The following is a 72,089-nucleotide window of genomic DNA, read 5'->3' on the forward strand; positions in this document are numbered from 1 at the left end:
ACAATTTCCCCACTACAGGTCATTTTCAAATTCATAACCTACCTATCATGTTGTCTTCAAAAACCCACAATAATACTTCACAGAACCCTGCTGTAGAGGCAACTTCCAGAAATGATTAAGAATTAATGGTGAATTTTGTATTAGGCAAACAATGTGACAATTAATTGTGCCTTTAATAACTTTGATCTCTTGCACCTCTCCTGCCCTAGTCAATCTCAACATTTGCGCACCTACCTTATATCCATTCTTGCTAATTGATGCGCATAGACACACTTCCCCAATTTCTCGTTTCTTCAAATTATTTTCAGCTCTGTTATTCACCTTGAACACTGTGCAGTTAAGACTCGTTTCTGTTGTCTAAGAGAATTTACAGTCTTGCAGACCAGCAATGCGCTGACATAGACTATGATGCGCCTTCACAGCCTCTCCAACGCAGTCCATGCGCTTTCGTCATAGCGCATGTCTCCCACCTTGCGTTGAACCACTGCCACAGCGATGTTTTGTTAATCATTAACCCATGGAATCCTAAACTATGCCGTTCTGCATGCAAGAATACAGAATTATATAGATAATTCAGCCAGTCATCAAGGCTACATTTATTTATGTCTGGAGCCTTTCTTACATGGAAGGTTCTCTTTTTCTGACAGTAATCACTAGCCTACAATTTACATTATGCCCTGAATTACCACAGTAGGTCTAGGCCTATATCAAAATGACCATAAAAACATGTTACTAGTCCAGGACAAAGTAGGCAATTGTATTGTGTTACCCCCATCCTCAGAAATCCCCACCTGCACTTCACCTTCACAAGTCCATCACCACCATGTGCCTCCCGCCAGCACCATCTCACTCTTGACACCAATGTAGGCTAACCCTAATTAGGCCAATATTAAAATAGGATATAGAAAATAGGTAAAAAATATATATACAATGACACCATAAACAGTGACAGAGTATTTTGTTAAGTTATTGAAGTCATGCTTCATATTGAGCGCACGGTGGCGCCAAAGCCAAATCGCTAAACTGACAGTGTCGTATTTTGATGACGTCACGGTAATGGCCGCTCTCAATGTATCGTGTATGTTTTTTTGTTTTCTCATGCATAGCAGATAAATAACCATACAATTATTTATTGTCGAGCATCAGACATAAAGAAAGAGACTGGGTTGTTCTTAACGCCGCAAACCTGTCTTCAAAGAGGTTCAGGTTGGAAAGGTGACTGAACATATTTAAAGTGTAGCTACTGGTGTTTTTAGAGGGAGGGCTGCATTGTTAATTGAACAGACAAGGCACGCATGCTTCGATAGCAGACCAGAAAGCGGTATTTCGCTTATGTAAAGTTGCTTTTCAGTTGTATTGGTTGATTGCACCTTTGTGTAAGCGCATTGTGGCTTCTTTTAAAGGCAAATCAGACGTTGACGTTGGTCTCTTGTCTGCTAGAGCCCTGGCAGTTTCGGGCCTGCTTCACCCGGTAGTTAGCTAGTATTGTAGCTAAGCGCTAACTAGCAATCTAACGATACGTCTCGTCCTACAGCGCCCAAGTTGCCGCTTGATTTGCTTATCTACTAGATAGCTAGCTACCTATGACATTGATCTACTGTAAACACCGAGTAACCGAGTTTTAATCTGATGTATTATTAAAGGAAGCGATGATCACCTACTGGCTGAAACAGATAGTTACTATCATTCGCTAGCCAGCTAGCTAATGTGTAATAATCTCTGACCGACTGTTATTGACCTGCGTGAGGTTGACTCTTTTTGAGATGAGGCGGATGCCTTCTCGCTACATGCATGTATCTGATTACGAAATGTATGTAGTAGCTATAATGTTGATCAGATGGCTAGAGCACTTTGACATATTGTATCGAGAAATAGATAGCTGGCAGTAGTCAAATGACTCCCATAATGATATTTAGTTACTAGCTGGTTAGAAAATCCTCCTACAAAATTCTTGTAACTAGTTACTCCAAAAAGTAGATGGTGTGTTTATGGTATGTACCAAAATGTGTATATTGCCCATAGGCGTTGTTTTTGTGTATTAAAGAAATGTATTCACATTTTAATAAGACACTTATATAATCAAAGATGTTACTCTGTTTTAGTGGATCATTCTCCAATGGACACCCCTGAGAGCCCCACCCAGTCCCCTGAAAGCCCCAACCAGTCGCCCCAGTCCCCAGAGGAAGAGGAGAAGGGCATTTCTGACAGCGAGTTCCTGGCATCCCCCGAGGAGGAGGACAGGCTGCTCTCCGACAGCGAGCTGCTGAATGATGAAGACAATGACGAGTTAGATGAAGAGGGTGGTGGAGGTGGGGACTCTGAGCTGGATGATGATGAAGATGAGGGGGTAGTTCAGGAGCGTATCTCTGACCCAGAGGATGATGAAGCGGATGGAGACGGTAGAAGGGATAGCCATACTGGTTTAGAACTGGAGCAGGAGGAGTCAGTGGGGATGGTGATGATGGGACAGGTGAGCCAATCAGCTGATGAGGATGAAGAGGAGGACCAGGTCAGCCAAACTCCTAAGTCCCCTGATTCTGAGCCAGAGCAGGAGAGGTCATCCCCCTTGGCTGAGCAGGAGATGTCTAGATATGAGAAGGAAGAAGAGCGGGGTGAAGGAGGGGAACCATCAGCCAAGCTGGCAGCAGAGACAGCAGAAATAGATGATGAAGATGAGGAGGAAGAGAGGCGGAGGAGGAGGAGAGTGGTGGTGGTGAATGAGATGGAGTCGTCTGTCTCCAGAGAGCTTGATGAACATGAGCTGGACTATGACGAGGAGGTTCCTGAGGAGCCCAATGTTCTAGCGCCTGACGAGGATGAGGAGGTGGAGAAAGGACCTGGAGATGGGGAGGAGGAGAAAGAGGACAAGAGCATCAAAAAGAAAGAGAAAATACCAATCCTTCCTCCATCCCCGAAAGACGGTCCACCTAAGAAGCCTGAAGATTCCAGGGCTCAGGACAGAGGAAGGAGAGATTCCTTTCGTGACAAAAAGAAGGATGAGGATGATGGCGAGATTGATGAGGGAGAGATAGATGTAAGTAATGTAAATGGGGTTTACAGTGCCTTCAGAAAGTATTCTTACCCCTTGACTTATTCCGCATTGTGTTGCAGCCTGAATTCAAAATGGATTCGATTCATAATTTCTCACCCATCTACACACAATACCCCAGGATGACAAAATTAAAACATGTTTTTAGACATTTTTGCAAATTTATAGAAAATTAAATGCAGAAATATCCCATTTACATAAGAATTGACACCCCTGAGTCAATACTTTGTAGAAGCACCTTTGACAGTGATTACAGCTGTGACTATTTCTGGATAAGTCTCTAAGAGGTTTGCACACCTGGATTATACAATATTTGCACATGATTATTTTAGAAAATTCTTCAAGCTCTGTCAAATTGGTTGGTGATCATTGCTAGATAACTATTTCCAACTCTTGCCATAGATTTTCAAGCAGAATTAACTTCTTATGGCTGCATCCCGCTACCGGCATTGATATGACAACAGCCAGTGAAAGTGCAGGGCGCCAAATTTAAACAACAGAAATCTCATAATTAAAATTCCTCAAACATACATGTGTCTTATATCATTTTAAAGGTAATCTTGTTGTTAATCCCACCAGTGTCCGATTTCAAATATGCTTTTCAGCGAAAGCACTACAAACGATTATGTTAGGTCACCACCAAACCACAATAAGCACAGCCATTTTTCCAGCGAAAGATAGCTTTCACAAAAAGCAGAAATAAAGATAAAATGAATCACTAACCTTTGATTATCTTCATCAGATGACACTCATGTTACACAATACATGTATGTTTTGTTTGATAAAGTTCATATTTATAACAAAAAATCAAGGGTTACATTGGCGCGTTACATTCACTAGTTCCAAAAACATCAAGTGATTTTGCATAGCCACATCGTTTCAACAGAAATACTCATCATAAATGTAGATGATAATACAAGTTATACACATGGAATTATAGATATACCTCTCCTTAATGCAACCGCTGTGTCAGATTTCAATTTTTTTTTACAGAAAAAGCAAATCATGCAATAATCTGAGATGGAGCTCAGAACAATAGCCAAATTAGCCGCCATGTTGGGGTCAACAGAAACCAGAAAATACATGATAAATGTTTCCTTACCTTTGATGAACTTCATCAGAATGCAGTCCTAGGAATCCCAGGTCCACAATAAATGCTTGATTTGTTCGATAATGTCTGTTATTTATGTCCAATTAGCTACTTTGGTTAGCGCTTTTGGTAAACAATTCCAAAGTCACAAAGCGCTTTTTGACAAAATGTCAAAAAGTTCCGTACCAGTCAGTAGAAACATGTCAAACGATGTACTGAATCAATCTTTAGAATGTTGTTAACATACATCTTGAATAACGTTCCAACCGGAGAATTAGATTCACTTCAGATGAGGGGTGGAACGGAGGTCTTCCTCATGTGAACGCGCATGTGAAAGCATGGTCAGCTCGTGGCAGTGATTACTCATTCCTGTCTCCTTCGGCCCCGCTTCACATTAGAGCCATCAGACAAAGTTCTATTGGAAGCCGTAGGAAGTGAAAACTCATCAATATCTCGCTGTAATTTCAATGAGAGTTTGGTTGAAAATCTGCCACCTCAGAAAAAATTCAAACAGGAAGTGGAACTTCTCAGGGTTTTGCCTGCCATATGAGTTCTGTTATACTCACAGACATAATTCAAACAGTTTTAGAAACTTCAGAGTGTTTTCTATCCAATACGAATAATGATATGCATATATTAGCAACTGAGACTGAGGAGCAGGCAGTTTACTATGGGCACCTCTGTGCACCTTTCATCCAAGCTACTCAATACTGCCCTTGTAGCCATAAGAAGTTAAGTCAAAACTGTAACTAGGCCACTCAGGAACATTCAATGTTGTCTTGGTAAGCAACTCCAGTGTATAGTTGGCCTTGTGTTTTAGGTTATTGTCCAGCTGAAAGGTGAATTAATCTCCCAGTGTCTGGTGGAAAGCAGACTGGACCAGGTTTTCCACTACAATTTTGCCTGTGCTTAGCTCTATACCGTTTATTTTTATCCTAAAAACGTACTAGTCCTTGCCGACGACAAGCATACCCATACCATGATGCAGCCACCACCATGCTGGAAAATATTAAGAGTGGTACGTAGTGATGTGTTGGGTAGGATTTGCCCCAAACATAGTGCTTTGTGTTCAGGACATAAAATACCTTTGCCACATTTTTTCTGTTTTTCTTAGTGCCTTGTTGCCAACAGGATGCATGTTTTGAAATATTTGTGTTCTGTACAGGCTTCCTTCTTTTCACTCTATCTTTTAGGTTAGTATTGTGGAGTAACTACAATGTTGTTGGGCCATCCTCAGTTTTCTCCTATCACAGCCATTAAACTCTGTGACTGTTTTAAAGTCACCTTTGGCCTCATGGTGAAATCCCTGAGCGGTTTCCTTCCTCTCCGGCAACTGAGTTAGGAAGGATGCCTGTATCTCTGGGTGTATTGATACACCATCCAAAGTATAATTAATAACTTCACCATCCTCAAAGGGATATTCAATGCCGTCTTTTTTATTTATACCAATGTACCAATAGGTGCCCTTCTTTGCGAGGTATTGGAAAACCTCCCTGGTCTTTGTGGTTGCTCAATTGAGGGACCTTACCGATAAGTGTGTGTGTGAGGTACAGAGATGAGGTAGTCATTCAAAAATAATTTTAAACAATATTATTGCACACAGACTAAGTCCATGCAACTTATGTGACTTGTTAAGCATATTTTTACTAATGAACCTATTTAGGCTTGCCATACTTATTGACTCAAGACGTTTCTGCTTTTAATTTGTAATTCATTTTTACATATTTCTAAAAACATAATTCTACTTTGACGGTATGGGGTATTGTGTGTAGGCCAGTGACACAACATCTCAATTTAATAAATGTTAAATTCTCTAACACAACAAAATGTGGAAAAAGTCAAGGGGTGTGAATAGTTTCTGAAGGCACTGTATATGCTGTCTCGGTCTTCAATCTGTATTGTTGTCATTTTCATTGAGAGAGTGATTTGTTTGAGTATACAGGGCTTCTCACACTCTAACATGAGGGAGGGAATCAAAACAGTAGATCAGATCAAGTACAAGACTGCAAAGTCAGAACCAATGTAACAGTACAAAAACTTGCCATTCAATACAATTTATACCCTGTTCCAGTGTCATAATAAGGTTACAGCAGTTATACACATGGGTAAGTAGATTGATATTTAGCCTGGGTTCTCTTTCCTTTGTGCAGGATGATGACCTAGAGGAGGGAGAGGTGAAGGACCCCATGGACAGGAAGATCAGACCCAGGCCCATCTGCCGCTTCTTTTTGAAAGGTACCTCAACCTACTCTCCTGTGCACCACACGCGTGTACAGCACCCGTCTTAATTATGACGAAACTACACTGTGCAAACATTGCGTGTGCAACTAGAGCATTCGATTCTACACCAAAGAAGTATCAAAATGAAGATAGTGTAAGCCATTTTATCATTAACACAAACCTTGCATTTTGTTGCTTCACTGATGTGCTGCTTCTCTAGCCTGTGAAGCATGTCTCTTGTTGTTGAAACGTGTTCAGTGAGCCAGTGATATTGAATACACTGGTTTCAGACAGCAGGGGGAAGCATTGTACTTCATATCTTACATAAAGATAATGTGGTAATGGAATAGCATTAGGAGCTGAACCACATACACCGATGATTGATGTCAATTTTCATCCAACCACAATTTTCTTCAAAGTATTTGTATTCAATGAACATATGCTTTTTCCAATTCCCATTTATCTGTTATCACAAAATGATACCAAATGTTCTGTTTTTCTTTCCCAGGTAACTGCACCTGGGGTATGAATTGTAGGTTCATCCATCCAGGGGTCAATGACAAGGGCAACTACTCTCTCATCTCCAAGCCAGACCCCTTCTCTCCCAACGGGGCACCACCTGGAGCACCCCACCCTCTCATGCCAGGCAATAGCCCCTGGGTATGCACCACCCCTGACCTCTCACTGCCGCTCCGTGGCTGTATGATTTGAAGAGTGTGTGTATGTAGGCTACGTGTGTAAATATGTTGTATTTATGTCTGTTACTGTCTTTTACTGCTGTCTCAGGGTGGACCTGCTGTTGAGGAGCTCCCTCCACCCCCTCCTCCAGTGGAGCCTCCTGTGGAGAGTGCCTGGGAGAGGGGTCTGAGACACGCCAAAGAGGTACAACACCCTCTCAGCTCTCACAAGCTAAATGTACTCCTCTTCTGTATAGGTTATGTTTCAGCACCAACTGATTTCGTGTTTGATACTTTTTTTGATGAACATGTTTTCTGAGAGGTTCCCATGCTACATTTGGCTCGTGAAGCCTCTTTATACTAATCAATGTGTGTGTGTAACCAATTTATGGTGGTTTCAGTCAGTAGACTATGATTCATTAGTGGACTTTCCATGTACATGTTGCCCTATTCCTCTAGGTGTTAAAGAAAGCCACCATACGCAAAGAGCAGGAGCCGGACTTTGAGGAGAAACGCTTTAACGTGACCATTGGAGAGGATGAGAGAGACTTTGACAAAGAGAACGACTTCTTCAGGGAACGCAGCTACCGCATCACCAGAGAAATCAGAGACCCAGGGTAAGCTCAACAGCTCTGGTCAAAAGAGAGACCTAAAGTGAGGGCAAAATATCTTGCCTGTGGATGTTTTTAGACTACGTCTCATATTTAATACATTTATTGCCTTTCCCCTTAGTGACGTGGAGTTCAGAGACCCAGTCTATCCGTAAGTACAGTGGAGGGGAAGTAGCAGCATCCTCTTTTCATGCAGCTCTTATCTTTACTTTCTCTTCCCAAACAACTCCTGCCATCAGCTGCACATGGCCCTGAATTAATTGTCTTTGATACAAATATATGATACAGAGACTCATAAAGATACTCATAGAGCATGTAGCTGCACAACCATATGAAACAAAGATCTTATTTCCTATTCATCTATATACTTTGATTTACCCTCACATGTTTGGGATCTCTTTTCAGTAACGACCCTTATGCTGATCCCTACTATGACTACGAGATGGAGGCCTTTTGGAGAGGGGGACAGTATGAGAACTTCAGAGTGCAGTACACAGAGACCCCTCTGCCCTACCACTACAGTGTGAGTACACTCAAAGAGATGTCCACCCCTTAAGGATTACACGCCTTACAAGCACTAATACGCAGAGATATTAACTTTATTAATTCAAAGAGATATGAACTTTATTACGAGTAGGCCTATTGATCAAAGATGATCTTGAAGGAACCATTAAAGCAGCCTTGCTGTAGGACCATGACCGAGTGTTCACAAATCCACCTGTGTGAATGTCAGGAGCGTGAACGAGAGCGGGATCCGCGTGAGCGCCATCGCGAGCGAGAGCGGGACCATCGCGAGCGAGAACGCCGGCAGAGAGAACGCGAGAGGGAAAGAGAGAGGGAGCGAGAGAAGGAGAGGATGCGCCGAAAGGAGGAGTGGGAGAGGGATCGCATGAAGCGTGATGAGAGGCCTGTCAGGGAGCGGCCTCCACGGGAACCTCAGGAGAAGGAGGGGGAGGACAAGCACCCTAAAGGTTCCCCCAGGTCCCCCACTGACACCAACATGCTCCCCAAGTGAGTAGCATATGCTCTACTATCATGTTCTCTGGACAAAGCAGTTAACACACCTCAGTGAGAGACCCTCACTTGACTAGGGTTAGATATAGTACACACCTCTTATGGAAGTTTGGGGTTTTCTCTGACTGACATGGCTGTAAACACGACACCTGTTGTGGCTGGCCATTAACACCTGCCCTGCCGCAGAAAAGCTCAGTGAACATTTACAGTTCAGTTGACCAGGGTCTGGTCATAGAGTACTCATCTTTTGACATCCAATGTAGATTGTTTTGTATCTGACAGGGATATTAACATAAAGCTGTTGCAAAATATTTTGACATGATTTAGACCAGAGCTGCCCAACCCTCTTCCTGGAGATCTACTGTCCTGTAGGTTTTCAGTCCAACCCTAATTTAGCATATCTGATTCAGTTAGTTAAGGTCTTGTTGAGCAACTAATTAGTAGGTGTGTTAATTTAGTAGGTGTTAATTTAGGGTTGGACTGAACCCACAGGACGGTAGATCTCCAGGAAGAGGGTTGGGCAGCCCTGATTTAGACATTGGCTGATGTAGACTTTGTACTTTTGACTCCCCCTTCGACAGAACTGGAGAAAAAATTTATATTGCGATAAATTGCCTGAATTGATGCAATAATGATAAATGGAACGTTAAATTTATAACAATGTGCAAATGATCCTTTTTGTGTGCAAATGATCCTTTAAACTACTGCTACTAGTTAGATGGTTGTATTCATTAATTCACACAATTCACACATAGTAGCAAACGTATTACATTTTTCTAGTATAGGACGATATCATCAAAATGCTTGAGATAAGTGATAGGTATGGTTGGTGTGGATAATTTTCGGTTTATCATCCCAGCGCTACCCTCCACTCCCTAAGTTGTGTATAGTAGTGACGCTGTTACATGATCAGTTTTCACTGAGCAGTGACGATTGCATAGATTGCACATGTACTAGTGTTTGCCCTATATTAATTTAGCAGCAGCAGCCGCCACTCCCAAACTCCCCAAAATGATGATAACAAAAAAAAAATTGGGGATGGTAAAATGTTTTCAGTGTAAACTTAAACGACTAAAACCAGATATAAAGTATGTAGAAAATATAATGGAGCAATATATTTTTAAATAAGAAAAATTAGACAGTCAGGGAAAATAAAATACAAAAAATGTCATGGCATGGGGCCCCCATTGATTTAGTTATGTTTGAGTCAATCAGATAGCATAAGACAATGGTGAAATGTGTAGAATTGCAGGAAATTAGCTTTAAAATAGCAACATTCTTTCTCTGCGGTTAAGAGGTCCTCTAAAATGTTTTGTCAGAAGGGGCACCATTGGCCACACCCAGTATCCCCCCCTAACGTTGCCACCACGGCAAGAAATATATACACTACCGTTCAAAAGTTTGGGGTCACTTAGAAATGTCCTTGTTTTTGAAAGAAAAGCACAAAAAATGTCCATTTAAAATAACATCAAATTGATCAGAAATACAGTGTAGACATTGTTAGTTTTGTAAATGACTATTGTAGTTGGAAACGGCAATTTTTTTAATGGAATATCTACATAGGCGTACAGAGGCCCATTATCAGCAACCATCACTCCTGTGTTCCAATGGCACGTTGAGTAACCTAATCCAAGTTTATAATATTAAAAGGCTAATTGATCATTAGAAAAGCCTTTTGCAATTATGTTAGCACAGCTGAAAACTGTCGTTCTGATTTAAAGAAGCAATAAAACTGGCCTTCTTTAGACTAGTTGAGTATCTGGAGCATCAGCATTTGTGGGTTTGATTACAGGCTCAAAATGGACAGAAACAAATGAGTTTCAGAAAAAAGTTATCAGCCTATTCTTGTTCTGAGAAATGAAGGCTCTTCCATGCGATAAATTGCCAAGAAACGGAAGAAATCATGCAACGCTGTGTACTACTCCCTTCACAGAACAGCGCGAACCGGCTCTAACCAGAATAGAAAGAGGAGTGGGAGGCCCCGGTGCACAACTGAGCAAGAGGACAAGTACATTAGTGTCTAGTTTGAGAAACAGACACCTCACAAGTCACTTGGCAGCTTCATGAAATAGTACCCGCAAAACACCAGTCTCAACGTCAACAGTGAAGAGGCGACTCCGGGATGCTGGCCTTCTATGCAGAGTTGCAAAGAGAGCCATATCTCAGACTTGCCAATAAAAAAGAAAAGATTAAGATGGGCAGAAGAACACAGACACTAGATAGAGGAAGATTGGAAAAAAGTGTTATTGACGACGAATCTAAGTTTGAGGTGTTCGGATCACAAAGAAGAACATTATTGAGATGCAGAAAAGATGCTGGAGGAGAGCTTGACGCCATCTGTCAAGCATGGTGGAGGCAATGTGATGGTCTGGGTGTGCTTTGGTGGTGGTAAAGTGGGAGATTTGTACAGGGTTAAAGGGATCTTGAAGAAGGAAGGATATCACTCCATTTTGCAACGCCATGCCATACCCTGTGGACAGCACTTTATTGGAGCCAATTTCCTCCTACAACAGGACAATGAAAGCACAGCTCCAAACTGCTAGAACTATTTAGGGAAGAAGCGGTCAGCTGGTATTCTGTCTATAATGGAGTGGCCAGCACAGTCATCGGATCTCAAACTTATTGTGCTGTTGTGGGAGCAGCTTGACCGTGTCGTACGTAAGAAGAGCCCATCAAGCCAATCCAACTTGTGGGAGGTGCTTCAGGAAGCATGGGGTGAAATCTCTTCAGATTACCTCAACAAATTGACAATTAGAATGCCAAAGGTCAGCAAGGCTGTAATTGCTGCAAATTGAAGATTCTTTGACGAAAGCAAAGTTTGAAGGACACAATTATTATTTCAATTAAAAATCATTGTTTTAACCTTGTCAATGTCTTAACTACATTTCCTATTCATTTTGCAACTAAATTCATGTATGTTTTCATGGAAAACAAGAACATTTCAAAGTGAACCCAAACATTTGAACGGTAGTGTAGGTATTGCAGACTCGGTCAGGGAGAGGTTGAAATTGTCAGGGAAGACACTTGCCAGTTGGTCCGCGCATGCTTTGAGTAGAGATCCTGGTAATCCATCTGGCCCCGCGGCTTTGTGAATGTTGACCTGTTTAAAGGTCTTGATCACTTCGGCTACTTGAGAGCATTATCACACAGTCATCCAGAACAGCTGGTGCTCTCGTGCGTGCTTCAGTGTTCCTTGCCTCGAAGCGAGCATAAAAGGCATTTTAGCTTGTCTGGTAGGCTAGCGTCACTGGGCAGCTCGCGTCTGGGTTTCCCTTTGTAGTCCGTAATAGTTTTCAAGCCCTGCCACATCCGACGAGCATCAGAGCCAGTGTAGTAGGATTCAATCTTACTCCTGTATTGACGCTTTGCTTGTTTGGTGGTTCGTCTGAGGGCATAGCGGGATTTCTTATAAGCGTACGGATTAGTCTCCTGCTCCTTGAAAGCGGCAGCTCTAGCCTTTAGCTCGATGCGGATGCTGCCTGTAATCCATGGCTTCTTGTTGGGATATGTACATACGGTCACTGTGGGGACGACGTCTTCGATGCACTTATTGATGAAGCCGATGACTGAGGTGGTGTATTCCTCAGTGTCATTGGATGAATCCCGAAACATATTCCGGTCTGTGCTAGCAAAACAGTCCTGTAGCGTAGCATCCGCGCCATCTGACCACTTCCGTATTGAGCGAGTCACTGGTACTTCCTGCTTTAGTTTTTGCTTGTAAGCAGGAATCAGAAGGATAGAATTATGGTCAGATTTGGGGAGAGCTTTGTATACATCTCTGTGTGTGGAGTAAAGGTGGTCTAGAGTGTATTTAAAAAAAAAAAATATATATATATATATATATATATATATATATATATATATATATATATATATATAATAAATAAATAAACATTCTCTCTGGTTGCACATGTGAAGGTAGAAGGTAAAACAGCATTAACGTCTCCGGCCCCTAGGAGCGCCGCTTCTGGATGAGCATTTTCTTGTTTGCTTGTGGCCTTATAGAGTTGGTTGAGTGCGGTCTTAGTGCCAGCATTGGTCTGTGGTGGTAAATAGACGGCTACAAATAATATAGCTGAGAACTCTCTTGGTAGATAGTGTGGTCCACAGCTTATCATAAGGTACTCTACCTCACGCGAGCAATACTTCTAGGCTTCTTTAATATTTGACATGCAGTAGCCTATACAGTGTCAGTAAGACACCAGTCCCTTCACTGATTGAGCTGAGGTTAAAGGCTGCAATGTCTCAACGTACCTTCGTAGAGGTATTGGTTTGGGTATTTTTTTTCTCCGATCTTAACTTGTCTTGGACAGCTAAATTAGGGCCAGATCGTGTCGTGTACGCCCGGCTTAAGTGTTGTACACTGAGCAGTGACTAATATCAGGTTGCATGCACTGTGATGTCCACATATTATACTTGTGTTTGTGTAATAGTCTCAAGTGCAATACTTCCTCAAGTATATTCTTCCGTCAGTTGGCTCAGCTTGGAAGTTTAGCTGAGCTATGCACCCCCGCCCACCTTCACCTATGGCCACTGATGTTTGGGAAAGTTTCCCATGATGTAAGCTTGCTGTCCCGTCTGTTGGGGAGCTAAGTTAACAGAGCTGTCAGCCCCTAAAGATAACAGGGAGCTGGAAGGCAGCTATTGGTCATACTCCCCACTACTTCCATATCATTCGTGAGGCACATGCCTAGAAAATGTATTCATGTATGACTGCAAGACGCTGGAATGTATTTGGTTTCTGTTTCTACCTGATGGGAATCCTCCAAATGTTAAGGTTACAGGTAGGGCTGACCCCGTTTAGTCTACTGTTGATTGCTTGGTCGATTGGCTGTCGGTCGACTGAGATTTGTTTTTAGTCGGAATGGCATGTATATATAAATATGGCATTGGAGACACCTGTCTGATTCACCCCTGTCTGAGTGGAATAATCCATTGCGGAGGCCGTGGGGGTGGCACACCAATATCACCAGTAGTACATTTACCATTAACTACCATCATTTGTAATCTACAAGGTTTGTTTGGTTACGGTAATTTCTGTTAATGCATTGAATATATTATTATTATTATTATTACAATTATTATTATTACAGTCTTACCTTTGTCATTGTAGGAGTGGACACGTTGTTTGCTGAGCACACAACCTAGGCACACTTGTTTATTTATTTCCATTTACGACTTGTCAATTTATTGTCTTTTGTTTGGAGCGCTCCTGTCAATCCTGAGTAAGAACACGCACCTGATTACGCATAAACTAGGCCTAGGCTACCTGGCTGGCGTGCAAATGTAGGCTTATTAATGTGCACATTTGGGTATCTGACACGATTTATGATTGTCTTAACTCACCATCACTGTGGAGTTTCTCATATTTGTTTTCTTCACCTCAAAATGCAAGTAAACAAAGTCTGTTTCTACATCCATTGAGAATGGCAATAGTTCCTCAATGTAGCCTATTTGGAAAAAAAGGTCAACCTGATTACTACTTATCCCTTGCGCAAATGGCTTACAGCTGTGTCTGTCTGTCTGGAGCTCACTGACTCCGGAAACTATGAGGGCCCACAATATTTTAGACAATGTTGCAAGTTTTCAAGTGCCTTCAGGCCTGATCCAAGTTAGTAATTGATAGTGTTTCAAGTTAATTGCAGACGGCCATACATTGCCAATGTGATTTATAGGATATTTGTTTTTATCAGGATATTTTCTACCTGCGGGCTGCAATGTTTTTATTTGATGGCTTTATGTAGGCTTTTTTTACATATTGGCAATAGAAGTTACTTTAACATTAGCCTAATTTTCATTTAGAGTTTTTATTAACCACGACATTGATTTTGAGATATGAAGACTTTATTATAAATGAAATGAAACTGAAAAATGTGCGTATGGAAATCATAACTGGCACGCGTAGAAATGGTACGATAACTTGGCACTCCAAATGGAAAAGGTTGCCGACCGCTGGTGTAGCCTATTACTGGCAACTTCAGGAGCATAATGGCAGAATCTGTCAAGGCCTGGTTGGGAACAGGTGTTTTTTTTCTTCTGGTTAGGCTATATTGATCTCTGGCTCCTTTAGTCATTTTTGTGTCTTGATTTTTAATTGCTGTGCTTAAAGCATCAGACAAGCTCAGAAGCCTACATATAGTTGACATAGGGTGTGTCTATATATGGGAAAATACATGTTTCAAAATGTTGACCAATCAATTGGTCGAAAGAACCGACGACTCTGTCAACCAAGATATTTTTGTCAGGGACAGCCCTAGTCACAAGCAACTGTGTTTGAATCTTTCCACCCACTATCTAGAACTTTGACTAACTTTTCCTTTCTGCAATTCATTTCATCTATTGTTTATAATTTGCTCACATTTGTGACCACCAATTGAAATCATAGTTGTCTTAGGCTGGCTCAACTCACGTTCGTGTTTTGCTGTCATATTCATGATGTAAATTCTTAGGCAGGGCAACCTGTTGGTTAAAATGGGTTTGGCATTTTGTTTTCCTGTTTACAAGTTTTGAGACTTTGGCCTGTTAAGTCATAACCCTGGTTGAGTTTCATTGTGGTCTCCTTTGCCAGTTTGTAGCATAGCCTGTGGACAGAGCATTGATTGACTCATTCACTCAGGAAGTAATGTCTTTTTTCACTGTTTTCTTTCTCAATGACAGGAGTGCCTAGTTTCTGGGTTTGTTTGGAAAGGGTGGTGAGGGAGGAGTTTTGCATACGAAACATGATGCAACTTGCCCATCCCGTCCATGTCAGACATGCAGTATCTGTTAATATTATTAGTATTATTATGAGTGTCTCGTTGAGTGGCCACGTTCCGTGCAGTGTCTCGTTGAGTGGCCACGTTCCGTGCAGTGTCTCGTTGAGTGGCCACGTTCCGTGCAGTGTCTCGTTGAGTGGCCACGTTCCGTGCAGTGTCTCGTTGAGTGTCTCATTGTCTGGGACATATAAATCAGGGCCAAATCGTGTAGTGTACGCCCAACTTAATCGTTTACAGTAGTGTCGCTGTCACACACTGTTTTCACTGAGCAGTGACTAATATCAGCTTGTATGCACTGAGACGCCCACAGAGTATAGACTTGCTTGTTTTCCCTCAGTGTTTGTGTCATAGACTCAAGTGTAATACTTCCTCCTTAAGTCCTTTCTTCCATCAGTTGGCTCAGCTTGGAAGTTTAGCTGAGCTGTGCACCCCCCACCTCACTTATTGCCACTGATGTTTGGGAAAGATTCTCATGATGTAACCTTGCTGTGCCGTCTCAGTTGAGGCACTAAGTTAACAGAGCTGGTTTATTATATCATCCACAGCATAATGATTCACTTAAAGATATATTCCATTTCCGGTTTGTTATTGCCAAATCTTACTTCTGAACTAATTTAGGCTTGCCTAAACAAAGGTGGTGAACACTTAAGCAACAACTATTTTAGTTATTGAATTTGTGTTGATTTGTAAAAATGTGTAGAATTCTTTTCACTTTAACTTTTATGGAGTTTTTTTTTTTTGTGTACAGTACCAGTCAAATGCTTGGACACCTACTCATTCAAGGGTTTTTCATTATTTGTGCTATTTTCTACATTGTAGAATAATAGTGAAGGTATCAAAACTATGAAGTAACATATGGAATGATGTTGTAACCGAAATCTAAATATATTTTTGATTCTTCAAAGTAGCCACCCATTGCCTTGATGACAGCTTTGCACACTCTTGGCATTGCCTCAACCAGCTTAACCTGGAATGCTTTTCCAACAGTCGTGAAGGAGTTCCAACATATACTGAGCACTTGTTGACTGTTTTTACTTCCCTCTGCGGTCCAACTCATCCCAAACCATCTCATTTGGGTTGAGGTCGGGTGATTGTGGAGGCCAGGTCAAATAGTCCTTACACAGCCTGGAGGTGTGTTGGGTCATTGTCCTATTGAAAAACAAATAATAGTCCCACTAACCGCAAACCAGATGGGATGGTGTATCGCTGCAGAATGCTGTGATAGCCATCCTGGTTAAGTGTGCCTTGAATTCTAAATGAATCACTGACAGTGTCACCAGCAAAGCACCATCACACCTCCTCCTCCATGCTTCATGGTGTGAACCAAAATTTAAAAAGGCACTCGCACATCTGAGCTATCTTTTTTGCAGGTGCATGGTAACAGTTGAATAAAATGGAGAGAAAAAAGAAGGAACCCGCACACTGCTCTTGATAGTATCACTGCTCTTTAATAAGCTTTACGTATCGAGCTCTGACGAAGGTCGTGAGGCTGATACGTAAAGCTTATTAAAGAGCAGTGATGCTATCAAGAGCAGTGTGCGGGTTCCTTCTTTTTTCTCATGGTGGGAACTAGGGCTGGGCGATATGGCCAAAATCTCATATCCCGATATAGGTCATTTCATATCCTGATAACGATACATATCATGATATAGCACATTTTCTGTAAATTCAATGAATAAATAGTTGATATAAAATGACCACATGTAAAGGCCTATTTCTTGTTACATTTTTAATTATACTCAACAAATAAAAAGGTACTTACTCATATTTTATTATTTATTTTATTTAGAACCTGTGCAAATGTTCAATTTAAACATTTAACAAAATATAAAATATGACTGTAAAATCTAAAAAGGTAAATAGAAAACACTTAAACTATAGTTGCAAACAAAATAAATATAGGCCTGAAATATATGTTTTTTGGGGGGGGGGGGGGGGGGGGGGGCTTGCCTGTTTTGCATGTTATTTTAGCCTTAATACGTGTCACACATCAATTTGCATTTGGTTCCTTGGGTCGAGTGTTAGCACCAACTCACGAAACCTCAGTTTCTCGACTGTGTAAATTGGGGCCATGTCTTTGCAGATGTAAGTTGTAACGGCAGCTGTTATCTCCTTCCATCTTCGGGATTCTTTGCCATATGGTGTGCCGCGGGCAAAAGCCTCTTGCAACGTCTAAGTCGGGGGTTTGTTTTGAGCACTCGACTGTACTTTTCTGGGTCTCATCCATAGACTCTCTCCGTACTGTTTCACATGATTCTTGCCTAGGTGGTTAAAGAGGTTAGTGGTGTTTGAGCCTGTTGTCGGGACGGGCCTGCGTAATATTTTACTTTTCATTCCCAAACCACGTCCATGCAACCGACCTTGACCCTCTTTGTTTGTGTTGCAAATTTCCTTCCGCATGTCACGGCACGTCCTTTAAGTAGTGGTTTCTATGCAGCAATTCGACCATGAAGGCCTGATTCACGCAGTCTGGTTTTTGCGACTGCAATTAAGGAAACGTTCAAAGTTCTTGAAATGTTCCTGATTGACTGACCTGCATGTTTAAACTAATGATGGATTGTAATTTCTCTTTGCATATCACCCCTACCTTGTCACAACACGACTGATTGGCTCAAACGCATTAAGAAGGAAAGAAATTGCACAAATTAACTTTTAACAAGGCACACCTGTTAATTCAAATGCATTCCAGGTGACTACCTCATGAAGCTGGTTGAGAGAATGCCTAGAGTGTGCAAAGGGTGGCTACTTTGAAGAATCTCAAATAAAAAATATATTTTGAATTATTTAACAATTTTGCTTACTACATGATTCCATGCGTTATTTCATAGTTTTGTTGTCTTCACTATTATTCTACAATGTAGAAAATAGTAAAAAATAAAGAAAACCCCTTGAGTGAGTCGTTTTGTCCAAACATTTGACTGGTACTGTATATCAATGACAAAAATAATATTTCAATTCTACTTTGTAATACAACAAAATGAGAAAAAGTTCAAGGGGGTGTAGACTTTCTATAGGCTGGAATAAACCCTCAGGTTTGTGGAGAAGACTGTGGTAGAGCTGTGTTTAATAGAGCCCGGCAGATATATCGGTTCACCAATGTTCTCGGCAGAAATTGGCCTTTTTACCGCTATATCGGTATCGGCCAATAATTCCACGATAACCGATATTCAATAGATAAGCATGAGATACCCTTTTTTCATCCTATTTGAACACTTGCTGCCATTCTCATGTGTCATTATTGTCACAATGTATTAAATCAACATTTTAAGTTTTAATGTCACATGCACAAGTCCAGTGAAATGCCTTTCTTGCAAGCTATAAACCCAACAATGCAGTAATCCATGTAGTACTAAGCATATCAAGGTAGAACAAAAACACGAGAAATAGAAACACGAAAGTAAGAAGCTATATAGAGCGTCAGTTTCAATACCATATTTATACTATGCAGGGATACTGGAGTGATAGAGGTAGATATGTATAGGGCTAATCACGATGTATGCATCAGGACGTTTGATAAAAAGAGTAGATTTTTTGTGAGTGTGTGTGTGTAGTCAGTATAAATGTGTGTGACTGTTATGTGTGTGTTGGAGTGTCGTTGTGAGTGTGTAGAGAGACAGTGCAAAATAAAATACAAGGATCCACTCCAAAAATCTGTGTCGCTATTTAGCAGTCTTATGGCTTGGGAATAGAAGCTGTTCAGGAGCCTGTTGGTGTCAGAATTGATGGACTGGTAACGCTTGCCGTGCAGAAGCAGAGAGAACAGTCTATGGCTTAGGTGGCTGGAGTCTAACGATTTTTCGGGGCTTCCTTTCACACTTCCTGATATAGAGGTCCTGGATGGCAGGGGGCTTGGGCTGTCCATATCCCCGCCATGCAGTACTGTTGCCATACCAAGCGGTGATGCAGACAGTGGTGCTCTCAATGGTGCAGCTGTATAACTTTTTGAGGATTTGCCTTTACTACTGTGCGCGTGTGGACCATTTTAAGTCCTTGACCCGCTCCTCTGCAGCACTGTGGATGGGGGCGTGTTTGTCCCCCCATTTCCTGTAGTCCACAATCAGCTCCTTGGTCTTACTGACTTTGAGGGAGAGGTTGTTGTCCCAGAAGCACATTGGCAGGTCACTGAACTTCTCCCTGTAGCCTGTCCACCTGTGGTAAATTCAATTGATTGGACATGATTTGGAAAGGCACACACCAGTCTACATAAGGTCTGACAGTGCATGTCAGAAAAAACCAAGCCATGAGGAGGAAGGAACTGTCCGTAGAGCTCCAAGACAGGATTGCGTTGAGGCACAGATCTGGGGAAGGTTACCAACACATGTCTGTGCCATTGAAGGTCCACAAGAACACAGTGGCATCCATTATTTTTAAATGGAAGAAGTTTAGAACCACCAAGACTCTTCTTAGAGCTGGCCGCCCGGCCAAACTGAGCAATCGGTGGAGAAGGGCCTTGGTCAGGGAGGTGACCAAGAACCCGATGGTCACTCTGACAGAGCTCCAGCGTTCCTCTGTGGAGATGGGAGAACCTTCCTGAAGGACAACCATCTGTGCAGCACTCCACCAACCAGGCCTTCAGTCATTGGCTTTATCAATAAGTGCATCAACGACGTCGTCCCCACAGTGACCGTATGTACATATCCCAACCAGAAGCCATGGATGACAGGCAACATCAGCATCGAGCTAAAGACTAGAGCTGCTGCTTTCAAGGAGCGGGAGACTAATTTGTACGCTTAAAAGAAATCCCGCTATACCCTCAGACGGCCCATCAAACAAGCAAAGCGTCAATACAGGATTAAGATTGAATCCTACTACACTGACTCTGACGCTCGTTGGATGTGGCAAGGCTTGAAAACTATTACGGACTACAAAGGGAAACCCAGACACGAGCTGCCCAGTGACGCTAGCCTACCAGACAAGCTAAAATGCCTTTTATGCTCGCTTCGAGGCAAGCAACACTGAAGCATGCACGAGAGCACCAGCTGTTCTAGATGACTGTGATAACGCTCTCGATAGCCGATGTGAACAAAACCTTTAAACAGGTCTTTATTCACAAAGCCGCTGGGCCAGACAGATTATCAGGATGTGTACTCAAGCATGCGCGGACCAACTGTCAAGTGTCTTCACTGACGTTTTCAACCTCTCCCTGACCGAGTCTGTAATACCTACATGTTTCAAGCAGGCCAACAGTCCCTGTGCCCAAGGAAGCGAAGGTAACCTGTCTAAATGATTACCGCCCGTGGCACTCACGTCGTTAGCCATGAAGTGCTTTGAAAAACTGGTCATGGCTCACATCAACAGCATCCTCCAGGACACCCTAGACCCACTCCAATTCGCATACCGCTCCAACAGATCCACAGATGATGCAATCTCAATCGCACTCCACACTGCCCTTTCCTACCTGGACAAAGGAACACCAATGTGAAAATGCTGTTCATTGTCTACAGTTCAGCGTTCAACACCATAGTGCCTACGAAGTTTGTCACCAAGCTAAGGCCTCTGGGACTAAACACCTCCCTCTGCAACTGGATCCTGGACTTCCTGACGGGCCACCCCAGGTGGTAAGAGTAGGCAACAACACGTCTGCCACGCTGATCCTTAACACTGGGGCCCCTCAGGGGTGTGTACTTAATCCCCTCCTGTACTCCCTGTTCACCCACGACTGCGTGGCCAAACACGACTCCAACACCATCATTACGTTTGCTGACAACACAACACCTGATCACCAAGAACAATGAGACGGCCTATAGGGAGGACGTCAGAGAACTGGCAGTGTGGTGCCAGGACAACAACCTCTCCCTCAACGTAAGCAAGACAAAGCAGCTGATCGTGGACTACAGGAAAAGGCGGGCTGAACAGGCCACCATTAACATCGACGGGGCTGTAGTGGAGCGGGTCCAGTTTCAAGTTCCTTGGTGTCCACATCACCAATGAACGATCATGGTCCAAACATACCAAAACAGTCGTGAAGAGGGCACGACAAAACCTTCCCCCCTCAGGAAAATGAAAATATTTGGCATGGGTCCCCAGATCCTCAAAAGGTTCTACAGCTGCACCATCGAGAGCATCCTGACCGGTTGCATCACCACCTGGTATGGAAACTGCTCGGCATCTGACCGTAAGGCACTACAGAGGGTAGTGCGTACGGCTCACTAAATCACTGGGGCCAAGCTTCCTGCCATCCAGGACCTAATATAATAGGCGGTGTCAGAGGAAAGCCCATAAAATTGTCAGAGACTCCAGTCACCCAAGTCATAGACTGTTTTCTCTGCTACCGCACGGCAAGCGGTACCGGAGCGCCAAGTCTAGGACCAAAAGGCTCCTCAACAGTTTCTACCCCCAAGCCATAAGACTACTGAACAAATAAAGAAATCGCCACTGGACTATTTACATTGACCACCCTCCCTTTTGTACACTGTTGCTATTCGCTGTTTATTATCTATGTATAGTCACTTCACCCCTACCTACATGTACAAATTACCCCAATTAACCTGTACCCTCGCACACTGACTCGGTACCAGTACCCCCTGTATATAGCCTCGGTATTCGTATTGTTACTTTTTATTATTTTTACTTTTCTATTTTGTTCTTAATTCTTCTTGAACTGCACTGTTGGTTAAGGGCTTGTAAGTAAGCATTTCACGGTGAGGTCTACACTTGTTGTATTCGGCGCTTGTGACAAATAAGTTTGATTTGATTAACGGTGCGTGGGCAGACGAAGCCAGTCCTCAGTTAAAGGCACATGACAGCCTGCTTGGAGTTTGCCAAAAGGCACCTAAAGCACTCTGACCATGAGTAACAAGATTCTATGGTCTGATGAATCCAGCATCAGGTCTGGAGGACTCTTGGCACCATCCCTACGGTGAAACATGGTGGTGGCAGCCTCATGCTGTGGGTATGTTTTTCAGCGGCAGGTACTGGGAGACTAGTCAGGATCGAGACAAAGATGGACGAAGCAAAGTACAGAGAGATCCTTGATGAAAACCTGCTCCTGAGCACTCAGGACCTCAGACTAGGGGCGAAGGTTCACCTTCCAACAGGACAACGACCCTAAGCACGAAGGAGGGGCTTCGGGGAAAGTCTCTGAATGTCCTTGAGTGGCCCAGAGCCCGAACTTGAACCCGATTGAACATTTCTGGAGAGACCTGAAAATAGCTGTGCAGCAACGCTCCTCATCCAACCTGACTGGGCTTGAGAGGATCTGCGGAAAAGAATGGGAGTAACTCTCCAAATACAGGCGTGCCAAGCTTGTAGCCTCATACCCAAGAAGACTCAAGGCTATAATTGCTGTCAAAGATGCTTCAACAAAGTACTGAGTAAAGGGTCTGAATACTTATGTAAATTGATATTTATGTATTTTTATTTGTAATAAATTTGCGGACATTTCTGTGGTATTCTGTGTAGATTGATGAGGGGGGAAAATAATTTAATACATTTTAGAATAAGGCTGTAACGTAACAAAATATGGGAAAAGTCGAGGGCTCTGAATACTTTCCAGATGCACTGTATTTTTTCACATTTTTCTTTATACTGGTAAATCAATTAAGAACATTCTTATTTAGAATGACAACCTGTCAGGAAGTGGGCGCAGGACGTATAACACACATAGGTGTGGCAAGGAACAGTCTTTTGAACGTTTTGAATGTGTTTTTTAGATCATGATCAGCTCATGTTGCGACGCATCATGTTGTAAATCAGTGTCTCGGGTTCTCTTACCAGGGAATAACTGGAGGGCTGTCGCTCAAGTATGTTGTGTCAGTATGTTGTGTCAGTATGTTGTGTCAGTATGTCGTGTCAGTATGTCGTGTCAGTATGCCGTGCCAGTATGCCGTGCCAGTATGCCGTGCCAGTATGCCGTGTCAGTATGCCGTGTCAGTATGCCGTGTCAGTATGTCGTGTCAGTATGCCGTGCCAGTATGTCGTGTCAGTATGTCGTGTCAGTATGCCGTGCCAGTATGCCGTGCCATACTCTATCAGGAACATGAACTGGTTCCAGGTACGCACAATGTTGTCATCCTCATACCACAGCTCTTCCAAAAAAAGAACACCTGTCACTGAAAAGCGTGTTAAGGAAGGAATGAAAACAGTGAATGGAATCAAAATGTCCTCATTCATCATTGGCCTTCTGTCCATGATTTCAGTCTCATTTGTGATGCTTTATTGCAAAATGTGTGATTTTAATTTGTTTGCCCCTATTTCCTTTCTCTCCCCCTCAGTCGACCGATGATGGAACCGCCTTCCAAAAAGGAGCTGATGCCCATGTCCAAGCGGCCAGATGAGTGGAAGGACCCCTGGCGCCGGTCCAAATCCCCCAGGAGACTTCCGGGCATGTCTGGGTCACCACCGCGGGGCCGACGGCGACACCGGCCTTCTGGATCCTCTGTATCGTTATCCAACTCATCTAGGTAGCTTTCAATTCAGCCATACATCTACTTTGATACTCTGCCTTACATCAGCACCTATTTTCTGCAGTGTTTCAATCTACTTGAGTATTCCGTGTTTGTGTGTTAAAGAGTGAGGTTAAGTGTGTGTTCTGTTCTGCAGGTCTTCGTCCCGCTCTTCCTCCTACACAGGCTCCGGTTCATCCCGCTCTCGGTCTCGCTCAGGCTCCTCATCCTTCAGCTCGTACTCCAGCCACTCATCCCAGCGCAGCTCCTTCAGTGGCAGCCACTCCAGGTCCGACACACACTCTGCCTGCCTGTCTGTCAACGCACAGAACCACCTAACACACCCCCACAACACTGTCTATTGAATAGGACACTCATTCCCTGAGTCCAAGCTAACCTTTAACCTATGGTCTCGCATAAGATAGCTGGTCTCCCATAAGATTAACTTGGGCTTCTGTTTATCTCACTGCAGGTCCAGATCGTTCTCATTGTCTCCGTCTCCGACCCATTCAGCACAGAGGAACGCCAAGAATAAAGTTGAGGCCCCGCCAGCTCTAGGGCCCAAAGGGTACAGCCATACCCATTCATCCATAGACATGCTGTATATTCATCAGTTGTGCTGTGCACCTTCATACACAACTCACACAGATCGTTTGTACTTTTCCTTTCATGGCTCAAGAGTCTATAGGTACTGAGTCTTACATAATAATAGAGTAGTTTGCATTTAATTGACATGCTATATTGTTCACCTTAGATGTGTAGCTAGCATGCTTCTGGTGTTAGTCTATAGTCAATCAGTCTTTTGGAGAAAGTATGGGTTTTGCCCTCATTAGTGTGACGTGTGAATGCTGCATGCCAAACAACAAAGCAATATACTCTTATCTTCAAGCGTCCCACTGAAGCCTGGTACACCTCCCCCTCCTCGTAGGGAGAAGGCTCCCCCCAGGAAGGCTCCCAGCCCACCATTGCCAGGCCAGCCTGGGAAACTCCCCAAACCCACTCCGGAGGGGGGCAAGCCCATCAACCACCGTGAGTCCCACGACGGAGGCCGACCCATGCCGCCTCGGGAGGGGGGCCGACCCATGCCGCCTCGGGAGGGGGGCCGACCCATGCCGCCTCGGGAGGGGGGCCGGCCCATGCCGCCTCGGGAGGGGGGCCGGCCCATGCCGCCTCGGGAGGGGGGCCGGCCCATGCCGCCTCGGGAGGGGGGCCGGCCCATGCCGCCTCGGGAGGGGGGCCGGCCCATGCCGCCTCGGGAGGGGGGCCGGCCCATGCCGCCTCGTGAGGGGGGCCGACGGGAGGAGAGGCAGCAGCACAACCCACCCAGGAGGTAGGACAGAAGTACACACTTCTACTGGCCATCCGTCTATCACAAGTTCCTCTGTCGCATATTAACAGCCAACCTGAGAGCTCAAGGATATCCAATGATATACCAAGTAGGGATGGACATTTGAAATTATTTTACTATTCAAATTATATCATGACATTTGTTTATATATGCGGGTAGTCCAAATGCAACACACAAATAAAATGCTCTTGACCAATCAAAATGACACAAATGCACATGGCAGTGGTAAACAGCGGACAGACTGCTTTTCTCCGCTAGTTTTGGCTAACAGCAAAAGTGAAAGAGAATTATGATTTTCACCAATGTTCTGTAACAATAACTGTTAGTTGCGAGCATGTAATTGCTGTTTGAAGTGTACCGATGTCAGGGAGGACTGGAGGGCTAAATGTGCAGCAGTACATTTTAAAACACATTGTGTTTTATTAAATTAAGAATTAAGTGTCATGGTATATATCCTTGTAGCTAACAATGTCACAAGTATCATTTTCATTTAATTTAGACAGCTTTTTGTTAAAATAGGCCTACAATTATTATATTGTTTTAAATGAACACTCAAGTAATCCAATACTAACGTCCGTTTGATTATTCAATTAACTGTGCCCATCCCTAATACCACGGTGCAATAATTGTACAAAATATTGCCACAAATCAAGGAGAGACTATTTCTTCCCATCTGGGTGTTAGTCTTTTTTTATTATTGCAGTGAACTCTATTGCAGCTCCGCTAACTAGAGACTTAACCGGATCACATTTTTATATTTTGCAAATCAGATTGTTAACCTTATTTTCAGGCAGTATGTCACAGGTAGGCCTAATACCAGGCATATTTGTGAGTGTGTGTGTGGGTTTTTTATTGAATTTGCACGACGAGTATCCCTCAGCTCACAAAGCCACTTTGTATGGCAGGTAGATTTGCATCAGCAGGGGCCTATTCCAGCAGCAGGACTGTGTGTTGGTGAAAGAACTATCCTCTATCTCTGGGTCAGCTGATTGCCATGTCTGGGCCTGCATGGGGAAGAACCCAGGGCTGGTGCTGTGGTCAGGGAAAGGACAGTAAAAGGGTAGGAAAGGACAGCGAGGGGGCGAGCCACTGGCTGTGGTTTCTCTGCCTACATGGGTAGAATGCACTAGGCTCACGCTGTGTGGGTGGCGTGGTTCTCCCTGTGGAAAATCTCATGTAAAACCTGTTGGCCGGGGGTCCTGCAGCTCTAAAGATGCATTGTGCTCCCCTGTAAAATGTTAATTTATTGACTTGACTGCATGTTTATGTAAGTCATTTTGTTCAGCAATGATTCATAGTTAATGGAGCTAACGCTTTTCCTTAACACTTTTTATTTAGTGGAACATGAACCATAACGTAATTTCATACCATGGATACATTTTGAATAATGTATGAAAGAACGAAATGCAATCTCTTTTTAGTGTGGAAAGTAGTAAAGTACAAATATTTTCACATTCTATTAACTTCTGATGTTTCTGCCCATCGTTGTATGAAATGGTGATTTGAATATTGTGATGACTTTGGCACTGCTCACCAGGTGTCCATGTCACAGGAGCAGGCAAAAGGGTAGGAAGTAAGACGGGCACAAGATTGATGTGTGTGCATCTTAAGGGCTGTCAAGAAATTATTTCAATGGGGGCTAGATGCTTTTAGTGTTACCACATAGCTCAGACACAACCTGGTACTACTAATTCATTTCAACAAAAGATGCTGTCACTCAGAGATGAATGTTCACAGCTGACTGGCATGATGACGCCTGAGGTGCCGTTGGGAGTTTCCCTTGGCAAGAGGAGTAGGACTTGAAGACTGTTGTAGGCTGTTTCGTAGGTTTTCCTCTCAGGTGAACTTGTATCGTCAGTCACGACGTGACTTGATGTTAGTGGCGTCAAATGAACACAGCTATTGTTCCTGCTCTGAGGGAAATCTCCCTTCATCTGTGATGCAGCACTCTACTCCACTGCAGGGACAACAGTTTGTTTTAAGTTATATGAATGTGACCTAAAATGCCTTGCCGAGTATGCAATCAAATCAAAGTTTATTTGTCACGTGCGCCGAATACAACAGGTGTAGACCTTACAGTTAAATGCTTACTTACAGGCTCTAACCAATAGTGCAAAAAATGTGTTAGGTGAACAATAGGTAAGTAAAGAAATAAAACAACAGTAAAAAGACAGGCTATATACAAGGCTATAAAAGTAGCGGGGCTACATTCAGACACCGGTTAGTCAGGCTGATTGAGGTAGTATGTACATGTAGATATGGTTAAAGTGACTATGCATATATGATGAACAGAGAGTAGCAGTAGCGTAAAAGAGGGGTTGGCGGGTGGCGGGTCACAATGCAGATAACCTGGTTAGCCAATGTGCGGGAGCGTTGGTTGGTCGGTCCAATTGAGGTAGTATGTACATGAATGTATAGTTAAAGTGACTATGCATATATGATAAACAGAGAATGGCCATGCAGTCGTGGGAGAACAGGGAGTACAGGAGGGGACTGAGCACGCACCCCTGTGGAGCTCCAGTGTTGAGGATCAATTGGACTGACACGTTGTTACTGTGATGTACAATCTACTAACTATTAAAAGTATGCTCACTGAAATATGTTCATCTTTCTCTCTGCTCTCACTCTATTCCCCTGTTCAGGCGGACAGTCAGTGGCAGTGTGAGCGGCAGTAGTTACTCTGGCTCCAGCTCTCGCTCCAGATCCCGCTCCTCCTCTGCCTCCATCTCACGCTCTGGATCCAAGAAGTCCAGGTAGGAAGAACCGATCCCACTTCCACTAACTTCCACTACACTGCTTTAAAAGCTGACAGTTAAGAGTATTTTGCCTCAGAAAGGAGTTATTGACTTGGTGCTGGTACCCCCTGTATATAGCCTCGTTATTATTTTATTGTAACTTTAAAAAATAAATATTTTTTTACTTTAGTTTATTTAGTAAATATTTTCTTAACTCTATTTCTTGAACTGCATTGTTGAGTAAGGGCTTGTAACTAAGCATTTCACGATAAGGTCTACACCTGTTTGTTTTCGGTGCATGTAACATAACATTTGATTTGATGCAGGTACCACTTTGAAACCGATATGTATTGAATACCTTCTCTCTTGTTTTCCTTTGCTGTTTATCCACTGGTCAACTACCTAGAAAATCCAGGTACAATGCCATTTTATATCTGCCATCTATATTACCCTGGCTTGTACACCTGCTCCTCTCTTCATTTATCTTAACAGTGATTCATCCGTTTGATTGATTTCTCCCCCATTTTGCCCCACCACCCACTCGGTCACCACCTTCTGTTCTTTAATCAGAATTTGTCATGCTTAAATAAAAATCCCCCCCACTACAAATGTTGATATTCTGTCAATATTTCCTTCAGCCTGAGTTAGTGTGTGTGCAGGTTTTTGTGACACAGCACTGAGTCTCTCTCTCCCTGTGGCCTGTGTGGTCCCTGTTTAGGTCTCTGAGTGTGAGCAGTGTGTCTAGTGTGTCCTCGGCCTCCTCCAGCAGCAGCTCAGTGAGGAGCGCTGACTCAGATGACATGTACGCTGACCTGGCCAGCCCTGTGTCGTCAGCTAGTTCCCGATCCCCCACCCCCGGACAGCCCCATGCCCGCAAGGAGAGGGGCCCGCCACGGGACAGGTGTCCCAACAAAGACAAAGGTAGCAGTTAGGCTGTTGTCATAGACTCTGCAATTCACTCTGGATTGTATTGTGGTTGTCGTTTCATCACAGAATGGCAGCCATCTGGTGGTTCTATGGGTTGTATGTTTGTGATGTATACTGTCTGCTCTCCACAGGGAAGCCTACTAAGAAAGATGAGCCCCATCCTCCCAGAGAGGACCGGAGGAAGATTGATACCTCAGGCCTCCCTCATAGAAACACCCACGGCCCCATGCCCAGATCTGGGCCTGGCAGCAGGGGGCACGGTCCAGGGGGGCACAGTCCAGGAGGACACGGTCCTGGCGGCCACCCCATGCACCCGCCCCACGGACCCCCCATGGGACCCCCTGGAGGCTATGGCCAGCACAAAGACATTAAACTCACGCTTCTCAACAAGGTGACCGCTGCTGGATTTACTGTTGAAAGTCAACTGCTCTCACCTCAACTCAAATAGACTGAGTCTCTGAATTACTCTGGAAAAATATGTGGATTAGTGTTGTTCTGAGACTAGTATCGACAGAAATGATGTTAATGTTGGGAAAAAACAGCCTTATGTTGCCACCCAGAGTCACATTTATTTATTTTGCAAGCTATAGCGCACACTATTTTACAAATGTATGTTTTAAATGACCACAGAGTTCACTCTGCTTCGTGTTTTCTTTTTGCCAAGGAATATCTGGCATTGTAGGATTGCTATACTGGTATCGTGACAACACTAATTTAGATACAAGTGACACTGATATCACACCCTGTGACACTAATGGCATTAGAGTTTAGAGGTCTGAGTGTCTTTGTGCGAAGGAGAGTTTGGACAGTCAATGTGATAAGTGTCTGACTTCCTCATACTCTTATCAGTCAGACTGAATAACTAGATGTACTAATATCAAGCTTCTGTATACCATACTTTTGGTATCGCTTATATTTTTTCAGGGTAGGCTGTGTATATACACACATTATTTAAATACCACCATTGAACATTGAGCAAATGTGATTTTATCTCATTTTAATGTACTGTATTTTGCATTTGTTGCTTGTGAACTGTCTGACTAACAATGTATCTCTCTCTCACTCTGTAGCAGCAGGCAGAGCGGGGTAACAGGAAGCGATACATGCCTTCAGACAAGGACAGACCTACCTCTCCACTTAGCAAGAGGATAGCATTGTCTCCTGAGAGAGGTGAGGGCCTCAAACTGTCCAGAAAACGCTTAGTCTGACATTAATAATGTGTTCTTCTCAAGGAACTCACACACACATGGTTTGGTTATACCAAATGTGGAAATCCAACTACCAGAGAAACCTTGCCGTAGGCTGCATTATCTGTTCTTTCTATATGCTATGTCTGTGTTGAACCAAGTCATTCATCTGAGGCCACACTTCCCTGGTGTATGTAATCAACTTCTCGTCAATGTCCTACAGGTCGTGGTGACAGGAGGATGCCTGGACGGCCCCCACTCTCTCCTAGAATGGACCGGCCCAGAGGCCAGGGCCCTCGCCTCATGCCACCACCGGGAGAAAGGTAGGTGCCCTCTGCTGCTTCTCATCCAAAACTACACACACAACCCCAACCTGACACCTCTTTGTTGGTGCTGCCCTTCACCACTTTAGTAGTGATGTCATTTTAGGATGTTAGAGCAACCATAAGCCTTTGTTTTGAATGTGGAACAAGTCACAAAAGTGGAAGCCCCAGAAGTATATGATATACACCAATACACAGGGCATGTGACCATGTCGTCACTATTTATACATCTACTCGCACCCTCTCTGTACAGGTAGATTAATCCCCATGATAACCCTTGTAAATTGTCGTAGGCATGTGGCACTAAACCCAATCATGTAATTTCTCTCTTTAGAAAACGTCCTCTGTCCCCACCACCCAAGTTGTCTGGGAAAGGTCCAGGGGGGTTGTCCTCGGGCTCAGGCAAGCAGCCCCCAGGCGGCCCGGGCTCAGGCTCCGGCAAGCCTAGCAGCACACTGTCCCGCCGTGAGGAGCTGCTGAAACAGCTCAAGGCTGTTGAGGATGCCATTGCCCGCAAGAGGGCCAAGATCCCAGGGAAATAACCCTCACCCTGCCTGCCTGCCTGCCTGCCTACCCAAGTCGCCCAGGCAACATCAAGCATCAAGGGACATAAGTCACCAATACCTGTCAAGAAGCCTAGCGTTCTCTGGAAATGTAAAAAAGGTGTCTGTCCCAAAATGTAAAGGCCATTGTGTAATTGTTACTGAACAAAATGGCCACCAAAACATTTCTGCTTGTTTGCCCTCAGAGAGAGGTTGTCTAAAAGGTTTTACAGTGCTGAACAAAAGTAGTAGCAGGGTGTCACTGTTGCTCACTTGTCTATTTAGTGAGAAGGAACAATCTTCCCATTGTGTCTCATTGATAAGGTGAATTTATATACTTTTCATCCACACTCTGTTTCTTTCTGTCTGCCCCTTTTACTGTCTCTTATCTCATGTCTTTTTTTTCTGTTGGGTCGAGTGCTGGTCTTGCCCCATTTGTTCTGTTCTGAAGATCCTGGAAACTGCCTCTAGTCTCCCAACTGGTTCTCTGTACAAACATTTCGTCTGCATTCATTCAGAATGAGGAACATGCTCACAGGACCTCTTGTTCTTGGTGGTTGTGTCTTAACCAATGACTTCTCCTGTGCGCTGTGTTCTCTTGCAGTGTTCATTTTACATACCGTGTACAATAATAGTGAGCATTTGACAAGCACCCATTTTTTTCAAGTGTATGATTGGAGAGAACAAATTGATAGTGATGTGAAGTATTGCTTTTTTAATCTACCCCAAAAAATCTAGCTCTTCTCAAGTAATTTACTGTGTTTTATTTTATGAGATGTATGAGAGATGGTTGGGGACACCGGAGGATAAGGAGCGTCTTGCTTTTGTGACAAAAGGCTTCTAAATAAACTATTTTGATAAAGAGAAACCATCTGTTGTGTGTCTGTTCCTTCTCCACAATTTCACTCTCCCCAATCCTATATTAATTGGATACATGGCTCCATCAATCACTTGTTTTCTCTTGTTCTTCACAAGAGATGAAGCGCAATGTATTGCATGTTGATGTACATTTTCACTACCAAATATAATTTGAAAAACAAGGCTTTCACATGATTACTGCAGATCTTATGAATAATAATGGGCAGAACACATTATGCTTTCTATGGTGGGGCAAGGACATCACAGATGCATTCTGATTAACCAATGACATTTGGTGCTTTTCCACTGGCAGTCAATGGCTGGGCTGAGGCTCCAGGCAATTACTCTGGAAAAGAGACTGGAGGCAAATGTGATAGAAGACGTGATGATATTGATTTAATGTTAGTGAGGTGGAAATATGAGCCCAGCTAAACTGGTCAATGGTACAAGTCCTACTGATTTAGCGTGTTTGTTCTTCGGGGCAGGGATTTGATCATTGGAAAGTTCATGGTACTTGCCCTTATTGGAATCCTCATCTCAGTTTTCACTGAGCCATCTTCAGAGTGGCAGATGTTCATTTATATCTCTCAGACATGTTAATCAGGCAGCAGACTAATAGTCTAGTGTCTGTTTCATCATGACCAGAATATATTAAAACACATGTTCTAGTAGTTTATCTGCATACAGTCTGATTATTCTGCATACTAAAAGTCCCATACCCTGACAGCTCATTAGCTTACAGATAGAGGGAACTTCTTCATCACAAAGAAAAATACCTATTTATAATGAAGCATGTTGTCTTCTGACAGTTTACTGAAGCCATGTGGCATTCTTTCCAGATTTCTCTTTGCCTGTGTACTGGCTTGATGGTGAGGAGACCTGTCATTTTGACAATCTCGCCTGATGTTTATCGTTATAATGCACTGATAAGGCATACTTACTGGTTTGCCCAGCTATCACACCTTATCTGCTTTCTTTGTAACTGACTTGTATTTCTGGAACCAATTATGTTGGAAATGTTTCAATCAGGAAAAACGTGAAAAATACTCCTTGTTCAGTAAGGGTAGGACTCAGACAATTTAGGAGGGGCAGGGAGAGATGAGGCTATTGTGATGACACCATTGTTTGCATCAGAGTGGGAAGATCCAGGCTGCAGGAGAAAGTGTTCACCTTGTAGGAAGGCTGATGAGGTTGTCTAGTGAATGAGCTAAATATACTATAATTAGAATTCCTCAATCATCATCCTCTGTTTATCATGCTGAATTTAACATGAGCAAATATATATACCGTTTTTTTCCCCTTGAAAGTTTTAGCATACAGTATGTGGTTACATTTATTATTGGTAGAAAACTGAAAAGGTGTAGTAGGATAGGCCAAAATTAGGCTACATTTATTTCTGGATTCAGATTTGATCCATTTTATCAGTGTGTGTATAAATGAGCAGTTTTGTTACATTTCTTCATAATTCCTAGCTTCTGTCTTGACTATGGAAACATATCAGTAAGATTACTGTCTGTCAAGGGATGCAAGCTGTCTGATAGTATGCCTATGGTCAATATATTGATTATAGCAGCTAATAAAATCAATATGAATAAGTATGTATAGGTGTACACAAGCTCATATAGATTAATTCAATAACAGGTGATGTAATGTTGATGTAAACACAAGCCAAGTCCTGACAGTGGGGACACTCACTGTAGGAAAGAGGAAGCTGGGAACTGAATATAGTGATTTCCATTTCCTCCTACATACGGATTTCCCCAACCAGGTAACATGTAAACTATAAATTGTAGGATCACTGGCATTATGGCACAAAACAGAGCATAAGCACTTGGGCTCCTCTACTAACAAATATATATTTGATATTTGAAAATGTCAGGTCTATTCAAGATTATGCAGGTAAGTGAGAGATTGACTGCCCTGATTGTTTGAAATTTAACTACACCTGAATGAATGTTGGATTACGTTTTGATCCATCATTTTGGATTGGTTTAATTCAAATGGTAATTTATTAATGGGGTTTGTTCGTTTTTATTAATTTATTTCACTCCTTTGCAGACTCTACTTTTACTTGGACTTTTTATTGCTAAATTGACTTTGGCATCAGAGGCACACAAGCATAAGGGATGCTTCAGTGCAGAAGAACTGGAGGATGGAGCTCTTAAGATCTTGCGTCGAAACCGGTACCTGAAAGACGGTCATATTGATGAAACGCAGTATCACAAGCTGGGTACGAAGAAGACCTGCCCTGCTGTGCTTCATTCACAGTCAGTAGACTACAACAACCGTTCTGTCTCCCCCTGGCGGTACAGGTAAGGCATCTCTTTCTACTCGAAGTAAATACTTTCTGGATAGGTCTAACATTTTATAGCTTCGTACGATCCATCATGATCTCGCGAACTCGTGTTCTGTTTCGCGACACAGAACGTGATCAAAGAATGTGAGCTCCGAGATCAGGATGGTTCGTACGAGGCTACAATTTTACTCATGCAGCCATAATATTCTCAGTCGGACAATAATATAATTTGAGTCAATGTGCATGACATATGGCTAGGAAAGACATTTTCGTATGGCATTATTAATTGATTAATTGGCTATTTGGATCATTGGAATGTCACTTGTCCCACAGCATCGATAGCAAGGAGGGACGATTCCCTGAGAAGATTGTTGTTGCTGAATGTCTATGTACGGGATGTATCATCGTCAAAGGGCACGGACATCACGGGGCCGAATACGAAGATTATGGATATAACTCTGTGCCTGTAGTGCAATCCCAGATGGTTTTGATGAAGACCGACTGCACGAACAACCCAGGAAAATATTCATTCACTTCACAATTTATCAAAGTGCCTATTGCCTGCACCTGCGTTAAGGCCAGGACATATTAAGTGCCTCTCATAGAGGACATTTTTTAGACAAACTGTAGTGACATGTTTCACATTTTGTTGTGTTTGTTTTAAAATGCACTTAAGTTATTGAAAGTATAACACTATGCTTATGGATACGAAGCTATCGAGAATACATGGATTTTTACATGACACTCTTAGGTACATTAATGTAGTACTTGTGTTGCAAGGTTGTATTTATTTGATGATCTATTAACTATTTATTAGTCTCGACAGACGGGTTTCCTCCCACAATGTACCAATGTTCCGGCTGTTGCTCATAGGTCTGGGTTTCAGAGACTAACTATTTATTGAACTATGTTCTCAAGCTATTTATTTATCGATGTTTTTTGGTGACTTTTGTTATTAGGCCTATTCCTTTCAACATCAATGTGTTCTTCTGTTCCTGTTTTCCCATCAATATAATCAAACATTTTAGATAGCTGCCTCTGTTGAAATTGGAAATGGTAAATATTCGAATTTTCAGACATCTGCGCATTTAACACAGTATACTATAAGAATCGTTTGATTAGGCTATTTATCGGTATTGATTTTGACAAATTGTACGTGGGTGATGAATTTATGGAAATGTAGCATAATTTATGAAATGTTATTGTTGTTTCCTTAATAAAGATTACTAATGAAATATCTGCCGATCATGCTTTATTTGGGCCAATTTAAATTGTTAAAGGTGGATAAATCTTCGGGGTTATAATATATACTAATGTTATTTAAAAAGCAACACGCAAGACAGCCTGCGTTATTACATTAGCCAACAATTTACTATTGAGATTTTTATATATAGCGATTTGAGAATGAGCGCAGATGAATTGCTTGTAGGCGTCCGCCAATTCTTTACGGGTATCTTATGTTTTCAGATTTATTAAATAATAACCAATCGGATCCACTCCTGAGCTACCCACATGAAAACGTATACTTTCGGCGACGTGTTTTTAGCAGCATGGCTACAAAAGATAATCAGGTCTTGAAATAAAAACGGTACAGGACCTCTGCTAAAGAAAGATAAAACATACATTTGCCATACTGCCTGCACTTAGTGTTCTCACTAAACCTCTCGGAGGTAAGTTAATATTCAGTGTGATTTAGCGAAAGTCGTTCATCATAATCATGTACAGTACCAGTGAAATGTTTGGACACACTTAATCATTCTGTCAGTCTATCTAAAAGATAGCGAAGGAGTCAGGCGCAAAGGAGAGGGACCAACTTCGGTGGAAGTCGTGACACATTCAAAGGTTTTTCTTTATTTTGTACTATTTTCTACGTTGTAGAATAATAGTAAATACATCAATACTATTAAATAACACATATGGAATCATGTAGTAACCAAAAAAGTGTTAAACAAATCAAAATATATTTTAGATTCTTCAAAGTAGCCACCCTTTGCCTTGATGACAGCGTTGCACACTCTTGGCATTATCTCAACCAGCTTCATGAGGTAGTCATTAACATGTGTGCCTTGTTAAAAGTTTATTTGTGGAATTTCTTTCCTTAATGTGTTTGAGCCAATTAATTATGTTGTGACAAAGGTAGGGGTGGTATACAGAAGATAGCCCTATTGGTAAAAGACCAAGTCCATATTATGGCAAGGACAGCTCAAATATGCAAAGAGACACGACAGTCCATCATTACTTTAAGACATGAAGGTCAGTCAATGCAGAACATTTCAAGAACTTTGAAAGTTTCTTCAAGTGCAGTCGCAAAAACCATCAAGCGCTATGATGAAACTGGCTCTCATGAGGACCGCCACAGGAAAGAAAGAGCCCGAGTTACCTCTGCCGCAGAGGTTTAGTTCATTAGAGTTACCAGTCTCAGAAATTGCAGCCCAAATAAATGCTTCACAGAGTTTAAGTAACAGACGCATCTTAACGTCAACTGTTCAGAGGAGACGGCGTGAATCAGGCCTTCATGGTCGAAATGCTGCAAAGAAACCACTACTAAAGGACACCAATAAGAAGAAGAGACTTGCTTGGGACAAGAAACACGAGCAATGGACATTAGACTAGTGGAAATCTGTCCTTTGGTCTGATGAGTCCAAATTTGAGATGTTTTGTTCCAACCGCTGTGTCTTTGTGAGATGCAGAGTAGGTGAACGGATGATTTCCGCTGTGTGTGGTTCCCATCGTGAAGCATGGAGAAGGAGGTGTGATGGTGTGGGGGTGCTTTGCTGGTGACACTGTCAGTGATTAATTTAAAATTCAAGGCACACTTAACCAGCATAGCTACCACAGCATTCTGCAGCGATACGCCATCCCATCTGGTTTGCGGTTAGTGGGACTCTCATTTGTTTTTCAATAGGACAATGACCCAACACACCTCCAGGCTGTGTAAGGGCTATTTGACCAAGAAGGAAGAGTGATGGAGTGCTGCATCAGATGACCTGGCCTCCACAATCACCCGATCTCAACCCAATTGAGATGGTTTGGAATGAGTTGGACCGCAGAGGGAAGGAAAAGCAGCCAACAAGTGCTCAGCATATGTTGGAAATGCTTCAAGACTATTGGAAAAGCATTCCTCATGAAGCTGGTTGAGAGAATGCAAAGAGTTTGCAAAGCTGTCATCAAGGCAAAGGGTGGCTACTTTGAAGAATCTAAAATATATTTTGATTTGTTTAACACTTTTTTGGTTACTTTAGGATCCCATATCTGTTATTTCATAGTTTTGATGTCTTCACTATTATTATATTATTCTAGAAAATAGTAAAAATGAATGCGTAGGTGTCCAAACTTTTGACTGGTACTGTTTGTGTACAGTGTTAGCTAGCTAGTTAAGCTACAAATGAATAAGGGAAAGCTGTCTACCCCAACGCTACATTTAAATGTATCCATGTCAGAAGAAAAAGAGCTGTGACTAGTTAGCTTTGTAAAAACGTTGAGGGAGAGGTTGTTGTCCTGGCACCACATGGCCATGTCTCTTGACCTCCTCCATATATGCTGTCTCGTCGTTGATCAGGCTGTTGTGTTGGACTCGTGCCTGGCAGTGCAGTCATGAGTGAAGTGAGTACAGGAGGGGACTGAGCACGCCCCCCTGAGGGGCCCCCATGTTCAGAATCAGCGTGGTGGATGTGTTGTTACCTACCCTTACCACCTGGGGGTCCCGTCAGGAAGTCCAGGATCCAGTTGCAGAGGGAGGTGTTTAGTGCCAGGGTCCTTAGCTTAGTGATGAGCTTTGAGGGCAATATGGTGTTGAACGCTGAGCTGTAGTCAATGAATAGCATTCTCACATAGGTGTTCCTTTTGTCCAGGTGTGAAAGAGCAGTGTGGAGTGCATCATCTGTGGATCTGTTGGGGCGGTCTGCAAATTGGAGTGGGTCTAGGGTTTCTGGGATAATAGTGTTGATGTGAGCCATGACCAGTCTTTCAAAGCACTTCATGGCTACAGACGTGAGTGCTACGGGTCAGTAGTCATATAGGCAGGTTACCTTAGTGTTTTTGGGCACAGGGACTATGGTGGTCTGCTTGAAACATATTTCTATTACAGACTCAGACAGGGAGAGGTTGATTAATGTCAGTGAAGACACTTGCCAATTGGTCAGCGCATGCTTGGAGTATACGTCCTGGTAATCCGTCTGGCCATGCGGCCTTGTAAATGTTGACCTGTTTAAAGGTCTTACTTACATCAGCTGCGGAGAGCGTGATCACACAGTCGTCCGGAACAGCTGATGCTCTCATGCATGTTTCAGTGTTACTTGCCTCGAAGCGAGTATAGAAGTAATTTTGCTTGTCTGGTAGGCTTGTGTCACTGGGCAGCTCTTGGCTGTGCTTCCCTTTGTAGTCTGTAATAGTTTGCAAGCCCTGCCACATCCAACGAGCGTCGGAGCCGGTGTAGTACGATTCGATCTTTGTCCTGTATTGATGCTTTGCTTGTTTGGTGGTTCGTCGGAGGGCATAGAGGGATTTCTTATAAGCTTCCGGGTTAGAGTCCCGCTCCTTGAAAGCGGCAGCTCTACTTTAGCTCAGTGCGGATGTTGCCTGTAATCCATGGCTTCTGGTTGGGATATGTACGTACAGTCACTGTGGGGACGATGTCATCGATGCACTTATTGATGAAGCCAGTGACTGATGTGGTGTACTCCTCAATGCCATTGGAATAATCCCGCAACATATTCCACTCTGTGCTAGCAAAACAGTCCTGTAGTTTAGCATTTGCATTATCTGAACACTTTTTTGTTGAGCAAGTCACTGGTGCTTCCTGCTTTAATTTTTGCTTGTAAGCAAGAATCAGGAGAATAGAATTATGGTCAGATTTGCCAAATGGAGGGCGAGGGAGAGCTTTTTACGCATCTCTATGTGTGGAGTAAAGGTGGTCTAGAGTTTTTTTCCCTCTGGTTGCACATTTAACATGCTGGTAGAAATGTGGTAAAACGGAGATAAGTTTTCCTGCATTAAATTACCCGGCCACTAGGAGCGCCGCCTCTTGATGAGCGTTTTCCTGTTTGCTTATGGCGGGATATAGCTCATTGAGTGTGGTCTTAGTGCCAGCGTCGGTCTGTGGTGGTATGTAGACAGTTACGAAAAATACAGATGAAAACTCTAGGTAGATTGTGTGGTCTACAGCTTATCATGAGATACTCTACCTCAGGCGAGCAAAACCTAGACTTCCTTAGATATCGGATATACAAATATACATAGACCGCCACCCCTTGTCTTACCAGAGGCTGCTGTTCTATCCTGCCGATACAGTGTATAACCCGCCAACTGTATGTTATTCATGTCGTTGTTCAGTCATGACTCGGTGAAACATAAGATATTACCGTTTTTAATGTCCTGTTGGTAGGGTATACGTGCTTTTAGTTCGTCCAATTTATTATCCAGTAGATTAGCCACTCGCCGGCGGATCCACACAAGTCACCCCGATCTCTTTCCGCGATAACTCTTCTGTCTTTTTCTCCTGCGAATGACAGTTATGAGGGCCTGTTCGGGTGTCTGGAGTAAGTCCCTCTCGCCCGACTCATTAAAGAGAAATTCTTCGTACAGTTCAAGGTGAGTAATCGCTGTTCTGATTTCCAGAAGCTCTTTTCGGTCATAAGAGACAGTAGCAGCAACATTATGTACAAAATAAGTTACAAAAAATTCAGAAAAAATTAACTAAATAGCACTGTTGGTTAAGAGCCCATGAAACGGCAGCCATCCTTGCGGCGATGGTGGAGGTGTTTTTTAAATAGATTTTTATTTCACCTTTATTTAACCAGGTAGGCTAGTTGAGAACAAGTTCTCATTTACAACTGCGACCTGGTCAAGATAAAGCAAAGCAGTTTGACACATACAACAACTGTCACGGCTGTTGAAGGAGGAGGACCAAGGTGCAGCGTGGTGAGTGTACTTTCTTTTATTAAAGAATGACGCCGACAAAAAACAATAAACCATACAAAAACAAACCGTGAAGCTCAAAGGCTATGTGCCCTAAACAAAGTCAACTTCCCACAAACACAGGTGGAAAAAAGAACTACCTAAGTATGGTTCCCAATCAGAGACAACGATAGACAGCTGTCCCTGATTGAGAACCATACCCGGCCAAAACATAGAAATAGAAAATCATAGAAACACAAAACATAGAATGCCCACCCCAACTCACTGTAACGGCTGTCAATGTCGTTCTCCTCCTCGGACGAGGAGGAGCATGGATCGGACCAAGATGCGGAGGGATAAGTGTTCATTATTTAATGACAAAACAACAAAGCACTTCAACATACAAAACAACAAACGTGACAAACCCGAAACAGTCCTGTGTGGCCCAAACGCTGACACAGGAACAAACACCCACAAAACACAAGTGAAAGCCAGGCTGCCTTAGTATGATTCTCAATCAGGGACAACGATAGACACCTGTCTCTGATTGAGAATCATACCAGGCCGAACACAAAATCCCAACATAGAAATAGAAAACATAGACTGCCCACCCAAAACTCACGCCCTGACCAATAAACAACTACAAAACAAGAGAAAACAGGTCAGGAACGTGACATAACCCCCCCCTTAAGGTGCGAACTCCGGGCGCACCAGCACAAAGTCTAGGGGAGGGTCTGGGTGGGCATCTGACCACGGTGGTGGCTCAGGCTCTGGGCGAGGTCCCCACCCCACCATAGTCACTCCCCGCTTCCGTATCCCCCTCCCAATGACCACCCTCCAACTAAACCCACCCAAATGAAGGGGCAGCATCGGGATAAGGGGCAGCACCGGGATAAGGGGCAGCAGCTCCGGGATAAGGGGCAGCAGCTCCGGGATAAGGGGCAGCAGCTCCGGGCTGAGGGACTCTGGCAGGTCCTGGCTGAGGGACTCTGGCAGGTCCTGGCTGAGGGACTCTGGCAGGTCCTGGCTGAGGGACTCTGGCAGGTCCTGGCTGAGGGACTCTGGCAGGTCCTGGCTGAGGGACTCTGGCAGGTCCTGGCTGAGGGACTCTGGCAGGTCCTGGCTGGCGGCTGGCTCTGGCGGATCCTGGCTGGCGGCTGGCGGATCCTGGCTGGCGGCTGGCTCTGGCGGATCCTGGCTGGCGGCTGGCTCTGGCGGATCCTGGCTGGCGGCTGGCTCTGGCGGATCCTGGCTGGCGGCTGGCTCTGGCGGATCCTGGCTGGCGGCTGGCTCTGGCGGATCCTGGCTGGCGGAAGGCTCTGGCGGATCCTGGCTGGCGGAAGGCTCTGGCGGATCCTGGCTGGCGGAAGGCTCTGGCGGATCCTGGCTGGCGGAAGGCTCTGGCGGATCCTGGCTGGCTGGCTCCGGCAGCTCCTGACTGGCTGGCAGCTCCTGGCTGGACGGCTCTGGCTGGTCCTGGCTGGACGGCTCTGGCTGGTCCTGGCTGGCGGAAGGCTCTGGTGGATCCTGGCTGGCGGAAGGCTCTGGTGGATCCTGGCTGGCGGAAGGCTCTGGCGGATCCTGGCTGGCGGAAGGCTCTGGCGGATCCTGGCTGGCGGAAGGCTCTGGCGGATCCTGGCTGGCTGGCTCCGGCAGCTCCTGACTGGCTGGCAGCTCCTGGCTGGACGGCTCTGGCTGGTCCTGGCTGGACGGCTCTGGCTGGTCCTGGCTGGACGGCTCTGGCTGGTCCTGGCTGGACGGCTCTGAAGGCTCGGGACAGACGGGCAGCGCTGGGCAGGCAGACAGTTCAGACCACGCTGGGCAGGCAGGCAGTTCAGACAGCGCTGGGAAGGCAGACAGTTCGGGCAGCGCTGAGCAGGCAAGCAGCGCAGGCGGCGTTGGGCAGACGGCCGACTCTGACCTGCTGAGGCGCACAGTAGGCCTGGTGCGTGGTGCCGGAACTGGAGGCACTGGGCTGGAGACACGCACCACAGGGAGAGTGCGTGGAGGAGGAACAGGGCTCTGGAAACGCACTGGAAGCCTGGTGCGTGGTGTCGGCACTGATGGTACTGGGCTGGGGTGGGAAGGTGGCGCCGGATCTACCGGACCGTGAAGGAGGACACGCGCTCTTGAGCACCGAGCCTCCCCAACCTTACCAGGTTGAATGGTCCCCGTAGCCCTGCCAGTGCGGCGAGGTGGAATAGCCCGCACTGGGCTATGCAGGCGAACCGGGGACACCACCTGTAAGGCTGGTGCCATGTACGCCGGCCCGAGGAGACGTACTGGAGGCCAGATACGTTGGGCCGGCTTCATGACATCCGGCTCGATGCCCAACCTAGCCCTCCCAGTGCGGCAAGGTGGAATAGCCCGCACTGGGCTAAGCACGCGTACTGGGGACACCGTGCGCTTTACCGCATAACACGGTGTCTGACCAGTACGACGCCCTCTCACTCCACGGTAAGCCCGGGGAGTTGGCTCAGGTAACCAACCCGGCTTCGCCACACTCCCCTTTAGCCCCCCCCCCCCCAAGAAATTTTTGGGTGAGCCTCTCGGGCTTCCAGCCGCTCTGCCTTGCTTTAGCCTCATACAACCTCCTCTCCGCTTTCGCTGCCTCCAGCTCCGCTTTGGGGCGGCGACACTCCACTGGCTCTGCCCAGGGTCCTTTACCGTCTAGGATCTCCTCCCAAGTCCATTCCTCTTTTCCCCATTGCTGTTGTTCCTGCCTTCCTTCTCCACTCCGCTTGATCCTGGTTTGGTGGGTGTTTCTGTAACGGCTGTCAATGTCGTTCTCCTCCTCGGACGAGGAGGAGCATGGATCGGACCAAGATGCGGAGGGATAAGTGTTCATTATTTAATGACAAAACAACAAAGCACTTCAACATACAAAACAACAAACGTGACAAACCCGAAACAGTCCTGTGTGGCCCAAACGCTGACACAGGAACAAACACCCACAAAATACAAGTGAAAGCCAGGCTGCCTTAGTATGATTCTCAATCAGGGACAACGATAGACACCTGTCTCTGATTGAGAATCATACCAGGCCGAACACAAAATCCCAACATAGAAATAGAAAACATAGACTGCCCACCCAAAACTCACGCCCTGACCAATAAACAACTACAAAACAAGAGAAAACAGGTCAGGAACGTGACACTCACGCCCTGACCAAACCAAAATAGACACATAAAAAGGATCTCTAAGGTCAGGGCGTGACAACAACACAGAGTTACACATGGAATAAACAAACATAGTCAATAATACAGTAAAAAAAAAATAAAAAAAGTATATATACAGTGTGTGCAAATGAGGTAAGATAAGGGAAGTAAGGCAATAAAATAGGCCATAGTGGCGCGGTAATTACAATATAGCAATTAAACACTGGAGTGGTAGATGTGCAGAAGATGATTGTGCAGGTAGAGATAATGGGGTGCAAAGGAGCAAAATAAATAAATACAGTATGGGGATGAGGTAGTTGGATGGGCTATTTACAGATGGGCTATGTACAGTGTTGCTGCGTCAGGATGTGGCCATTGTCCCTGAGCGCCGTCTCCTGACCACCACCACTGTTCTGCTGGAGCTGTCTGTGCTGTCATCCCTGGCCACCATGGTCTTCACTCGCCACCTGGAAGACGTCATGGCAGCACTATATCAGCTGGGAAATCGCCCACTCTGCCCTGAGAAATGCACCACTAAGGATGAGAAGGTAACTTTTACATAGTCCTAGATATTATGAAGATTGAAAATACTCAGGTTTTAGCAAAATTAGAACAAATAAATGCACATTTTGCCTATTTGCCATATGAAGTCAAACGTTTTTATTGGCAAGCAGGCTGATGATGAGCTGTCTTCTTGTCATCACTGACTGAATTCATATGATCTCTTGTAAAACATAGGAGCTCAGCAGTAAGGAACGCAAGAACTGCAGGGAGGCTCTCCAAAGCCTTCTGGGAAAGGTTTATCAGCCAATCGTCATCAAATAGTTTATTATGCTCCAAGGAGGTCCTAAACACGTAGAGCACAGTGCAGTGAAGTGTCTGTACACCATTTTGTATCAGTATGTTTGGTTTTCATATGTGTATATGGTGCTGTGTCTGTGTTCTGTTATGGTCTTATACATCATGTCTCTCTCTTCCTGTAGGCCCCTCCAGGCCCTGGTGCTAGTGGTGCCAGTAGAAGCCCTCTGAGCCAGGCTTCCCCATGTCTGAGGCGTCTGTGTGGGCAGCTGCTGTCTGAGAGGCTGATGCAGCCCAATGGAGTCCAGTTTGTGTTGTGCGCCATCCAGGAGTGGTGCGCAGGTGAGCTGGAGACGTGGAGGGAACATTTAGAAGATCTGAAATATCAAGTGCTTAAGACAGAGCAGGGAGAGAAACATCTCTACCAAACTCTTAGGCATTATCATTTGTGTTGAATTATCAATAAGTGTCATCCTTACCTGTTTTATAATAATGCAGGTTCACCGTTTGTTCCATCCCTCTCTAACAGAAGGAGAGTCGGACCGGAGGAAATGTGATAGTATTGCCAGGATCCTAGCAGCCTGACCTCAGCAGTCTCTATCTCCACACAGCTACTACAGCCAGGTTTGCCCCCATGTAAACCTGTCATATTGTAAAAGATTTGTGGAAATTGAACTTGCCATAGATACCGGCATAAAAGTCATGATAGTGTCTAGGTTCAGTCTGGTAATAATATTATCTCATAATGGTCACATTTTGGAGCTCTTGCACTTCAGAAACAAGCTGACATCTTAGAAGTTCCAGCGTGTGGCCACCAGAGCAGCTCTCACCATGGTGCAGGACCGCCCAGAGTTTACCCAGCAATACCTGCTCATCCCCTCTTCAGCTCCCTCCACAACTGTGGCCAGATGATAGGTTAGTCCAATCAAATTTTATTTGTCACATACGGTGGACTAGCAGTGAAATGCTTACTTACGGGCCCTTCCCAACAATGCAGAGAGAAAGAAAATAGAGAAATAATAGAAAAGTTATGTGATGTACTGGGCCGTACGTAACTCTGTAACGCCTTGCGGTTGGATGCCAAACAATTGCTATATGAAGCGGTGATGCAGCCAATCAAGATGCTTTCAATGGTGCAGCGGTAGAACTTTATGCGGATCTGCTGGCCCATGCCAAACCTTTTCAGCCTACTGAGGGAGAAGAGGCATCAGCCCTCTTCATGGCTGTGTTGATGTGTTTGGACCACATCTTTCTTTTTCCCAACGCAGTTAAGCAAAACCACGCCTCGGTATTCAGAGGGGCATTATACTACACTTCCATTGGCTAGCGTTTGTTGGCTCGCGACAGCTTTTGCCTCACAGCCTGTTGAGAGACATGGATGAACACGCAACACAACATTTGCCCATGTATTTATTTTCAGGGTTGTAAAAATGTCTCCGAGAATTCTGATGAATTCCCTCAATTGAAGGTCAGCTAACTTAACCTAGGCTACTTAACGTTACTAGCTCTGTATTTAAAGTTGTTATATTATCATTAGTAGTCTATTAACAGGTAAACGCATATGCTTATTATTCATAATTTGTCAAATATTTATTAGCTAATCATTTCTATCTTTCAAGTTACTCAATCTTGAAATACAAGGGCAAATGTTATTTATCAGTGACTGAAATTTCGCGCTACGTGATATTCACTTCCGGACTTGGAGAGCGCTCAAAGTGTTGTAGAACGCTCTGAATAACGGGGCGTGGTTTTGGCTTAACTGCTTTAGGAAAAAGAAAGACGTTTTTGGACCATGATCCTTAGTGATGTGGACACCGAGGAACCTGAAGCTCTCAACCCGCTCCACTACAGCCCCGTTGATGTGAAAGGGGGCGTGCTTGGCGCTTTGTTTCCTGTAGTCCACGATCAGCTCCTTTGTCTGGCTGACATTGAGGGAGAGGCTGTTGTCTCTGACCTCCTCCTATAGGCTGTCTCATCATTGTTGGTGATCAATGCCCCCGTGCATAAAGCGAAGTCCATACAGAAATGGTTTGTCTAGATCGGTGTGGAAGAACTTGACTGGCCTGCACAGAGCCCTGGCCTAATCGTCCAACATCAGTGCCCAACCTCACTAAAGCTCTTGTGGCTGAATGGAAGCAAGTCCCCGAAGTCCCCGCAGCAATGTTCCAACATATAGTGGAAAGCCTTCCCAGAAGAGTAGAGGCTGTTACAGCATCAAAGGGGGGACCAACTCCATATTAATGCCTATGATTTTGGAATGAGATGTTCGCCGAGCAGGTGTCCACATACATTTGGTCATGTAGTGTATTACAGACAGTGTCAGGAAGAGGTTGGAAGTTTTAGTGAAGACACTTGCCAGCTGGTCAGCGCATGCTCTGAGTGCATGTCCTGGTAATCTGTCTGGCCTTGAGGAATGTTAACCTGTTTAAAGGTCTTACTCACATTGGCTACGGAGAGCATGATCACACAGTCATTTGGAACAACTGATGCTCTCATGCATGGTTCAATGTTATGTCAAAGCGAGCATAGAAGGCATTTAGCTTGACTGGTAGGCTCACGTCACTGGGCAGCTTGCGGCTGGGTTTCAATTTGTAATCCATGATAGTTTGCAAGCCCTGCCACGTCCAACGAGCGTCAGAGCTGGTGTAGTATGATTCGATCTTAGACCTGTATTGATGCTTTGCCTGTTTGATGGTCCGTTGGAGGGCATAGTGTGATTTCTTACAAGAGTTCGGGTTAGTGTCCCACTCCTTGAAAGTGGCGGCTCTAACCATTAGCTCAGTGTGGATGTTGCCTGCAATCCATTGCTTCTAGTTGGGATATATATGTATTGCAAGCTGTGCTGGAGTTTCTCTGAGAGAAAAAAATACTACACTGAACAAAAATATAAACGCAACATGTAAATTGTTGGTCCCATGTTTCATGAGCAGAAATAAAAGATCCCAGAAATGTTCCATATGCACAAAAAGCTTATTTCTTTCAAATGTTGTTCACAGATTTGTTTACATCCCTGATAACCTCTAACGAGCCTCAACCCCGGATCCGGGATCACCCCCCACCCCCCCCCACACTGATTAGCATCGCTAGCATAGCGTCACAATTAAATAGTAGCATCTAAATATCATTAAATCACAAGTCCAAGACACCTAATGAAAGATACAGATCTTGTGAATAAAGCCACCATTTCAGATTTTTAAAATGTTTTACAGGGAAGACACAATATGTAAATCTATTAGCTAAACACGTTAGCAAAAGACACCATTTTTCTTTGTCCACCATTTTTTCTCTCCACCAGTAGCTATCACCAATTCGGCTAAACTAAGATATTGATAGCCACTAACCAAGAAAAAACCTCATCAGATGACAGTCTGATAACATATTTATGGTATAGGATAGGTTTTGTTAGAAAAATGTGCATATTTCAGGTATAAATCATAGTTTGCCATTGCAGCCACCATCACAAATCTCACCAAAGCGACTAGAATTACTACAGAGAGCAACTTGTATTACCAATTTACTCATCATAAAACATTTCTTAAAAATACACAGCACATAGCAATGGAAAGACACAGATCTTGTGAATTCAGACAACATTTCAGATTTTCTAAGTGTTTTACGGCAAAAACACAATAAATCGTTATATTAGCATACCACATATGCAAACGTTACCCCAGCATGAATTCAAGCCAAAGAGAGCGATATCGTTATCATCGCCAAAATATATTAATTTTTTCACTAACCTTCTCAGAATTCTTCCGATGACACTCCTGTAACATCATATTACAACATACATATAGAGTTTGTTCGAAAATGTGCATATTTAGCCATAAAAAAACGTGGTTATACAATGAAAATAGTAGCAAAACAAGCCTGGAAATGTCGGTCGCCATCTTTGAGTGATCTAGTTTAATCAAAAGCTAATCATATACTTGACTAAAAAATACAGGGTTGACAGGAATCGAAAGACAAATTAGTTCTTAATGCAATCGCTGATTTACATTTTTTAAATTATCCTTACTTTTCAATACAGGTTGCGCCAAGCGAAGCTATACAAAACAAAATGGCGGCATAAGCGTTTAACATTTTTCGACAGAAACACGATTTATCATCATAAATTGTTCTTACTGTGAGCTGTTCTTCCATCAGAATCTTGGGCAAAGAATCCTTTCTTGGGTCTAATCGTCTTTTGGTCGAAAGCTGTCCTCTTGCCATGTGGAAATGCCCACTAACGTTCGGCATGAACTGGAAACGTGCCCAGCGGTTCAAAGTGTCTCAGAAATAAATGCCTCAAAATCGCACTAAACGGATATAAATTGCTATAAAACGGTTTAAATTAACTACCTTATGATGTTTTTAACACCTCTAACGAGTAAAAACATGACCAGAGAAATATTACTGGCTAAACAAAAGCTTGGAAGGAGGCGAGTCCGACGTCCTTCGTGCGCCAGGCGCAGGCAGCAAAGGGAAGCTACTTCCGGTATTTGCTGTTTTATACAGCCCCTGATTGCGCAATCGACTCCATTCAAAGCGTCATCACGTACTGACATCCAGGGGAAGACGTAAGAAGTGTCTGTTTCTCCATAGCATTTACACGGACCTTTAAACTGACTCCAGATCAGGGGCCAAGATGTCTGAAATCTGACTCCCTATCATGAAAAGTGCTGTAGATTGAGTTCTGTTTCACTCAGAGACAAAATTCCAACGGCTATAGAAACTAGAGAGTGTTTTCTATCCAATAATAATAATAATATGCATATTGTACGAGCAAGAATTGAGTAGGAAGCCGTTTAATCTGTAGAGGAAATTATGCTAATGCGAAACAGCACCCCCTATAGTGGCAAGATTAATGAGCATTTCTCCTTTGCCAAGATAATCCATCCACTTGACAGGTGTAGCATATCAAAAAGCTGACTAAAAGCATGATCATCATTACCTTGTGCTGGGGACAATAAAAATCACTCTAAAATCTGAAGTTTTGTCACACAACACAGTGCCACAGATGTCTCAAGTTTTGAGGGAGCGTGCAATTGGCTTGCTGACTGCACAAATGTCCACCAGAACTGTTGCCATTCATCCGCCGCCATCACCTCATGTTTCAGCATGATAATGCACGGCCCCATGTTGCAAGGATCTGTAAACAATTCCTGGAAGCCGAAAATGTCCCAGTTCTTCCATGGCCTGCATACTCACCAGACATGTCACCCATTGAGCATGTTTGGGATGCTCTCGATCGATGTGTACGTCAGCGTGTTCCAGTTCCCGCCAATATCCAGCAACTTCGCACAGCCATTGAAGAGGAGTGGGACAACATTCCACAGGCCACAATCAACAGCCTGATCAACTCTATGCGAAAGAGATGCACTGCATGATGCAAATGGTGGTCACACCAGATACTGACAGGTTTTCTGATCCACACCCCTACTTAAAAAAAAGGGTATCTGTGAACAACACATGACTGTGTTCCCAGTCATGTGAAATCCATAGATTAGGGTGTAATATGTATTTAAATTGACAGATTTTCTTATGAACTGTAACTTAGTAAAATCTTTAAAATTGTTGCATGTTGCGTTTATATTTTTGTTCAGTGTAATTAGTTGGTTTGTTAAAAATGAAAATAAATATAGGCTATCAACACATCAACAACCATGAAAAGGTAGGCTCTCTCTCCCTCAGTTATACACATCAACTTCCTGTTGAATTTGCAGACGTGTTGCTGTGCGTTTTGTTGCTGTGCGTTTTGCTGCCAACTTTACTTTACTTTGCTAGCTGACAACTTTACGTTTTGTTTTTTTTCTTTTTAATTACCGTTTATATTTTTAGTTTTTCCATCGCAACTTTTTTCCCTCATTCAACTTTTTCACTCCGGACGCTTTATCTGGACATGGTTCGTCAGCACCTTCAACAGCCGAAGCTAAGTAGTAACATTAACATGATGTCTTCTAATTGCAGTCGCTGTACTCATAATATACAGGAGAACGATCGCCTTACGGCGAGGATAGCTGTGCTACAAGCCCAGCTTCAGACGCAATCGTTAGGCAAGGGTAATTTCAGTGTAGGAAAGGAAGAAACAGCGTCTGTGCCACCAGTAAGTACAGATAGTAACGTTAGTATAAACCCCCCCGCACAGTCCCCGCAGCCGGACAACTTTCTCATGGCTTCTGGAGGGAAATGCTGTTGGAATGCTCAACTGGTGTCGCTCATTCAGCCGACAGAAACTTTCAACCGGTTCTCCCCATTATGTAGCGAGTCGGAGTCTGAGGCTGAGTCTTCTCTTGTCTCTACTCCTCCCGCTACGGGGTCTGAGACGCCGAAGGCTCCAACCATTAGCTCTGACAAATTGAAAACCCTAGTCATTGGCGACTCCATTACCCGCAGTATTAGACTTAAAACGAATCACCCAGCGATCATACACTGTTTACCAGGGGGCAGGGCTACCGACGTTAAGGCTAATCTAAAGATGGTGCTGGCTAAAGCTAAATCTGGCGAGTGTAGAGAGTATAGAGATATTGTTATCCACGTCGGCACCAACGATGTTAGGATGAAACAGTCAGAGGTCACCAAGTGCAACATAGCTTCAGCGTGTAAATCAGCTAGAAAGATGTGTCCGCATCGAGTAATTGTCTCTGGCCCCCTCCCAGTTAGGGGGAGTGACGAGCTCTACAGCAGAGTCTCAGCACTCAATCGCTGGTTGAAAACTGTTTTCTGCCCCTCCCAAAAGATAGAATTTGTAGATAATTGGCCCTCTTTCTGGGACTCACCCACAAACAGGACCAAGCCTGACCTGCTGAGGAGTGACGGACTCCATCCTAGCTGGAGGGGTGCTCTCATCTTATCTACCAACATAGATAGGGCTCTAACTCCTCTAGCCCCACAATGAAATAGGGTGCAGGCCAGGCAGCAGGCTGTTAGCCAACCTGCCAGCTTAGTGGAGTCTGCCAATAGCACAGTCAGTGTAGTCAGCTCAGCCATACCCATTGAGACTGTGTCTGTGCCTCGACCTAGGTTGGGCAAAACTAAACATGGCGGTGTTCGCCTTAGCAATCTTATTAGGATAAAGACCTCCTCCATTCCTGCCATTATTGAAAGAGATCGTGATACCTCACATCTCAAAATAGGGTTACTTAATGTTAGATCCCTCACTTCAAAGGCAGTCATAGTCAATGAACTAATCACTGATCATAATCTTGATGTGATTGGCCTGACTGAAACATGGCTTAAGCCTGATGAATTTACTGTGTTAAATGAGGCCTCACCTCCTGGTTACACTAGTGACCATATCCCCCGTGCATCCCGCAAAGGCGGAGGTGTTGCTAACATTTACGATAGCAAATTTCAATTTACAAAAAAAAAAATGACGTTTTCGTCTTTTGAGCTTCTAGTCATGAAATCTATGCAGCCTACTCAATCACTTTTTATAGCTACTGTTTACAGGCCTCCTGGGCCATATACAGCGTTCCTCTCTGAGTTCCCTGAATTCCTATCAGACCTTGTAGTCATAGCAGATCATATTCTAATTTTTGGTGATTTTAATATTCATATGGAGAAGTCCACAGACCCACTCCAAAAGTCTTTCGGAGCCATCATCGACTCAGTGGGTTTTGTCCAACATGTCTCTGGACCTACTCACTGCCACAGTCATACTCTGGACCTAGTTTTGTCCCATGGAATAAATGTTGTAGATCTTAATGTTTTTCCACATAATCCTGGACTATCGGACCACCATTTTATTACGTTTGCAATCGCAACAAATAATCTGCTCAGACCCCAACCAAGGAGCATCAAAAGTCGTGCTATAAATTCTCAGACAACACAAAAATTCCTTGATGCCCTTCCAGACTCCTTCTGCCTACCCAATGACGTCAGAGGACAAAAATCAGTTAACCACTTAACTGAGGAACTCAATTTAACCTTGCGCAATACCCTAGATGCAGTTGCACCCCTAAAAACGAAAAACATTTGTCATAAGAAACTAGCTCCCTGGTATACAGAAAATACCCGAGCTTTGTAGCAAGCTTCCAGGAAATTGGAACGGAAATGGCGCCACACCAAACTGGAAGTCTTCCGACTAGCTTGGAAAGACAGTACCGTGCAGTACCGAAGAGCCCTCACTGCTGCTCGATCATCCTACTTTTCCAACTTAATCGAGGAAAATAAGAACAATCCAAAATTCCTTTTTGATACTGTTGCAAAGCTAACTAAAAAGCAGCATTCCCCAAGAGAGGATGGCTTTCACTTCAGCAGTAATAAATTCATGAACTTCTTTGAGGAAAAGATCATGACCATTAGAAAGCAAATTACGGACTCCTCTTTGAATCTGCGTATTCCTCCAGGGCTTAGCTGTCCTGGATCTGCACAGCTCTGCCAGGGCCTGGGATCGGGAGAGACACTTAAGTGTTTTAGTACTATATCTCTTGACACAATGATGAAAATGATCATGGCCTCTAAACCTTCAAGCTGCATACTGGATCCTATTCCTACTAAACTACTGAAAGAGCTGCTTCCTGTGCTTGGCCCTCCTATGTTGAACATAATAAACAGCTCTCTATCCACCGGATGTGTACCAAACTCACTAAAAGTGGCAGTGATAAAGCCTCTCTTGAAAAAGCCAAACCTTGACCCGGAAAATATAAAAAACTATCGGCCTATATCGAATCTTCCATTCCTCTCAAAAAAAAATTAAAAAGCTGTTGCGCAGCAACTCACTGCCTTCCTGAAGACAAACAATGTATACGAAATGCTTCAGTCTGGTTTTAGACCCCATCATAGCACTGAGACTGCACTTGTGAAGGTGGTAAATGACCTTTTAATGGCGTCAGACCGAGGCTCTGCATCTGTCCTCGTGCTACTAGACCTTAGTGCTGCCTTTGACACCATCGATCACCACATTCTTTTGGAGAGACTGGAAACCCAAATTGGTCTACACGGACAAGTTCTGGCCTGGTTTAGATCTTATCTGTCGGAAAGATATCAGTTTGTCTCTGTGAATGGTTTGTCCTCTGACAAATCAACTGTACATTTCGGTGTTCCTCAAGGTTCCGTTTTAGGACCACTATTGTTTTCACTATATATTTTACCTCTTGGGGATGTTATTCGAAAACATAATGTTAACTTTCACTGCTATGCGGATGACACACAGCTGTACATTTCAATGAAACATGGTGAAGCCCCAAAATTGCCCTCGCTAGAAGCCTGTGTTTCAGACATAAGGAAGTGGATGGCTGAAAACTTTCTACTTTTAAACTCGGACAAAACAGAGATGCTTGTTCTAGGTCCCAAGAAACAAAGAGATCTTCTGTTAAATCTGACAATTCATCTTGATGGTTGTAAAGTCGTCTCAAATAAAACTGTGAAGGACCTCGGCGTTACTCTTGACCCTGATCTCTCTTTTGACGAACATATCAAGACTGTTTCAAGGACAGCTTTTTTCCATCTACGTAACATTGCAAAAATCAGAAATTTTCTGTCCAAAAATGATGCAGAAAAATTAATCCATGCATTTGTTACTTCTAGGTTAGACTACTGCAATGCTCTACTTTCCGGCTACCCGGATAAAGCACTAAATAAACTTCAGTTAGTGCTAAATACGGCTGCTAGAATCCTGACTAGAACCAAGAAATTTGATCATATTACTCCAGTGCTAGCTTCCCTACACTGGCTTCCTGTTAAGGCAAGGGCTGATTTCAAGGTTTTACTGTTAACCTATAAAGCGTTACATGGGCTTGCTCCTACCTATCTTTCCGAGTTGGTCCTGCCGTACATACCTATACGTACGCTACGGTCACAAGACGCAGGCCTCCTAATTGTCCCTAGAATTTCTAAGCAAACAGCGGGAGGCAGGGCTTTCTCCTATAGATCTCCATTTTTATGGAACAGTCTGCCTACCCATGTGAGAGACGCAGACTCGGTCTCAACCTTTAAGTCTTTACTGAAGACTTATCTCTTCAGTAGGTCATATGATTGAGTGTAGTCTGGCCCAGGAGTGTGAAGGTGAACGGAAAGGCTCTGGAGCAACGAACCGCCCTTGCTGTCTCTGCCTGGCCGGTTCCCCTCTCTCCACTGGGATTCTCTGCCTCTAACCCTATTACAGGGGCTGAGTCACTGGCTTACTGGTGCTCTTTCATGCCGTCCCTAGGAGGGGTGCGTCACTTGAGTGGGTTGAGTTACTGACGGGATCTTCCTGTCTGGGTTGGCGCCCCCCCTTGGTTTGTGCTGTGGTGGAGATCTTTGTGGGCTATACTCGGCCTTGTCTCAGGATTGTAAGTTGGTGGTTGAAGATATCCCTCTAGTGGTGCGGGGGCTGTGCTTTGGCAAAGTGGGTGGGGTTATATCCTTCCTGTTTGGCCCTGTCCGGGGGTATCTTCGGATGGGGCCACAGTGTCTCCTGACCGCTCCTGTCTCAGCCTCCAGTATTTATGCTGCAGTAGTTTATGTGTCGGGGGGCTAGGGTCAGTTGGTTATACCTGGAGTACTTCTCCTGTCTTATCCAGTGTCCTGTGTGAATTTAAGTATGCTCTCTCTAATTCTCTCGTTCTCTCTTTCTTTCTCTCTCTCTGAGAACCTGAGCCCTAGGACCATACGTCAGGACTACCGGGCATGATGACTCCTTGCTGTCCCCAGTCCGCCTGGCCTTGCTGCTATTCCAGTTTCAACTGTTCTGCCTGCGGTTACGGAACCCCTACCTGTCCCAGACCTGCTGTTTTCAACTCTTAATGATCGGCTATGAAAAGCCAACTGACATTTATTCCTGATTATTATTTGACCATGCTTGTCATTTATGAACATTTTGAAAATCTTGGCTCTCTCTAATTTTCTCCTTCTCTCTTTCTTTCTCTCGGAGGACCTGAGCCCTAGGACCATACGTCGGGACTACCGGGCGTGGTGACTCCTTGCTGTCCCCAGTCCGCCTGGCCTTGCTGCTATTCCAGTTTCAACTGTTCTGCCTGCGGTTATGGAACCGCCACCTGTCCCAGACCTGCTGTTTTCAACTCTTAATGATCGGCTATGAAAAGCCAACTGACATTTATTCATGATTATTATTTGACCATGCTTGTCACTTATGAACATTTTTGAACATCTTGGCATAGTTCTGTTATAATCTCCACCCGGCACAGCCAGAAGAGGACTGGCCACCCCTCATAGCCTGGTTCCTCTCTAGGTTTCTTCCTAGGTTTTGGCCTTTCTAGGGAGTTTTTCCTAGCCACCGTGCTTCTACACCTGCATTGCTTGCTGTTTGGGGTTTTAGGCTGGGTTTCTGTACAGCACTTCGAGATATTAGCTGATGTACGAAGGGCTATATAAAATAAACTTGATTGATTGATTGATATATAACTGAAAAATAACCACCACTGTTGATAGTGTGCAGAGCTGATTTCAGCTGCTTACCATTTCCTTTTTCTATAAAAATGATTTGCTCTGTGCATCAGGGAAATTGACACTGCTACAGAAAAATACTATTTTAATTAGTCTGCCGATCAATGCCCTTACTGCTCTGAAAATGACTTTAGGTATTTACTTGGTGTGTGTGCTTGTGCAAGCTGCCAGTTGTGAACTTCTCAACAAGCCCTATTTGTGATGGTCACTTCAGCAATGTAACAATGGTTTCACATGTATCTTGTCATGGATTGGTCTCTGCTTTTTAGATAGTTTCTAACTTTTCCCTGTATGATGTGTGCTCCACAGCGCCCCCTGTCAGGAGATCCTACTCACATACTTGGGCCACTCTGAGCCTCCTGTGTCCCTGTCAACCCTAAAGTAGCTGTGTGCCCTGGACAGAGTGATGGGTTTGGGTTAAATGCAGAAGACACATTTCAATTGAAGGCATTCAGTTGTACAACTGACTAGGTATCCCCCTTTCCCCTCTTTCCTATTCAGCATCACACAATAACTGGTCCCCAATGCTTCTCTTCCTTGGGGAGGTAATCACTGATCTGATCTGAATCTAATGTCGTGGAAACCACACATTCACCTATCCACTCATGTCATGTTATGGATTATTCCAAGGAGGGGTGGAAAGACAAAACTATAAACTATTCAAACATGTTCGAAGTGTCTCCCTTCATGTATCTCTCCCCTCTCCTCTACCCTGTATGTCTCAGTAATGAGGATGATGCTCTGCAGTGGAGGGTGGAGTGTCTGGCCCAGCTGCTGGCTGAGATGGACAGTGACCTGCCTGGAGACTTCTTCCTGGAGCTTCTGCAGGTAGCTACTGTACCACACACTGTATGGCCCGGGTTAGGGTTCTCAGGGCTACTGTTCTGGTGGGGATGTCACGGTCACAAGCCTCCAGCAGGCAGTCTGAGAAGACCCTACTGGGGACGCCATTGGAGGGCTCACTGCTGCTGCTGCCGTCCCTCCCTCCTGCTGTTCCTGTTCCTATCCCTATACGACCCTGGCCAGCCCCAGATGACCCTATCTGGGATGGATGAGTGTTCTGGGCCAGACTATCCCCATCACCAGAGCTGTATTCTGAGGTTGTGGATGCAGGTCTGAATAGGGGCTGGGGTGTAAGGCGTTTGAGAAGTGTGTGTGCTGTGGTTCGAATGAGAGGTGGGTGAGGGGAGTCTAGTTTGGGTGACTTGTGAGTGACTTGTTTGGGGACGGTTGATCTTTAGGTTCTTCTCAGAAGGCATGTTATTGTCAGTTTTGGGGTTTTGGTATGTAGTGGCTCACGTCAAGTTGTCAGGGTGGTATGCCCCATGTGGTGATGGCGGCGGTCTGAGGCCAGCTCCTGGATCACCACCTCAGGGTGGCTCTGGGAAATCTCCTCCAAGGGTGGGAGGAGCCTTGGCATTGCTGAGTAGTCCTCAGCACTCAACTGTGACAAGGAGAAAGAGAGAGGAGACAGAAAGAGACAGAGGGTGAGCGAGGAAGAGAGACATCAAAACAAAATACCACATATTACACAGAATGACCACATCAACATAGTAGCATACTAGTAGCAGTATTAGTAATATCAATGATAAAGCCTGCTGCCTGAACATACGTGCGTGTACCAATGATGGTCCTGAGAGCAGGGTGGCCACCAGGCCCATTCCCATGCTGAGGGTCTCGGTCACCACTGGCCCCTCAACACCCCAGACCTTGTCCAGACCCACACAGGCCCTCTGCAGGTTGGCCACGATGAACTCCACCACCTGGGAGAGGACAGACAGACAACTTATTGTACAAACCACACATTTCCTACCACTAGGTGTCTACTAAAGAGTTCCATCACATCTTCAAACCAACACAGACATAAAACTTTTTTTACAAGTTTTCAGCAAAACAAAACCTGGCTAATGGCAGTAGAGATAAGACGTCTAAAATTACTACTTATCAACCAAACTGAGACCAGTTTATCAGAGACATGTCCTAATCTGAGTATGAATGGTTTACCTCAGGCAAAATGGCACAGCGCTAGCCCTGGGTCTTTTACCTCATCAGAGACAGACACTGCTATTCTTAGAGCTCTTAAAGTATTAGTCAACATGCCCTCATTCCTTAATAAAGAGGCCCAGATGACCAGTGTTCTGTAAAGCCCTGATGCTGAGGGAGAGGACAGAGACGCGTAAAGATGCACTATGCAGAAATCACTCCGCCATCCCTGGTTGCTAAAATTCTAATAGTTTGCCTAATTTCAGTTTATGTGACAAAGCAAGCAAGGATAGTGTAGATAATCATTGTACCATCTAAACCACTGTGAAATATATTTTCCATAACCAAAAATATTATATTTTCAGCTGTTTGAATCTGATGTACAAACCAAAACTAAAAGACGCAAAAACTAACTTAAGAACGGGAAGCATATAAATAACACACATAGAACAGATATACCGCTTTTTAGACTTGCTTTTAATGAGAATTACAGAACTATAACTGATTTTGGTCAGGTTGCCCAAAAAGTTACATATTGCAGCTTTAAAGTAAAAGTTTGACAAAAAACTTATCAGAAAACTATAAGTAATGAGGTGGTGAACTTAGACCCCACTGTCACGCTCAGGGTCTCTGATCAACTCCACTCATCTATTAAACATCCTCTCCACCCAAACAGACAGCAGCACCCACACAGATTGGTACTGCTGCCTTGAAGAGGCTCCTCTCCTGGGCCTCACGCAGGCCCTGGAGGCGTGGACAGTAGCAGGCAGCAGTACCAATCTGTGTGGGTGCTGCTGTCTGTTTGGGTGGAGAGGATGTTTAATAGATGAGTGGAGTTGATCAGAGACCCTGAGCGTGACAGTGGTGTCTATGGGGACTTGTTAATGTGACTGAGGTGGAGGAGACTGGATTATCACCCCTGGGCCTGGGTCTCATTTAGTATTCAGGGTAATGAGCCCCCTTTTGTGTGCACCTTCCACGACCCCCCTCTTCCCCGTCTGTCTCAGCCTAGGGGGTACCATACCTAGTGGGGGGTGGGGTTCCTCTTTAATGTTCATCTTATTGAAGATGTCTTTGTGTTAGGGTTGTTTTGGGACAAATAGTAAGCACTATGGAGATACACATTTCAGACAGGGAAAGTTGAGCAGATTTGGTGTAATGTGTCTTATAGTTTGTCTTAAAGCTTTTTACTGGAGAACTTGGAGCACGAAGACTCTTTTGTGTATCTGTCAACCATTCAAGGTAGGAAGTCAAGGGGCTCCAGGTGGTGCTTCACCTTACATGTGTAAACCTTTGGTCTTCACTCTAGTTTTGTGGGGTGTTATTAACCTTTGACTTTGGCTGGCTTTCCTTTTAGAAAGTTGTAACAAGTATATCTATGATACGACTGTTGTATCTCATCTCATATGCCCTAGAAATGGATCTTCTGGAATGACATTGACATTAACCTGCAGTGGAATCATCTAATGGTGGTATATAGGTTGTATTGGGCTTGGGGTTTCTCAGTGTCCCATTCTCTGTCTACCTCTTATCTCTGCAGGCCTGGCTGCGGCTGCAGGAAGAGTACTAGAGTGGTCCATCCTCTCAGAAGGAGAGGACCCTGGAGACACGTCTGAAGGTTGGAGAGGTGCTGATGAGGGCTACCAGGGCTATGGATGAGTGGACTGTTATGAACCCAGCTTGCTGACCTAGTAAAAAAAAACGAATCACTACAAAAACCACACATCATGGGAGAGGCTCCAGCAATAGACTCATTAACTTTTGGCGTGTAGATTTGACCACACAAAGAAGGAAGTGCCTGCAGTTAGCCTCAATGACATAGTCACCCAAGCATCTGACAGATTCATAATGAGCTGTTTTGTGAGGGACATGTGTATGAATGAATGTGAATGTGCTTACTCATGTTAATGTGTCCATGCTTACTCATGTTATTGTGTCATAACAGTGGATCAGGCCTAATTTTAGTCAGATAGGCATAAAACAGTCTTAAATCAGACAGTACATGCTTGTTCCATACTCAGGTTTGTTTGGAGGGGACTGTATTAAAACCTATCTCTGATAGAATTCCCTGTTTGGGTTTTTCCCCTCTCCCTGGTTTTGTCTGCCAGATCTCGATAGTACCATTTCTCGGGACAAGTGAGGGTTTATTCGGCATACCCCCCCTCCCACTGCTTTGTCTTGGATGTGAAAGACACCCAGACAGACCAGCGACGGTCTCCCTGGCCCTGCTCCACCAGTCTAACAGAACATCATCTCAGCTGGTTAAACAGCTGGTTTGTTGCCACATTAGATACCCACAGGGATATTTTGTCACTCCTCTGTATCACTCTCCCTTTCTTATGCATCTGGGAAACTTCCTCTGCCCGCCAACCCACGTATTCGGGACAATTGTGATCAAACCATAGTGCCCCACGTTCTGTATCTGTCCAAATCCCCAGTGCAATGGGCCACTTTCCTTTTGCTTTTTCATTGTATGGCTTGCAAACATACCCTCACCTCCATATGTATTTGGACAGCAAAGCTAAAGTTTTAAATGTGGCTATGTACTCCAGTATTCTGGAGTTGGGGTCAAACGTTTTATTGCATGCAGAGTGAGTCCATGCAACTTATTGTGACTTGTTAAGCACATTTTTACTCCTGAACTCATTTAGGCTTGACATAACAAAGGGGTTGAATACTTATTGACATTCAAGACATTTCAGCTTTTTATTTTTTATTAATTAAAAAATATATATAAAAACATAATTTCACCTTGACATTATGGGGTATTGTGTGTAGACCAGTGACAAAAAAGCTCAATTTAATCTGTAACAACAAAATGTGAAAAAAGTCAAGAGGTGTGCATACTTTCTGAAGGCACTGTATGTTTCACCATTTAGAAATAAATGTATCTAATCCCCACATTTGAAGAAGTCAAGTATTTGGGCAAATTCACTTAGTCAAAAGTTTAATATTTGGTCTCATGTTGTCACGTTCTGACCTTAGTTTATTTTTTATGTCTTTGTGTTAGGTTGGTCAGGGCGTGATTTGGGGTGGGCAGTCTATGTTCTTTTTTCTAGGTTGTTTGTTTTCTATGTGTTTGGCCTGGTGTGGTTCCCAATCAGAGGCAGCTGTTTATCGTTGTCTCTGATTGGGAGCCATATTTAGGTAGCCTGTTTTCCATTGTGTGTTGTGGGTGGTTATTTTCTGTTTAGTGTATGTTCACCTGGCAGAACTGTTTCATTTTCCTCGTTGTTGTTTTGTGTAGTGTTCAGTTTTAATTAAACATGACGAACGCTTACCACGCTGCATTTTGGTCCTCCTCTCCTTCCACCAACGAGAATCGTTACAGAACCACCCACCAGAAAAGGACCAAGCAGCGTGGTAACCAGGAGCAGAGGGTTCTGGACTCCTGGACATGGGAGGAAATTTTGGACGTCAAAGGACCCTGGGCACAGCCGGGGGAGTATCGCTGTCCGAAAGAGGAGCTGGAGACAGCTAGAGCGGCGCCACTACGAGGAATTGGCGCGAGGTAACGGGCACGAGAGGCAGCCCCAGAATTTTTTTTGGGGGGGGGCACACGGGTAGATTGGCGGACTCAGGTAGGAGGAGACCCGTGCTTACCGTGGCGAGAGAGTGACTGGGCAGGCACCGTGTTATGCGGGGGAGCGCACGATGTCCCCAGTGCGCACGCATAGCCCGGTGCGTTACATCGCAGCTCCTTGAATCGGCCGGGCTAGAGTGGGCATCGAGCCAGGAGGGATGATTCCGGCTCAGCGCATCTGGTCTCCAGTGCCTCCTCGGCCCGGGGTATATTGCACCAGCCCTACGCACGGTGTCTCCAGTTCGCCAGCACAGCCCAGTGCGGCCTGTTCCAACTCCCCGCACTTGCCGGGCTACAGGGGGAATCCAGCCAGGACGAGTGGTGCTAGCTCTACGCTCGAGACCGCCAGTGCGCCTCCACGGTCCAGTGCATCCGGTGCCTCGGCCAAGGACAAGGCCTCCTGCATGTCTCCCCAGCCTGGTGAGTTCTGTGCCTGTGCTAAACACTAACCCTCCTGCATGTCTCCCCAGCCTGGTGAGTCCTGTGCCTTCTCCCAGAGCCAGGCCTTCTGTGTGTCTCTCCAATCCAGTGATAATCCATGGCAAGAAGCCTCCAGTGATAATCCATGGCACGAAGCCTCCAGTGATGATCCATGGCACGAAGCCTCCAGTGATGATCCATGGCAAGAAGCCTCCAGTGATAATCCATGGCACGAAGCCTCCAGTGATGATCCATGGCACGAAGCCTCCAGTGATGATCCATGGCACGAAGCCTCCAGTGATGATCCATGGCACGAAGCCTCCAGTGATGATCCATGGCAAGAAGCCTCCAGTGATGATCCATGGCAAGAAGCCTCCAGTGATAATCCATGGCACGAAGCCTCCAGTAATGATCCATGGCAAGAAGCCTCCAGTGATAATCCATGGCACGAAGCCTCCAGTGATGATCCATGGCACGAAGCCTCCAGTGATGATCCATGGCAAGAAGCCTCCAGTGATAATCCATGGCACGAAGCCTCCAGTGATGATCCATGGCACGAAGCCTCCAGTGATGATCCATGGCACGAAGCCTCCAGTGATGATCCATGGCAAGAAGCCTCCAGTGATGATCCATGGCAAGAAGCCTCCAGTGATAATCCATGGCACGAAGCCTCCAGTAATGATCCATGGCAAGAAGCCTCCAGTGATAATCCATGGCACGAAGCCTCCAGTGATGATCCATTTCACAAAGCCTCCAGTGATGATCCATGGCACGAAGCCTCCAGTGATAATCCATGGCAAGAAGCCTCCAGTGATAATCCATGGCACGAAGCCTCCAGTGATGATCCATGGCACGAAGCCTCCAGTGATGATCCATGGCACGAAGCCTCCAGTGATGATCCATGGCACGAAGCCTCCTGTGAGGATCCATGGCACGAGGCCTCCAACGAGGGACGTCAGTCCGGAGCCTCCAGCAACGCCTTCTAGTCCGGAGCCTCCAGCGACGCCCTCTAGTCCGGAGCCTCCAGCGACGCCCTCTAGTCCGGAGCCTCCAGCGACGCCCTCTAGTCCGGAGCCTCCAGCGACGCCCTCTAGTCCGGAGCCTCCAGCGACGCCCTCCTGTCCGGAGCAGCCGGAGTCTCCCTCCTGTCCGGAGCAGGCGGAGTCTCCCTCCTGTCCGGAGCAGCCGGAGTCTCCCTCCTGTCCTGAGCTGCCGGAGTCTCCCGTCTGTCCTGAGCTGCCGGAGCCGCCCGTCAGTCAGGAGTTGCCGGAACCGCCCGATAGTCAGGAGCTGCCGGAGCCGCCCGATAGTCAGGAGCTGCCGGAGCCGCCCGTCACTCTGGCGCTGCCGGAGTCTCCCATCTATTCGGGGCCCGCTGCAAGGGTCCCCAGTCCAAGGTCGGCGGCGAGGGTCGCCGCTCCAAAGGCGCCACTTAAGCGGGCAAAGACTATGGTGGAGTGGGGTCCACGTCCCGCGCCAGAGCCGCCACCGCGGACAGACGCCCACCCAGACCCTCCCCTATAGGTTCAGGTTTTGCGGCCGGAGTCCGCACCTTTGGGGGGGGGGGGGGGGTACTGTCACGTTCTGACCTTAGTTTATTTTTTATGTCTTTGTGTTAGGTTGGTCAGGGCGTGAGTTGGGGTGGGCAGTCTATGTTCTTTTTTCTAGGTTGTTTGTTTTCTATGTGTTTGGCCTGGTGTGGTTCCCAATCCGAGGCAGCTGTTTATCGTTGTCTCTGATTGGGAGCCATATTTAGGTAGCCTGTTTTCCATTGTGTGTTGTGGGTGGTTATTTTCTGTTTAGTGTTTGTTTGCACCCTACAGAACTGTTCGTTTGTTAGTTTGTTGTTTTTGTTTAGTATTCATTTTTTATTAAATTTATTATGAATACGTACCACGCTGCACTTTGGTCCTCTTCTCCTTCCACCAACGACAACCGTTACACATGTTCCTAGTACACAATGACATCCAAGCTCTACAAACTTGTTGGATGCATTTGCATTTTGTTTGGTTGTGTTTCAGATTATATTTTGCCCAGTAAGAACTGAATGGTGAATAATGAATTTTGGAGTCACTTTTATTGTAATAAAGAATATAATATGTTTCTGAACACTTCTACATTAATTTGGATGCTACCATGATTATGGATAATCATGACTGAATCGTGAATAATGAGTGAGAAAGTTATAGAGGCACAAGGCCCCGAAAATGCTAATGTCGTGAAAATTATTACACAGGGACACTCGAAGTCAATCTTAAATGAATCATTGTTTATTGTCAGCGTGCTGGAGAGGTTCCAACCAACTCAATGTGTAACAGTATAACTTTAAAACGTCCCCTCGCCCCGACACGGGCGCGAACCAGGGACCCTCTGCACACATCAACAACTGACACCCACGAAGCGTCGTTACCCATCGCTCCACAAAAGCCGCGGCCCTTGCAGAGCAAGGTGCAACCCTACTTCTAGGTTTCAGAGCAACTGACGTAACTGATTGAAACGCTACTAGCGCGTACCCGCTAACTAGCTAGCCATTTCACATCCGTTACACTCACCCCCCTTTCAACCTCCTCCTTTTCCGCAGCAACCAGTGATCCGGGTCACGGCACCAATGTAACAGTATAACTTTAAACCGTCCCCTCGCCCCGACACGGGCGCGAACCAGGGACCCTCTGCACACATCAACAACTGACACCCACGAAGCGTCGTTACCCATCGCTCCACAAAAGCCGCGGCCCTTGCAGAGCAAGGTGCAACCCTACTTCTAGGTTTCAGAGCAAGTGACGTAACTGATTGAAACGCTACTAGCGCGTACCCGCTAACTAGCTAGCCATTTCACATCCGTTACAAATGCACCATAGTACACATGTCAATCAGGAGCTATGCCAGGGCAGACCCAGCTGTTGTCTTATATATGGCTATACACAGACAAGTTATATTTGCATGATTTAGCATAATTAATTAATCATTACCGTTTTGTTTAATCCTTGTGATAGACCGATACTGGTTTATAACATGTGACAGACCAATACCTCACAAGGCTTCTTTTTTGCTAAGCTGACACCTTGAAACTGAGATATCTTTTGTTCGTTCTCAAAACAAGATCTGGGGGGGGGTACTGATAGTGAGGATTTGTATAGCCAGCCACTTGCATGAACACAGAAATTGATTATTTAGAACAACACATGAAAATCATTGCGTGCTAGGAATAAGGGAACCAAATACAACACTTTTGACTACTTTAAAACACTAAGTGAATTTGTCAAAATACTTATTACTTCATAAAATGCTTTTAATTTCTAAACAGTAAAACAGATATGTATGAAAATACCCTCAAATAATGGTGACATTCTGCACTGCCCCTTACATGATTTTTTTTAAATCTCAAAACCAAAATCCTGGACTATAGAACAAATGTTCTAACTTTAGCTTCACTGTCCAAATTCACATGAAGGCGAGTGTATATCCTTAAGATTCTTGGTCTGAGACTGATGGAAATGTAGAGTCAGTTGTTTGACTTACTGGACAAAGGAGCTAGAATGATGAAGTGAGTCAGGAATGGACAGGAGAAACTGGATGATGTACATGCCTTCTAATCCAGATACAATCACTCACACACCTGGTTTCTCTTTCATTAAGGCAACTATAACCGTGACCCTCCTTTGAAACGTGTCTCTGACTGATGAGTGGCCAGCTGAACTGGTGTGTATGGGGTGTATCTGGAGGGTACAGGGTGGAGGCCTGGGCAGGCTGAATGATACCTCTCATAGCATAGAATTAGGAATTACAATACAAATATAGAATACTAATTTATTAGGATCTGTATGTGTCATGGTGGGTCTATCTGACTGGTCCAGCAGACTCAGCTGCAGGGACCCAGGCCAAGTCCACCCGTCTGGGTCTTACTGGGACACCCTGTCACCTGGCCAACTCCATTGCCCCACTCTCACTGCTTTGAGCTGTAGAATAGAGCAGGTTTAGCCCTGTCAGTGGGTGGCTGTATCCGTAAGGCAGATATACACACTTACACTCTCTCTCACACACACACACCCTGAAAGGAATAAAGTATATTCTCTATTTAAGCCTCTCCTCAGATTTAGCAACCGCTTTTGCAAAAAACAAACAATGACTCAGCACTTTGTATAGATTAAAACAACTTCACCAGCTGGACCACCGGGCAGGTAGTGATGTCATGTTCTCCTGAGGTGCGTTTGAGGACAGACATGTGAGGAAGTTTCCTCAGCACTGTCAGCGGCCAATAGTCAATTTTTTATTTATTTTATTTATTTTACCTTTATTTAACCAGGAAGGGCTCATTGAGATTTAAAATCTATTTTTCAAGAGCGTCCTGGCCAAGATAGGCAGCACCAAGTCATTACAAAAATTACAGACAGACAACATGAAAAACTACAAGTAATCTAGTAAAAACCATTGAATTCACAAGAGTATAACATCAAAAACAGCAAATTAAAAACATTGACAGGTCAGGGAATCAGCCTCAAAACTCTTCATCAGTGATTTAAAAACACCAATCGGGACAAGTTCTTCCAGTTTAAAATGATTTTGTAAGGTGTTCCAAGACGATGGCGCAGAGTACATAAAAGACCTTTTACCAAATTCAGTTCGGACATTTGGAACAGTTAGCAGGATAAAGTCCAGCGAACGAAGAGAGTACCCACCACATTTCTGAACAATAAAAATGCCCAAATAAAAAGGTAGTAAACCCAAAATGGCTTTGTAAATAAAAGTATACCAGTGACTGAGCCTACGAGTGACTAGAGAAGGCCAGCCAACCCTGGTATACAAAGTGCAGTGGTGCGTAAGAGTTTTGCAGTTTAAAATAAATCTCAAAGTGCCATGGTAAAGAGTGTCAATTGATCTCAAACACTGAGCGGAAGCATTCATATATAAAATATCCCCATAGTCTAGTAAAGGCATAAATGTAGCTGATACTAGCCTCCTTCTGGCTTCACAAAAGAAAAACAGGCCTTATTCCTAAAATAAAATCCCAATTTCAGCTTCAATTTTTTTGTAAGTTGTTGAATATGCAATTTAAAAGAGAGGCCGTCATCAATTAGAATTCCAAGATATTTATATGAGGTTACAACCTCAATCTCCTTGCCCTGACAGGTAGTAATAGGTGAAAGGTTCAGAGGTCTATTTCTTGCATTAGAAAACACCATTAGTTTAGTTTTGTCAGTATTGAGGATAAGCTTCAATTGACACAAGGTATGTTGAACAGTATAAAAAGCAGTTTGCAAGTTCTGGAAAGCTTTTGTAAGAGACGAGGCACAACAGTAAATAACAGTATCATCAGCATAAAAATGAAGTTGTGCATTTTGGACATTTTTGTCTAAATCATTTATATAAATAGTGAATAAGAGAGGACCAAGTACAGAGCCTTGGGGCACACCATTCAGGACAGACAATTTAACAGACATAAGCCCATCAAATTGAGTTTTGCTTGTAGACTTGCTCTGTGCAGTACTCAGGAGGTGAGAACCATTAGTAAACCTTGTCATACGGTTAAAAAACTTTAGACTATGGACTGTCAGTTTATTAGCCTAGTGTCTACGTGTCAGTAGGTAAGGTAGATAGTTATTATGTCTCCTTTGTCCGTCAATTAATCATCTTTACATTTCCCACCCACTCATTACGTAATGACTTAACTAATCCTTCTCTTAATTGTGTCACTGAGTTGGGGTCAGGGTGGGGTTCAAGTAGGGGTCAGGGGAACAGCAGGTGCTGTCCAAGGTTAAAGTCATGGTTCTCTTTCTTTAGAGGAAGATCACTAAACTGGCTGTATTGTCCTACTGCCCCTGTCTTGGCAACATCCTCTGCCCATGACAGATTTCTCCCAGCTCAGCAGTATTGTTGTTGGAGTGTCCTCTCCTATAGAGCCCCTCCTTCTGCGCTGAGATCAGGCTTTTCACTGGTGGGGGGAGGATGAGGGAGTGAGGCTGGAATCACTTCACTCAAACGCATGTCCACTTCAGTCAGAATGTGTGTGTGTGTGTGTCAGGGCAGCCTGTGGAAGGCCTGCCTGCCTGCTGCAGTGGGCAGGGCCCTAAATATAGCTGCTGTGAGGGTTGGGGGTCTGTCAGCGAGGGCTGTGCACTGCAGACTCTGCTTCATGAATAAGCATCTCTGTCAGGCTGAGTAACGGATCCTTATTCAAGAGAGCCATGGCTCTTTGCTCTCTGCTACAGCCTAATCCCTCTCAGTCCATCGCAGCCTGCTGGAATGTGTGGGTGTGTCCATCCTTCCAATATGTAAATCGACCCGGTCCCCTAGCAGTAACCACAGCACTGTGAACTTTGGCAAGTTCACTGCTTCTGTATAGATCGGTTTCTGCCATTTCAGCCCCCATGAGCACCGTGTTTACATGTGGAATACTAGAGCCAGCTGGAATGGAGAAACAAAGAAGAGTGGATCTGTAATGTCCTTCTCCCTTACTTTGAACACCAGTCTGAGAACCCCAGCATCGTTGATCCCAGCATACCTATCTCCGTGTTTCTCTCACTCACACAGCCTTTAATCCACACACACACACCACACTTTACAGCATGTACTAGTGTACTACAGTACTCCTCCCTGAATTCAACTGTTATTATGTCATGTTCGGTTATAAATATGGAGTTACTGCCCAGACAGGATACTTTTTGTTGTATTGAAATAATGATTGACCTCGAATGTATTTCCGTGTGTGTACTGCACTCTGTGACCCTGGACTGGAGCAGGTACTGTACATCTGGTGCAGTAGTTTGCTGCAACACTAACTGATTTCAGTGCAATTTGGCCTTCCTGGTTCTACACTCCGTAGGCGCGTCTGTTGGATGTGGTAGGTAGGTATGTCACCTTGGTGCCAGTGCCACTGTGACTCACATTGGTGATTTCCTCTGCCCGGCCCCAAAAACGTGGTTGTTTAAAAGAGTCCGCAGCCTGCCTTTGGAGAGGCCATGCTAATACAAAACTGATGATTAATAGCCAGGGATTTTCCACATTGTGTGATGGGACTGGCCACTGTTAATAAGTTGCCTGGGAAAGTCTTCAGCTGGGGGGTTAAATTCAGCAATAGTTATGTCACCTCTCGATGTACCTTTCTACCCTCTGAGTTTGGCTCATATCCAGTGCTGTATTGTAGTATTGATCTAGTAATGAATGCCAATTGCGTAGTTGATTGTATTATTAGTTAAACCAGACCATTGACCCACTCTGAGGCTTTGCACAGAGGTGAAAAGACTACTGGGAAGTGACAGGCAATCCTGCTGGTCCTTTGATCCCTCATTAGTTTTTTCTCTGCAAGCCATGTGTGGATGTTTGTCCAATCATGTGAAGAGTCACCTCTTCGCTGTTGACGTTGAGACTGCTGTTTTGAGGGTACTATTTAATGAAGCTGCCAGTTGAGAACTTATGAGGCGTCTGTTTCTCAAACTAGACACTCTAATGTACTTGTCCTCTTGCTCAGTAGTGCACTGGGGCCTCCCACTCCTCTTTCTATTCCGGTTAGAGCCAGTTTGCACTGTTCTGTGAAGGGAGTAGTACACAGCGTTGTACGAGATCTTCAGTTTCTTGGCAATTTCTCGCATGGAATAGCCTTCATTTCTCAGAACAAGAATAGACTGACGAGTTTCAGAAGAAAATTATTGGTTTCTGGCCATTTTGAGCCTGTAATCGAACCCACAAATTCTGATGCTCCAGATACTCAACTAGTTTAAAGAAGGTCAGTTTTATTGCTTATTTAATTAGAACAACAGTTTTCAGCTGTGCTAACATAATTGCAAAAGGGTTTTCTAATGATCAATTAGCCTTTTAAAATGATAAACTTGGATTAGCTAACACAACGTGCCATTGGAACACAGGAGTGATGGTTGCTGATAATGGGCCTCTGTACGCCTATTTAGATATTCCATAAAAAAATCTGCCGTTTCCAGCTACAATAGTCATTTACAACATTAACAATGTCTATCTGTATTTCTGATCAATTTTATGTTATTTTAATGGACAGAAAATGTGCTTTTCTTTCAAAAACAAGGACATTTCTGAGTGACCTCAAACTTTTGAACGGTTAGTGTACATTAATTCATTGTTTGATCGGGAGAGTAAGCATGCATGCATAAAACTATGAAAGCCTAGCCCAAAGTCATATTCATGTCGAGTGGAGAGACAAGGGAATATAGCCTACATTTTTTAAAACCCCTAGAAACAATATGCACTGCTCAAAAAAATAAATGGAACACTTAAACAACACAATGTAACTCCAAGTCAATCACACTTCTGTGAAATCAAACTGTCCACTTAGGAAGCAACACTGATTGACAATACATTCCACATGCTGTTGTGCAAATGGAATAGACAAAAGGTGGAAATTATAGGCAATTAGCAAGACACCCCCAATAAAGGAGTGGTTCTGCAGGTGGTGACCACAGACCACTTCTCAGTTCCTATGCTTCCTGGCTGATGTTTTGGTCACTTTTGAATGCTGGCGGTGCTTTCACTCTAGTGGTAGCATGAGACGGAGTCTACAACCCACACAAGTGGCTCAGGTAGTGCAGCTCATTAAGGATGGCACATCAATGCGAGCTGTGGCAAGAAGGTTTGCTGTGTCTGTCAGCGTAGTGTCCAGAGCATGGAGGCGCTACCAGGAGACATGCCAGTACATCAGGAGACGTGGAGGGGGCCAAAGGAGGGCAACAACCCAGCAGCAGGACCGCTACCTCCGCCTTTGTGCAAGGAGGAGCACTGCCAGAGCCCTGCAAAATGACCTCCAGCAGGCCACAAATGTGCATGTGTCTGCTCAAACGGTCAGAAACAGACTCCATGAGGGTGGTATGAGGGCCCGACGTCCACAGGTGGGGGTTGTGCTTACAGCCCAACACCGTGCAGGACGTTTGGCATTTGCCAGAGAACACCAAGATTGGCAAATTCGCCACTGGCGCCCTGTGCTCTTCACAGATGAAAGCAGGTTCACACTGAGCACATGAGCACATGTGACAGACGTGACAGAGTCTGGAGACGCTGTGGAGAACGTTCTGCTGCCTGCAACATCCTCCAGCATGACCGGTTTGGCGGTGGGTCAGTCATGGTGTGGGGTGGCATTTCTTTGTGGGGCCACACAGCCCTCCATGTGCTCGCCAGAGGTAGCCTGACTGCCATTAGGTACCGAGATGAGATCCTCAGACCCCTTGTGAGACCATATGCTGACACATGCACATGTGCTTAGCCCGGTGCGGTACATTCCAGCTCCACGTATCGGCCGGGCTAGAGTGGGCATCGAGCTAGGTGCCATGAAGCCGGCTCAACGTATCTGGCCTCCAGTACGTCTCCTCGGGCCGGCATACATGGCACCAGCCTTACGCATGGTGTCCCCGGTTCGCCAACACAGCCCAGTGCGGGTTATTCCACCTCCCCGCACTGGTCGGGCTACGGGGAGCATTCAACCAGGTAAGGTTGGGCAGGCTCGGTGCTCAAGGGAGCCAGTACGCCTGCACGGTCCGGTATATCCGGCGCCACCTCCCCGCCCCAGCCCAGTACCACCAGTGCCAACACCACGCACCAGGCTTCCAGTGTGTCTCCAGAGCCCTGTTCCTCCTCCACGCACTCACCCTGTGGTGCATGTCTCCAGCCCGGTACCACCAGTTCCGGCACCACACACCAAGCCTCCTGTGCGTCTCCAGAGCCCTGTGCGCCCTGTTGCTGCTCCCCGCACTAGCCTTGAGGTGCGTGTCCTTAGCCCGGTACTACCAGTTCCGGCACCACGCACCAGGCCTTCTGTGCGCCTCAGCCGGCCAGAGTATGCCGTCTGCCCAGCGTCATCTGAGCTGCCCGTCTGCCCAGCGCCATCTGAGCTGCCCGTCTGCCCAGCGCCATCTGAGCTGCCTGCCTGCCCAGCGCCATCTGAGCTGCCTGCCTGCCCAGCACCATCTGAGCTGCCTGCCTGCCCAGCGCCATCTGAGCCGTCCGTCTGTCCCGAGCCATCAGAGCCGCCCGTCTGTCCCGAGCCGTCAGAGCCGTCTGTCAGTCAGGAGCCGTCCGTCAGTCAGGAGCTGCCAGAGCCGCCCGCCAGACAGGAGCTGCCAGAGCCGCCCGCCAGTCAGGAGCTGCCAGAGCCGCCGGCCAGTCAGGAGCTGCCAGAGCCGCCCGCCAGTCAGGAGCTGCCAGAGCCGCCCGCCAGTCAGGAGCTGCCAGAGCCGCCCGCCAGTCAGGAGCTGCCAGAGCCGCCCGCCAGTCAGGAGCTGCCAGAGCCGCCCGCCAGTCAGGAGCCGCCCGCCAGTCAGGAGCCGCCCGCCAGTCAGGAGCCGCCCTCCAGTCAGGAGCCGCCCTCCAGTCATGAGCCGCCCTCCAGTCATGAGCCGTCCTCCAGTCATGAGCCGCCCTCCAGTCATGAGCCGCCCTCCAGTCATGAGCCGCCCTCCAGTCATGAGCCGCCCTCCAGTCATGAGCCGCCCTCCAGTCATGAGCCGCCCTCCGGTCATGAGCTGCCCCTCAGTCATGAGCCGCCCTCCGGTCATGAGCTGCCCCTCAGTCCGGAGCTGCCCCTCAGTCCGGAGCTGCCCCTCAGTCCGGAGCTGCCCCTCAGTCCGGAACTGTCCCTCAGACTGGAGCTATGTGATTGTCTATGTGTAAGTTGCCAGTGTCTGCACTTATTTGTTTTGTATAGCTTCACGTTCGTCGGTTTGTTGTTTTGTAGTTTTGTTTAAGTGTTCTTCAGTACGTCGCTTAAATAAATAGATTATGTATTCACTTCACGCTGCGCCTTGGTCCTCTTCTCTTTCACGTTACGACGATCGTGACAGATTTAGGCTATAAGGCCCATGCATCCGAAAGAGAGAGAGAGAAATATTTTGACTGAACATTGCTGCTTTGGTG

The 72,089-nt window shown here is 44.9% G+C and overlaps 2 protein-coding genes across 2 annotated transcripts; both read left to right on the forward strand.

Moving 5' to 3' along the window:
* The first annotated feature begins 1,052 nt into the window (after positions 1–1,052).
* On the forward strand, positions 1,053–31,724 carry LOC120053874 (zinc finger CCCH domain-containing protein 18-like). The gene is made up of 20 exons (XM_039001155.1): positions 1,053–1,215; positions 2,103–3,034; positions 6,290–6,374; positions 6,868–7,019; positions 7,146–7,241; positions 7,496–7,653; positions 7,769–7,798; positions 8,053–8,170; positions 8,381–8,658; positions 23,630–23,818; positions 23,958–24,089; positions 24,273–24,368; positions 24,690–24,825; positions 25,024–25,130; positions 27,791–27,901; positions 28,602–28,804; positions 28,942–29,201; positions 29,881–29,980; positions 30,221–30,320; positions 30,655–31,724. Exons 2-20 carry the CDS (start codon positions 2,117–2,119, stop codon positions 30,860–30,862), a joined length of 3,477 nt encoding a protein of 1,158 aa, XP_038857083.1. The 5' UTR covers positions 1,053–1,215; positions 2,103–2,116; the 3' UTR covers positions 30,863–31,724.
* A 1,868-nt stretch (positions 31,725–33,592) lies between these two features.
* On the forward strand, positions 33,593–34,608 carry LOC120053437 (interleukin-17C-like). Its single transcript, XM_039000561.1, has 3 exons — positions 33,593–33,619; positions 33,779–34,032; positions 34,350–34,608. Exons 1-3 carry the CDS (start codon positions 33,593–33,595, stop codon positions 34,606–34,608), a joined length of 540 nt encoding a protein of 179 aa, XP_038856489.1.
* Positions 34,609–72,089: the final 37,481 nt, after the last annotated feature.

The sequence above is a fragment of the Salvelinus namaycush genome, chromosome 9 (assembly GCF_016432855.1).
Source record: "Salvelinus namaycush isolate Seneca chromosome 9, SaNama_1.0, whole genome shotgun sequence".
Taxonomy (NCBI): Eukaryota; Metazoa; Chordata; class Actinopteri; order Salmoniformes; family Salmonidae; genus Salvelinus; species Salvelinus namaycush.

Bases quoted from the DNA above. Each gene is read 5' to 3' on its own strand.
- LOC120053874 (XM_039001155.1), top strand. From the start codon at position 2,117: ATGGACACCCCTGAGAGCCCCACCCAGTCCCCTGAAAGCCCCAACCAG. The intron at 24,369-24,689 runs GTACAGCCATAC...CTTATCTTCAAG, and splicing joins CCAGCTCTAGGGCCCAAAGG to CGTCCCACTGAAGCCTGGTA. The intron at 24,826-25,023 runs CACCGTGAGTCC...CGGCCCATGCCG, and splicing joins AGGGGGGCAAGCCCATCAAC to CCTCGGGAGGGGGGCCGGCC.
- LOC120053437 (XM_039000561.1), top strand. From the start codon at position 33,593: ATGTCAGGTCTATTCAAGATTATGCAG. The intron at 33,620-33,778 runs GTAAGTGAGAGA...ACTCCTTTGCAG, and splicing joins GTCTATTCAAGATTATGCAG to ACTCTACTTTTACTTGGACT. The intron at 34,033-34,349 runs GTAAGGCATCTC...CTTGTCCCACAG, and splicing joins GTCTCCCCCTGGCGGTACAG to CATCGATAGCAAGGAGGGAC.